Genomic DNA, 72,089 nt, shown 5'->3' on the forward strand with positions numbered 1-72,089 from the left:
TAACAGTTCTCGGGAGGTCCTCACTAAGCTGGGACTTTTTATGTTTGAAAAATTATTAACAAGGGAGGCGTTACCCCTTCTCGTTTATACAGAGGTGAGACACTATAAGAACTCTCATAGATGCGAATATGTGGTATGTGGAAGCGTGGAAGGATGTGAGAGATACAGTGTATGTCTTTCGAAGATGGTGCCACATCTAAAAGGAAGTAGTAGAACTATGTTAGTTTTAAAAGTGGTTTTATCATAAGTGTAAGTTGTAATATATATAGGTATTCCTGTTGTGAAGTAGCACTGATGTATATGGGTTTTTAGAAATAAACGGGCTGTATTAATTAAAATGATGTCTGACCTAGGGAATAATGGTAAATGATATGTGTCTCTCCCCTCTCTCTCCCCCGTTCTCCCCCCTCCAGCCCCCTTTTTCCCCCTCTTACTTTTCTAGTTCCCCAGAGATTAACTGAAATGTAAGTTTTTGTTGTGTAAATTCTTTAGCTATAGAGGAGTAATGGCTGTATTTTATTATAGGTATCTGCATGAAAATAGGTCACAAGATACAGAGTGTTAAATACCAGAGTCTTGAAAAAGATGGATTCATAAGGTTTTCTCCATCGAAACGCATCGACGATATACCTCCATACACAATCCGCTTTGGGGACAGTGGTGTTCAAAAAGCTAATTATAGAGTGCTTAAGCCCACGTCTTTGAGATGGTATCATAACGGATGTATAACTAGTTAAGACTAAGCTGTTTGGTCTAACTCTTGTCTTTCCACTCCCTTTATATTTTCATGCACATTGTTTTTTGATGGATTATTAGCTTTTGTAATTTTATGAATTTTTTATTTATTGATAGGATATTTTTGTGTTTTTATCTTGACAATTTCTGTATTAGGCATAATAAATCCATGTCATTTGATTTTTACCCAGTAGTTGAGTTTTTTTCTTTTTATATGTGGCCATATCTTGAAATGAGTTATTGAGATGAATGGGCATGAAAGCATATCTGAGTGATTAGTTTCCCAAATTGTGGTTCTTTGATCAATACGTTACCTAAGGGATATTTTCCTTATTTCACTTTGTAAGTGCCCTAATCCCTTTTTTTTGTAAGGGGCCCCTCTCTTCTTTTCATTAATCACCATCACTGCCACAATCCAGGAAGGACCACAGGACCTGGATATTTGTCTGAAGCACAGATTCCCCCCACCCCCTTTAGCACCTTGAAACCCTCTTGGGGAGTAGTCACACTTTACAAGGTTACTGATTGATGGCAATCCTCCCAGGAGCACACAATAGACTGACCTAAATGGGCATTACTGACTCCTTTGAGCTCAGTAGAGGGCAGGGGCTGTGCCCTTCCTGTTGACTCTATAGTGTCAAATCCTGCATGATAGATCTGCCTGAGGCACATGTAAAAATCAGGCACAATTTAAAGACAGCAAACGGAATGCCAAAACAATTCTTGTGTATCCGAAATCTCAAACCTGGTTTTGTCCTGACAGACTTCTGTCTCCTGGTTTGCTGTGGGTATAAACCCTGCTTCAAACTGGAATTTAGGTTTAGTTGTGAGTGGACACTGGTGATTTCCATAGTCCAATCCTCTAACCACCCCCAGCATTAAGAGCCCAAATTTAGTATTGCTATAGAATTTTGTAAAACAAACTGGAACTAATGAACATGTGGAAGGAATTGCATCTGTGAACATTTACCCAATATGGCTAAGGAGTGCACAGGAGTCACCCACTAGTTGGTGCCAGGCATAAATGAGGCACCTTCAAGGCACCTCCACAGAACACTTATGAATTTGCATACGGAAACCACACAGACTGGAATTGCTGCACTTGGCATCTATGACCAGTGGGAAGGACTTGAGGCAATTGGACCCACTTCCGCTTGGAATCCAAGGACAGAAGGCCCCGCTTGGCAGTCCTCTGAAGAATCCCAGCAGACTAGCTGCAACTGGAACTGGACTTGACCTGCAGTTGCCCTCTGCCCGACACCCTCAAAGTTCCCAAGTGCTCCTACTGAGGTTCTGAAAACCTTGCAAGTGTACTCTTCTAGGTGTGTGGGCACCATAAGAAGTTTGGAAACGATTTAAAAATGTTTCCTCCAGAGTTTCAAGGGGACTAAATGTGAAAAGTATCCCACCAGTAGTTCCATGGCGGAAGAATCACTTTCAGGTTTGTCCTACATGGAGAAGGGCTTTTCCTCAGAAAAACAACTAAGTCCATTTTCAGATTAGGCCTTCCAAGTGTTAGTAAAGGCACTCTACTTGGTGTATCTGTTACATGCTCCATCATGGTGGGCCTCAAAGCATTCCTAGGTCCTGGTCTACTGCAGCCATTGACTACAATTGGGGCTTTGCTCTTTTTGGCACCATTTTCACTTACATTTTTAAAATTCATATCTTTAGTTCCCCTTATTAGATATGTATTGTTTTGATGACATTTTACTCATTACGTTTTCCTCTGTTTTTATAATTAAAGTGTGATTTTTACAGTGTTTAGTCTCTGACTTTTTAACTGTTTTGGTAGTTCAAAAGCTTTACATATTTACTCTAAATTACACCTGATTGCTCGAAGGGATGAGCTCCGATTTAAATTACAGAAACCTTTGATAGTGACCTTATTATTTGTGATGGACATCAAACCACCACTTTTTTTCTTATTATCAGATTTCTTTGCCTACAATTACACGCCCAACCAGTGTCTGAATTATGATCATAATTTCTCCCCAACTTTCAAAAGCCCATCTACAATCTTGAGTGGACCCTCAGGTAACAAATTAGCTTGTCATAAGATGACGCAAACAGTAGAGTATATGTTGTTATGTTAAAAAAAAGGTATACAGCGCTCGATAGCCCTGAGGGGCGTCTTGGCGCTAGCTGAGTGATGAGACCAGGTGAAGAATGGAGAACTAACCCCCTAGGAAAGAGGCAGGGATTCAAGGCATTTCTAAATGACAAGAGATTTGAGTGGGATTTGATATACAGAGGAAGTTCATTCCAGGCCTTAGATGCCCCTAGAACAAAACTTCTGCCTCCCCACCTCATACTCAGAAACCTTTTTATAGTTACTTACTATAAGCCAAAATATTGATCTAGTGGCTTTATGCAAAACAGAAAGGAGTGCCTTGAAAATGGATCAGTTCATGTTTTATAGAAATAAATACATAAAATATATAATATATAGCAGTTGATTGCTGGGTGTTTAAAATGGCATCATATAGAAAGAATATTTTGATGTTACTGTTGAATCTCCACAGGTTTCGTATACAAGTGTATGTAGGGAGAGCATGCCAGTCTTAAATATGCGCCTGAATACAACTTACAATCCTGCCTTTCACAAACGATTCAGAACAATTCTGCAAGCCTCTCTGTTAGTTGAAAGATTTTATCCGGAAATTACAAGACTTAAATAGATAAAGTGAAAAAACAATTATTGTTAGATATTTTCTTACAATGAAGCAGCGAGGGAGTGCTCCCTCGGTATCGCCAGAACAAATCTCATTACTCGAACTCTGAACAGAATTCTCAAGCTAAATGTCTTTTGAAGTTGAAAGTAAAATACTTACAATGGACTTTTAATATATTCTGAAACTGATTTCCATTTAGATTATTGTTCTTTACCCTCCCGAAGAAGATAAACCCTCGCAAATAATTACCAAGTACCTTGTTCAAAGAAAAGTCCACATTGTGGCTGCTTGTTAAATGAACATCTCCCTTTTGTCTTAAAATAAAACAAACATAGGTAACATTTGACGATTGAAAAGGTATAATTCTCTGCCTGAAAGATACTACTTTTCTATTCTTATGAAATGATGTTGCATCATTATTCCCTAAGAAATAATTTCATAGGCAGTGCTGCAAAACAATGAAATGCCATGTGAAATGCATGAGGCTAAAATAAGACCGGATTTTAATTTTGCTACATGGAGCCGCAGCTGACCACTTCAAGGCGCTCTCCGCTGAGCAGGGCCAACATAACCATCACATAACAGTGATTACATTGCCAGAATATAATTTAAATTAACAGAACTTCATAAAAGCTGCAGTTTTTTGCAACAAGATTACATCTTTACTATCCCATGTTAAGAAAAACGATAATGTATCAAAAGCTAGTTAAATATCGACTTGATAATAGCGATTGTTTGATGGACACATGCTTCAAATGTACTCCTTACAAAAAGGAATTCTTTGTTAAATTCATCGTTAATAAAATACAATTATGGACGTATTTAGGAAGAGTTTATTTGATATTGGAAGAAACAGGAGTCCAGACTGGCGCAAATCCATGGGTGTTTGCTGTAGGTAGCCTTCGAAAGGGATTCAAACCCCTTTTCTAAAACTAAATTGATCCACCTGAAGCCTGAGTTTACTTACTCATTGGGTGACACGCTCCACCAGAAGCCAAAGGATCAAGGAATCTCTCCTATACAAGCGAAGGTAGCCTTAGCTTCAGTGGTTAATTTGTCAAAAACAAATAGTGCAGGGCTCTCGTCTGTAGTCAGCTTGCATCAGCCCACTTCTCCTATTAGGCCTCCTAAAACAGAACCAACTACTAACCATGAAAGTGGGGAGGAAGTGTGGCATAATGGCCAGAGCTGTTGACTGCGGCCCTGGCGAACCAGACAAATCTCGGTGCTGGCTCAACATCCTGTGATTCTGGGCAAATCAGTTAATTTCCCCATAAATACAATGTGTCTTTAACTGGTGCTCATGAAATGTGCTGGTGTTGATTATTAATTTTTGGTGCTGAGCACCAGAATCCACTGGCTCAAATTAAGCATTGTTTAGCATCACACTTAGGGGCCGATTTCAATGTCAGGTGGAATTCCTTCCGCCTGACACTGACTCAGGCTGCATCGTAATAAGCCCCTAAGCACTCTCTGCTGGAGTAATTTGGGACTATTTTATTTCACTGTCTCTCTCTCTTTCGTTGTGCTACTTGCTCACCACCTCTTTTCTACCACACATCTGCTTGGCCCTATCAAGCTCTGTCTGTCTCCAGCCACTAGTTCAAAGCATGTAAACACAGTGATCAGTTTGGAATGCTTTTTGTTAAGGTTTATGAAAAAGCATGCACACACAGAGTTGCCATCTGGGTGGTTCTCGGCTTATCTGCAGTCAGGATAATATCAGATTACAGACTGAGAAGTGGGAAAAGAAACAAGGGAGCAGGCCTTTCCTATCTATACACCCAGGATCTGGAATGTTATGTATGTATCCACTAGGACCGCCTCAACTCTGCTCCAGTTGAGGAAAGAGTTGAACACGCACCACTTTAAAGAGAACTATATCAAAATAAATTAACCGCCCAAAAGGCAGCTACATCTCCTATCACTCATTGACTTTATACCTGTCTTTGACCATGTACAATTCTCCACATACATAAATATGTACTTTTCAAGGTATCATAGTCCTTTACCTAGATATGGGTTTAACCTAAAAAATCATAAAACATTCACGGAACAAAACTAAATTAGTGATTTGGGTTATAATAGATATTGCTACCTGCATCAGTCGTTGCACTACTGCACATCAAGAAATAAAAAAGATCCTTAACCAATGAATAGGAGCTACTGGGTAACATCGCCTCAACTACTGCCTCTGTTGGTGTCATCAGTGGATCTTTTAATACCTGCGCCAGTCATTGGAAACTGGAGTCACATTACTACTGTTATTAAAATATCATGATTCAGTTCTCAGCCTCCCACAAATCTTAGGAGGGTGATTACCGCATTCTCAGATGCTGCTAGTCCTCGCTAGTTTAATTCTAGTGGCTAACACTTCCTTATGTTAAAACAAATGACTGAAGATCATCAAGATATATTTAAGGGTATCTTGCACTTAAAAAACAAGATTGACATTTTTCACTGCAGAGGTTTTCTCTTAAGTGTTCTCCAATTTCATTTAGTGCTAGTCTGAGCTTAGCTTTAGTATTTTTGGGAAGTTATATCAACTAATGTAAATTGATCCAGAATAGGTAATAGCAGCCACAGAAAATGCCTAGTGAAGGACTGCATTTGGAAATAAGATAAGTTTCAATCAATAAATCAATCAATCAATCCATAAATTACTCAATCAGGGCATATAAAGGGGGCAGCTGCTGAACTGTCTGGTGCTAGGGTACATCAAAGAGCCAGGTCTTGAGATCCTTCCTGAATTGGGTCAACGACTGGGATTGTCTGAGGTGGAGAGGCAGGGTGTTCCAGGTCTTGGTGGTGAGGTAGGAGAAGAATCTTCCTCCAATTAAGGTCTTCTGGATCCATGGGATGTTGGCTAGGGCCAGTTGGGTGGAGCGAAGGTGTCTGGTGGGTATGAGGAATAAGAGGTGGTGGTTCAGATATGCAGGTCCTGCGTTCTGGAGGGATTTGAAGGCATGCGCGAGGAGCTTGAAAGTGATTCTTTTGTTGACTGGGAGCCAGAGGAGTTCTCGAAGGAGTTCGGTAATGAGGCTGCGGCAGGGGATGTTGAGGACCAGTCTGGCTGCAGTATTCTGAATGTTCTGCAGTTTCCTGAGGAGTTTCTAGGTGACACCGGCATAGAGTGCATTCCCATAGTTGAGTCTGCTGCTGACAAGTGCATGGGTGACAGTCTTTCTGGATTTGGAGGGGATCCATCTGAATGTCTTTCAAAGCAGGTGGAGCTTGTGGAAGCATGATGAGGATACTGCGTTGATCTGGTGGTTCATTGTGAGCGAGGAGTCCAGTGTGATGCTGAGGTTACATGCCTGATCTGTGGGAGTACGGTGGGTTCCCAGTGAGGCGGGTCACCAGGAATCATCCCAAGCTGAGGGGGTGGGTCCTAGGATTGGTACTTGGATATTGTCCACATTGAGTTTGAGGCAGCTGTCTTTCATGCAGGAGGCAATGGCTTTCATCCCATTGTGGAAGTTAATTCTGGTGACTGTTGCTTCATTGTTGAGAAAGAAGATCAGCTGGGTGTCATCGACGTATATGACGATGTTGAGTCCGTGATTCCTGCCGATGACCGCGAAGGTCATGTAGATGTTGAACAGGGTGGGGCTCAGCCAGGAGCCCTGGGGCACTCTGCAGCTGATCTCTGTGGGTTCTGAGAGGAAGGGAGGAAGTCTGACTTGCTGTGTTCAGCTGGTGAGGAAGGAGTGGAACCACTCAAGGGCCTTGTCTCAGATGCCGGCGTCATACAGAGTTGAGATTAGGGTGCAGTGGGAGATGGTATCTTAAGCGGCCGAGAGGTCCAGCACGATGAGGGCTGCAGTTTTGCTATGGTTGAGAAAGGATGGAATTTCGTTGGTGGCAGCGAGGAGAGAGGTTTCGGTGCTGAGGTTGTTTTGGAAGCCAGATAGGGAGATGTCCAGAATATGATTCACATTGATGAATTCAGAGAGATGGGCGTTGATGGCCTTCTCGATGACTTGGAATGTGAGTAGGGAGCTCGGTCTGAAGTTCTTAAGATCTGCTGTGTCTGCAAATGGCTTCCTCAGCAGGAGGTTGATCTCTGCGTGTTTCCAGTTGTCAGGGAAGGTGACGTCTTGATGGAGCAATTGATGGTGTGGTGAAGCTCGGGGTCGATGGAGGAGGCTGCTATATGAATGATGTGGTGCAGGCAAGGGTCCGAGGGAGCTCCAGACTGCATGCTCTTCACGGTCTTTAGTGTGTTGTCTGGGGTGAGCTAGGTCCAGTTCAGCAGGATCTGTTGGGGTGCAGCATGGTTGAGTGCTGTAGTGTTGGTCGTGTTCAGAGGGTCTTGGATGTTGAAACTGTCTTAGATCAGCCTGATCTTGTGGTGGGAGAAGGACCCGAGTTTGTTGCAGAGGTCTTAGGACAGTGGGACGTCTGTGGTCTAGCTGTTAGGCCATGCAAACACCTTGATGATGGCAAAGAGTTATTTGCTGTTGTGTGCGTTGGCATTGATTTTGTTTAGGAGGGGTGTCTTCCTTGTAGTTATGAGGAGAAGATGGTGTGCGGTGACGGTGGTTTTGCAGGTTGTATGGGTTTTCGGGTTTTGTTGTTCCTCCATCTCATCTTGAGTCTGGACTCAAGGAGGGTGGGAGTGAACCAGCAGGCTTGCCGGTGGCCAGAGTGTTGGCATCGTTGGAGAGCCATCAGTGGAGGTTGCGTGCTGAGGTGTTAGCTTCTGCTGGTGTCAGTGGTGTGGTAGTGCTGATAAAGGTGGTGAGATGATCTTCGAGGGACTTGTTTCTTCTCTGACGTGGTGGGAGCAGTGATGGCGGTGGTGTGCGGTGGGAGTGTCTAAAGGCAAAGTGTACGCCGTGGTGGTCGGTCCATAGGAGGTCAGTGATGTGGCTGTAGGAGATGGTTCTGCTGTTGGAGAAGACTAGGTCGAGCGTGTGTCCCACTGCATGGGTCGGACCGGTGACATGCTGCTTGAGTTCGATGTTGGTGAGGTTATCCAGGAGGGATGCGGTATTCTGGTCACTGGGGTTGTCTAGATGAAAGTTGAGGTGTCCGAGTAGGATGTAATTGGTTTATGTGAAGCCTAGAGTGCAATGTGGTCGATAATGTCGTCGGTGAAGGGCGAGCCAGAGCCAGGTGGCCTGTAGACAAGGGTGCCGCAGATGGTGTTGTCAGGGTTAGTCTGAATCTGGAAGTAGAGGTGTTCCATGGTTGTCAGGTCATCCGAATAGGTGGTCAGGTGGAGGGTGTTCTTGTGGACAATGGCCATGCCTCCTCCTCGTCTGTGGATGAGATCCTTTTGTAGGTCAATGAAACTATTTGGTATTTCAGAATAATACATCCAGATGAGAAGGAAAAAATATACTAAGAGCAATAGCGTGAATTTATACATTAGTCCAATGAGCAGTTCATTGAAATGTTCTAGGGATCTTTTCAAATCCGGAAAAACATTGAAAGCACCCCTCTTCAAACTTGACTTGGGCTAGCTTCAATGCCCATTTTTCAACCAATTGTTCTTCCTCTTCCTCTCATCTTTTTTTCTACAACTGGGCTTGCAGACCACCCACTGTATCCTTTCTTTCACTTCTTATACCTATTGTTTCCTTTTTTACAGTGACTATGTCTTTCTATTATGTTCCTGGCCTTCTTTTCCCATCTCATTCTGCTCCTTCTCTGCTTCAGCTCACCTTTCAGACTTCTTTCCCCCACCTTCTCTTTTGATACCCCAGCTCCTCCTCATCTCCCCTCAGCTCTCTAGCCTGAGCTCCTCTGCCCACTGTGCCAAACCATAATACTCATTTACTACTGTTTCCAAAACATCATCTCTTTCCTTTCATTTATGCATTAACCTATATGTTTCAAAGTTTCTACTCAACCCTGAATTGTTCCCAACATTTTTGAGGTTATATTCCATTATTATTCTCTTTAAGGTATCACTTAAATCCCTTTGTTGTCCTTACTCACTGACACATTCGGTAGAGTAGCACATTACAAACATGAAACAAACTGGGGGGGCATATTTACCAAAGTTTCAAGCAATGCAGGGCAGTATTCAAAGTTGCTGCTCTGAGATTGTTGAAAGAGAGAGACCAGAAATGCTCCATATTTCCAAACATATGAAGCATTTTTGCTCTCCTTGTGCTGGCGCAATATGTGCCATTACACATGTACCATTACAGCGACCTCTGACCCTGCTTGCAGGCACGTCAGTCCCCACACTGCTGCATGGCTCTGCCTGCATTGTTTTTGCCTAATCTTTTATTTTCCCCCTGTGCCTAACTTGCTTTCTTGCCCAGACTTGTTTTTTCCCCTGTGCCTAACTTGATTTCTTGCCCAGACTTGTTTTTATTCCCCTGTGCCTGTACTTGCTTTCTTACCCAGACTTGTTTTTATCCCCTGTGCCTGTACTTGCTTTCTTGCCCAGACTTGTTTTTATTCCTCTGTGCCTGTACTTGTTTTCTTGCCTAAACTTGTTTTTCCTTCCTGTGCCCAGTTCTCCCGCAGCCCCTGCCCGTTTTCCCGCCGCAGCGTCCCTGCGGCCCAGCCCCCTGCAATCCCATTCTCCGCACTGCTCCCGCCTCCCTGCTGCTCCTCCCTCCCACATCCCCTCATATGTAGGTCGTGCAGTGGCCGCGCGCAGCGGGCACGCCGCAGGCGCGCTGAAGGCAGGTTTAAGGCAAGCCCGTCTACGCCTGGACCACGCAAAACGCCAAGACGCCTGACACCACTATGATGCCAGAACCCATCACACACTTGACACCGGACGATACACACCTGCTTCCTGGCCGCCCGAAGCACACCCACTGAGCTTTTACCTGCCGTAACTGCAGCTTCACAAGCATCCACCCTACCATGCTGCCGACAAGGAAGAAACCCAACCACCTCAGATGCATCCTTCTCAACACCCGCTCCGACCGGAAACACGCTGTTGAACTCTGGGACCTACTTGACTCAACCTCCCCAGATGAACCTTCCTGACGGAGATCTGGCTGAACCCCGCCTAAGCACCAACAGAGCAGGAGGAAGAATCACCATCGTCCACAGGAATACTCTCAGAGTCTCGACCAACACCGATGATACCATCAGCACAGCCAAACACCTGCACTTCCAGATCCACACCGACCCCAACACCACCCTCAGAGGAACCCTCATCTACAGACCCCTGGGACCCTGACCACAGTTCAGCGACTCCATCACCGACTTCGTCAGCACACAAGCCTTTGCCTCCATGGACTACATCCTCCTCGGGGACCTGAACTTGCACCTCAAGAACAACGACACCAACTCCACCACCCTGATCGACAACTTAGCCAACCTTGGACTCAGACAACTCATCACAACACCCACCCACTCCGCCGGTCACATGTTTGACCCCATCTTCTCCGCAAGCCCCAACGTCTCCTTCAACTTCACCACCAAACTCCACTGGACCGACCATCGCTGCATCCACTTCACCTTCAAGAAACCCACCATGCACCACCGCACCCAACAGATGCCTCGCCGCTACTGGAGCAAAGTCACAGAGGACCAGCTAACCACCACCCTCGCCCAGAGCCCACCCGCCTACCCCATGACCCCGACACTGCCGCCCGCAACCTCAGACAGTGGATCAACGACTGCACCAACACCCTCGCCTGATCAAGAAGCCCTCCAACAGTCACACCAACAAGAAAGCCAGCTGGTTCACTGAAGACCTCCAGGCCTCCAAGCAAACCTGCCGAAAGCTGGAGAAGATCTAGCCCACAAGAACGCCACCCGCAGACACCAAACCCCTCATCAGATCCGCCAAAAGGGCCTCCTTCAAAAACCACCTAGACAACAACGCGCACAACAGCACAGAGCTCTTCAACATCGTGAAGGAACTCTCCAACCCCAGCTCCAACACCAATGACGTCCCTCCCTCGCAATACCTGTGCGACTCGCTGGCCACCTTCTTCCACCGCAAGATCGCAGACATCCACGACAGCTTCAACACCACGACCGCCCGACAACCACTAAGACCTCTGCCCCCACGACCACCATCTGCACCAATCGCCTGCTCTCCTGGACCAACATCAAAGATGACAACACCATCAAGATCATGAACACCATCCACTACGGATCTCCGTCAGACCCATGCCCACACCACATCTTCAACAAAGCCAGCACATCCATCGCACCCCATCTCCGGAAAGTCATCAACACCTCCTTCGAGACAGCAACCTTCCCGGAGAGCTGGAAGCACGCCGAGATCAATGCCTTATTCAAGAAACCTAAGGCGGACCCTAAGGACCTCAAGAACTTCCGGCCCATCTCACTGCTTCCATTCCCGGCAAAGGTCATCGAGAAGACCGTCAACGAACAACTGAACCGCTACCTTGAGGAGAACAACATCCTGGACCCTTCCCAGTCCGGGTTCTGCAGCAACCACGGCACCGAGACTGCCCTCATCGCTGCCACCGATGACATCAAGTCCCTGCTGAACAATGGAGAAGTGGCGGCCCTCATCCTCCTGGACCTGTCAGCCACCTTCGACACGGTCTGCCACCGCACACTACGCAACGCCTCCACAACGCCGGGACCCAAGAGAAGGCCCTGGACTCGACCAACTCCTTCCTCTCCGGCAGAACACAGAGAATACGCCTTCCCCCTTCTGCTCCAAAGCCACCAAGATCATCTGCGGCGTACCCCAGGGCTCATCCCTCAGCCCAACTCTGTAACATCTACATGGCACCACTCGCCCACTTCGCCCATCGGCACAACCTCAACATCATCTCCTATGCCGATGACACCCAGCTCATCCTCTCCCTCACCAAGGATCCCCACACCGCCAAAATTAACCTTCACGAAGGAATGAAGGCCGTAGCTGAATGGATGAGGAACAGCCGACTGAAGCTGAACTCGGACAAGACGGAGGTCCTCATTCTTAGATCCACCCCTTCAGCCTGGGATGACTCCTGGTGGCCGACCATACTGGGAACCGCTCCAACACCCACCAACCATGCACGCAACCTAGGGGTTATCCTCGACTCCACCCTATCCATGACTAAACAGGTCAACACCAAAGGTATAACGATGGACCCTTCCTAATGCCAGCACCTGACTACCTTTCACCCCAAATAATAAATAACCCTAAAGAAACTAAAGGGAATTGTGTGCACACTGACTGGCACCCATCGTTACTGTGCCTATTCCTTATGGAATCAAATACAAGTCAAACAACTGCAAAGGTGCACCACAAAAAGCAATAAACAGATTCAAATGTTATTAATGAGCAAAAAAGAATGTTTTGCGTTAGCGAGATGTTGTTATTCTTCAAGTAGTCTTTATTTTCAATTATTCAATACAATGTACAGCCAACACGTTTCGTCCCAAGCTGGGACTTCTTCAGGGCTTTTGTAAATGTGATCTGTCCCCTTTAGAATGAAAATATGCAGGCAATAGAGAGTCCGGACAACGTCTTCCCAGATTCAATCATCCATTGTGCACTTTGGTGTGTATAGTTTTTGTTGTTTTCTTCTCTCATTCAATATGGAACAGACAGGGTTGTACTATGTACTCATGTACTTGTTCAGGACTAGGGTTAGTGGAATTCCTGAATGTAGGCAAAGATCGCAACACAGCGACCTTGCGGGTGTTTCGGCGGGACGTAGGCTTGGTGGATGGGCGCCGGCTGTTTTGAATACAAACGGCCTACTGGAATACAGTGCCCACATCCTCCTCCCGGGGACCTATAGGACCTTTCTGTCCCCTGATATTCTGTCAATACTACAGAATATTTAAAAGAACTATAAACATATTAAGTTGTGAGAGCGATCTTTGCCTACATTCAGGAATTCCACTAACCCTAGTCCTGAACAAGTACATGAGTACATAGTACAACCCTGTCTGTTCCATATTGAATGAGAGAAGAAAACAACAAAAACTATACACACCAAAGTGCACAATGGATGATTGAATCTGGGAAGACGTTGTCCGGACTCTCTATTGCCTGCATATTTTCATTCTAAAGGGGACAGATCACATTTACAAAAGCCCTGAAGAAGTCCCAGCTTGGGACGAAACACGTCGGTTGTACATTGTATTGAATAATTGAAAATAAAGACTACTTGAAGAATAACAACATCTCGCTAACGCAAAACATTCTTTTTTGCTCATTAATAACATTTGAATCTGTTTATTGCTTTTTGTGGTGCACCTTTGCAGTTGTTTGACTAAACAGGTCAACGCCTTCTCCTCCTCCGGCTTAAACACCCTCCGCATGCTCCGCAGGATCTACAAGTGGATCCCAACTGAAACGAGAAGAACGGGCACCCAGGCCCTCGTTAGCAGCAGGTTAGATTACGGAAACGCCCTCTACGCAGGAACCTCGGCTAAACTCCTGAGACGGTTCCAAAGCATCCAGAACGCATCTGCATGCCTGATCCTCGACATCCCTTGCCGCAGCCACATCACACCCCACTTGAGAGACCTGCACTGGCTCCCGGTCAACAAGAGGATAACCTTCAAGTTTCTCACCCACGCACACAAGGCACTCCACAACACTGGACCAACGTGCCTCAACAGACGACTCAGCTTCTACACTCCCATCCGCAAGCTACGGTCCGCCAACCTCGCCACAGTCCCCCGTTTCCGATGAGCAACCTCCGGTGGCAGATCGTTCTCCCACCTCGCCACCAAGACCTGGAACACCCTCCCCATCCACCTACGGCAGACCCAAGACCTGCTGACCTTCAGGAAACTCCTCAAGACCTGGCTTTTCGAGCAGTAGCAGCATTCCCCACCCCAGCACATTTAGACCCTCACTGGTGAGTAGTGCGCTTTACAAATGATATGATTGATTGATTTATTGATTACAGACACTGGAGTGTCCATGAGAAGAAATCCACTAGACACCAGGGTATATAGTGCTTTGGGGGAGAGGAGGTGTCACCCCCTATAGCATACAGCCATTCCCCAAGGGGGCAATATTTTTTTTAATTATATTTTTTCATTCTGGTGGGCGTGATCTCCCCCCTCCCACCAAGAAGGACGTAAGTAGACTCCAAGGAGGAAAACAAAATGCCATCCAAATTTGGCATGGCTTGGCCTATCTGGTATACTGGCGAAACCACTGAGGGGCATAATTTTTCTAAAGAAGAATATTAGATTTCTCCTGGGGGGGAGCTAAGGCCCCTAACAAGGCTGCATTTGGACCCCCTAGAGGGAAAACTAAATGACCCAAATCAACACAACCACCAGGGAATTTCATTTTTTGTGAGGGTCAACACTGATAGGTCATTTATTTGGTCATTCTTTTGGCCTTGTGGGCTTGTTTTATGATTTGATGGACAGGTATTTATTGTTGATTTTTTAAAATATTCCCACAACATTGCCTGAAGCACGCACACATTCATGCAGTCGTCCATATCTTGCAAAATGCCTTTACAGTGCATCTTTGCAAGTTTGAAACTCCCTGTAAATGCAAAAGTGGTCTACTTTTCTAGCCATCTGGTTTGCTAATGCAGGTCACTTTTATTTTGGTTCTAACCTTTATACTGACAAATTCTATACAGGAGTGGAGCTGTGAGCAAGCTGTAGTAAGTTGATGTGGAGGCATGGAGTACTGTTCGATGCCACCACAAAGAATTCCCACAGGAGCTGGTTTGTAAGAAACTTCAGAAAGCCCAGAGCATCATGTTGCTTTCCAACTAACTGCTCACAGACAAAGTCTCAGAGAGACAGGATGCCTATGTGCTCACTAGATTCCATTTTGAAAGCATTTTTAGGGAATCACTTGGCAGATGTTCACAAGCCCAACTGTATAGTTGATAACAACAAGTAAATTGGCAGAGTGAAAAAGAATGACCAGGTATTTTTCAGCCATTGTCATAAAAATTGCATATGGTAATACGAAGTTGTTTACCCTCCAGTTAGCAACATACAATGCATATGTTGTTTACAATCAGACCACCACAGGAAGACTGATGTATTTCCTTGACTTTTCAATTGCCCATAAATGAAAGTACTACTGCTGCAGAAGCAGAGTCATTTACCTAATCTGCTGTTGAGAACATTGCAAGGCTGCAAGAGTGGCACTTTGCCAACTGCATTCCTGCAACAGAGAGAAAAAGTCAACCATGTCACTGATGCATCCTTAGCTCTAGGCAAGGAAAGAGGCAGGAGAGTCGATATTACTGTCTCTGCCGGGCTTGTTTTCCAAGTTATTTGACATTGTGGTATACAAAATTGAATTTTTGGGAACTTCACTGAAATGGAGCTGAGCATACTGATACCTTTCAGTGTCTCTGCATGGATACATATCTTCCATAAGCCACTAATTGGCTAGGCATGAAGCCTTTCAAATTTTTCCTTTGGGTAAGGAAAATCTTGAGGCTTGATTTAGACTCTGGCAGACAGTATATACTATCGTATGGAAAAGTACTTTAATCCCGGTATGACGAGGGTACCCCCCATGCCTAATTTAGAGATGTCTGCCGGTCCAAGTGACATCTCTTACATTTCCAGGACCCGCCATCACAGTGGTTCTTGTAAATGGATTGAAAGAGTGATGGACAACTCTGTCTTCATGACTGACCCATCCATCAAACCTTCAACATTTTCTTTATTTTCAAAAACAAAATCCCAAAGCGGGATTTTTGTTTTTGAAAATAAAAAAGCAATGACCCCCTCACCGGTGGTGATAGAGAGTGAAAACTTGTCATTTGTTTGCCCAGTCTAAATAGGGCTGGGCAAATGGCAAAACTTCCGATGACCCCTACTCTGCCAGACCATCGGAGGTTTAGGTCGGTAGCGTAGAGTGAGTAATCTCCACAGTCGACATACTAATGGTCCACTAGACTCTAAATTTGGCGGCTGGACATTCAGGTTGGTGCAACACTTTGCCCACTAACCTCTCAAATGTAACCTTTGGTCTTGCTTGTGTCCTGCATGTCATCTTCAGTCTCTGTCTTGGCTGTGGTATGTTCACTGGATCAACAGTGCATTGTAGTCACAACACTTTACTGGATGAAAAAAGCCATATTGTCACAGAGTACCCTGCTTGCCAAAACCTAAAGCCCTCAGCAGTTTTGGAAGTGCTCCCTAAGGAATTTAGGACAGTCTTCTTCAGCATGTTTACCTTAGTTTCAGAGGTATATATGCTCATACAGTCTGAGAATGTAGGCCAAGTCCTAAAGGAATGCTCGGACACCCATCAACCTATATCCACAAACAGGAAGAAGTTGCATTTAGAACCATGAGTGTACTAAAGATGATGAAAGACGTGTCTTTCTGAGTCTCAGCCAGCTGTTACCGAGAGACATTTATAAAGGCTCACTTGACACTGTGTAAAGTATAACTCAGGACGTTGAGGGAAGCACATACTTTTATAAGTAGTAAAAACATAGTCTAGGTTTCTTTTTATTTGGCATGTCATGAGGCGTATCGAGGCACATACTTGTAACATGTCTAATAGTACGTGTGAAGGTTTATTTTTGTGATTTGTGTATGCAAGACTGGATGGGTGGTGCTGTGATCGATTATTCAGCCCTGTGATGAATGTGATGGGCGCTTGAATGATGGCGGTATGTTGATGTGAATAGTATGTTGTGTTGTTTAAGCCTGTGTCTGACAATACAAATGGCATTGTGTGTGGCATGTGAAAGGAATGTGAATGACCCGTAAAGTGATTGGTGTCTTGACGAGGCTTTACAACTCACCTTCAGTAGTCTTGGCTTCAATATTCTGATACTGATATTAATATTTGGTCTTTGAGTCTTGCATTCCCATTCCTGGAAGTGCTAAAACCAACCGTTATAAATCTATTCTTCAGTAGTGGATGGACTCTGAAGGAACAATAACAATCATCACATTTTTGGAAAACTGAACAAGCAGAGGAGACCAGATGATGCAACTTCCAATGATCCCACTCACTTACCTACAGAGTTCTGCAATCGTCAATCTTTGCTTTGTCTGTGGTTTTCTCACATTTCTGTGATGGAAATTTCCTAATTTTGTGGATAGCTACAAAATTCATACTACCCAGTGTTTCATCATTTCCTCTGAAAAAAATGCTACCAACTTGTGTGGTTCAGCCTAGCATTTCTTAGCTCTGGATTTTAGGCCTGTGTTCAGCCACCATCCAGGGAACTCTATCAAAGATAGACATTTCTGAAATGCCCTTGGGAGCCTATTTTTCAGAAATAACTAGGTTTAGTAAGTTTCCCCAGGTTGCGCCCAAGCAGAAGTCTAAATCCACAGCTACCCACATTGTAAAAATATGTTGTTTTTGAGTGGAAAATGTATCTGTCAATTTTGCCTTCCATGTCTAGGCTTATATATACAAGTAAAGCATGGATTTTATTTGGAGACATGTGGGAATGTCGGTGATAGGGAATTTGTGGATCACTGCACATTCCTTAACTTGCCCTTACAAAAATATGCATAACATTTTTGTTTTTTGCCAAAGTTTGAGGTTTGCGAGGGGTTCTGGTAGAAAACATTGTGACATCCACATGATTCCCACCACCATGAACTCCTTTGTGTGTCTAGTTTTAAGAAATATTTGGGTAGGATTTCTACAGTGGCAGCCGAGCATCAGCCCAAACTCGACAGCTACTCGCTTTGGAAAATAAGAGGGTTGGTTTTAAGTTGTAAAATGTGAGCTATCCATGTTGCCTTTTGGGGCCTTTCTTGCCATGGGTGCTATTCCCACAAACACAAGTAGGTGGCAAGTTTTTTCCAGACAAAAATTCAACGGATTTACGACGAACTGGAAGGTAATACTTCAAGCCCCGTCAACATTAGTATGCAGGAGACAGTAAGCTCAGCCAGGCTGTCCATATACTGTCAGCTCAGCAGTTTCTCTCTTCTCTCCATAGAAAGGACAAATGACTTGCCATTAGCAGCTAAATCTGGATCCCCAGCAGACCGCTGACGGCCGGCGATTTTTCATTTGGCTTTGAACAAAGTCAGCACCCAACTTGCCCCTTTCCTCAACAACATTATGCGCTTAGGAATTTTCCCCACCTCTTAGAAGAAGGCTTGTATTAGACCAATCTTTAAAAAAATGTCTCTCGACCCCCAAGTGATCGGAAATTACCATCCCATCTCCTGCCTGCCACTGGCAGCTAAAACACTGGAAAAATCAATGAATCAATATTTAATGGGATTTATAGAGAGGAATAACATTCTTAACCATTCTCAACACAGTTTCAGACAGCATCACTCCACAGAGTCTGCCTTGATTATGGCTAAGGAAGAGATACATAGACAACTGGACAGCGGTGGCAAGGCCATCTTAATCCTTCTGGACCTATCAGCCTCAATCGATACCATTAACCATCAGGTATTGATTCTAAGGCTGAAGGAAATAGGTGTCAGTGAAGGGGCGCTCAATTTTCTGACCTCTTTCCTCTCAGATAGTGAGCAAAGGGTCTGTTGGGGCAACCATCAATCAGAGAGCTTCACCCTCCCCTGTAGAGTTCCCCAGGGGCCATATGATTTTCATTCACCCATATGTCTGCCATGTCACAGGGGAAATCAGGTAGCGGTAACGACAGATGTTTGTTACTTTTCAGGGATTGGGATGTCAGGTGATTTTGATAAATCCTACCCGCTTAAAAGTTATATTTAAAGGGAAACCCAGACATTTACTTCAGAAATAAAGACACAAGAATATTTAAAGGAGATTTCTGGGGGGGGGGCTAATTGCTCTGGGCTTGGTTGCTAATCTGGGTAGGTGAGGAGCAGGCACCTTGGTCAGACATATGATTATATGTAACTGCGGTGTATTTTTCATTAACGGGGCAGTATACTGTGGTACTGCTTGACGGGTAGGCCTGAAGTTACCTTTTTCTTTATCTCCAGGTAATATGTTTTGATGGGGGGGTTATCTCTCTTTTATTCACTTGTTAGGTAGGTTCTTAATGGCAGGCTAGTGCTGGGAGGGGGCTGGGGTAGTGCTACAGTGGGTGTCATCATTAGGGTCATTTCAGGCTTCTTCTCAGTGGTGGTTTGTTGATGGAGGGTGTGCTTCTCTGGGGTGGTTGTTGGGGTGTGACAGTGGGGAGGATTGTGGGGAGGATGGTGGGGAGTATGGGGTGGCCTGTGTAGAGTGGGGGGCTAGCCAAGACAATAGAAGCATGTGGATTTCAAAGTAGCATTTGGGGGTATGAAATATAAAAAGATACTGGGGACATAGTGGGGCTTCTTTTTTTCCATTTTATTCGATGAATAATTTATGGATTGCTACTATAAATATATATGTGGGCGTAATAACCGGTCAATAAAACAAAGGGTGGCTATTGCTTTACAAATTTTGAAGGCAGACATAATCTGCATGCAGGTGACTGCATGTAGAAATATCTTGGTTGATTTGGGATATCAAGCTCTTTGTTGTACCTCTCAATGGACACGTACACGGGGGTAGCTATTTTGACACAGAAGTATGTCTGCAGCATTTCTTGCTCTTGTGCAGACAAATTCGGTCGGTTGGCTATTGTGGAATGCTGCTACCCCAGTGGGTTCTTTACACTTTGGTCTATATGTGGCTGGGTCACGGATTAAATAATGAATTAGAGTTAGGGCCAATCCTGTTTATGCTATGCAGGACTTTAATATTAATTTAGCCTCTGGGATTCCTAATACCGGTTTTAAATTCTATCAAGGCCGTAGGCCTAAGATCTTCAGATCCCTCATAAATTTTGGGTTAACAAATGGCCTAGTGGATATTTGGGCTGAACACAAGATGGCTGACACCGGCTTTACATTCTTTTCCGTTCCCTAACAGGTACATGCATGGCTGGATTATTTTTATGTATCAGAAGAGTTGGTGCATGACTCTCTGGTCACCAAATACCCTAGCGTTATGTTGCATCATAATCCACTGGTGTTAGAGGTAAAAATGTCCTCCTCGCCTAGGCTTTGCCAGAGTTGGTCATTTGAAAGGGAGCTATTATTGGACGCAGATTATATAAAGTATATGAAGGAGAGGATCCCAGTCTTTATGACTAATAATTCAGGCAGCAATTCAGCAGGAGTGATATGGGATGCCTTTAATGTTGATGTGTGGGGCGAAACTCTTAGGTTTATTTTAGAACACAAATGGATAGAGAAGTTGTACATGCTTGATTTGTATGAGACATTGGCAAAGGCAGAAGCTCTCCTGATTGATGCAATATCATCAGGGTCAGAGATTGACTCCGCACAATTGAAAGTGGCAATGGCTAAAGATGCAATTAAAGATATTTACACAAAAAAGCTGCTGACAAATGTACTGTCTGGAGACAAAAGTTTTATGAATGCAGCGAAAGGGTGGGAAACCTTTGGCAAGCTGAACAAGACAATCTACCATCCAGTGGCATATAAAAGAAATGCAGGATCCCAAAATGGGTGTGATATCTGATTCAGCTAGAATATGGACGGCCTTTCAGAGGCAGTTGTATACTATTGATTCGGGAGAGCCAGTTGATGGTATGGGGGTATAAGGATTCATTATTACGTGAAACAAATGAGGAAGACAGGGTCTCTAGAACTGCCTATTTCAGAGGAGGACATAGGGATGGCCATTTCTAGTTTTAAAATCCGGGAAGACAGTCGGGAAGGATTTTATGCCGGAGGAGTTTTATAAGAGCTTTTCGGCCACCCTGTTTCAATAGGGGGCAAACCTACCTGATAATAGTTTTTCTAACAAAAAATAAACCAGCACAGAAATTATGTTCATATCGCCCGATTACTCTGAAGAACAGCAATGCTAAGATCTATTCCAAAATGTTGGCAATACAATTATCAGCTGTAAGTAGCCATCTAGTTTCCACAGTGCAGCACTGATTTATTCTGGGAAGGGGCACAATTGACCATATCTGCAGGGTTAATACTCTATTTGATGTGGCCAGAACATCAAGAGACAATAAATTATTAATAATTTTGGATGCAGAGAAAGCATTTGCTAGGGTCTCCTGGTCGCATTTTTGGGCGGTTATGGCAAAGAGATGTATACGCCCGGGTTTCAGAAGTCTGTGAAAATCCTGTATCAGACTCCAAGGGCTAAGATTATTCAGAACAAGTGATGATACAGCGTGGCACAAGGCGAGGATGCCAATGCTCCCCATTATTGTTTGCTCTTTATATTTATCTGCTCATCAGGAGTATAAGGAATAATTCAGCATTCCCTCGGATGTGTTTTCAGGGTGGTGGAACAAAAATCTTGGCATATGATGATGAGTTGGCATTCGTTAGCCCTGACCCAAAGACTGCCCTGACAGAATTTTTATAAAGGAGACGGTTAGATTTGGGACTTTTTTGGCTATCTACTGACTCAAGATAAGATGCAAGTTGTTATTAATGGAGAAATTAATTGAATGTGTGGGTAGACAAATGGTTGACTCTGCAGTTCATCTGGGTGTTAACATTAAGGCAGATATTGAGGGGATCATGAAAATGAATGTGGATCCCTTGATCAAAAAAACTAAGCTGGACACCTCTGGCTGAGTTAACCAGATGGCATGGATTTTCGTTAGTGTCATATGCCGATGACACCCACCTGGTTTTCTCCATCTCTTCCAAAATTGTCACTGTCGCAGGGAAGTTCCACAGCTGCCTAAAACATATCATGGACTGGATGCACCAGAACTATCTTAAACTTAACACAGGGAAAACTGAAGTGATGGGGTTTGGTTCTGGTGCACCTCTCTGGAACAAGGGTTGGTGGCCAGCAGAGGCAGGAAATTGTCCTGCACCCGCAGGAAAGGTCAGTAACTTGGGAATTTAAATGGACGATCAGTTGAGTTTTCAAGGCCAAATTAACCAGCTTACATCAGCATATTTCTTTCAGCTTAAAGTACTCCGTAAAATCTTCCCTTTTATTCCTCCTGAATTGTGGACATCAGTAGTCATTGCCTTGATCCTTTCTAGGATCGACTATTGTAATGCCCTCTTCATTGGCATTAATAAGAGGCAACTTTCAAAACGGCAATGTATCCAAAATGCGGCAGCCAGAATGCTGTTGAACATTCCCAAGTTCCACCACATATCGGGCAGCATTAAAACCCTCCACTGGTTGCAGGTGCAACAGTGAATTGAGTTTAAATCTCTGTGCCTGGTACATAAAGCCCAGAGGGGTTGGAGCTGTGGTTCTTCAAACACTGTTTCTACAGTACACTCCTCAACGTAACCTTAGATCGGCCAGCAAAGGTCTAGTCCAGATTCACAGAGCCAGATGGGGGGGTAGGAGCCTGACATACCGAGCATCTAAACTATGGAACCAGCTACCGGACGATATCAGATTCCAACCATCTAGACCTCTTTTCAAGAAGTTACTGAAGACGTGGCTCTTTGCAAGGCAGAAGTAAGGTCCCTCACCTGTGCTAAACCTGTGTCCTCATTAGCGCCAAGACGCCTCGGCATTCGTGCGCTTTATATGCTTACTACACATTTACTTATTACATGTGGGAATGCTAGATGGTACAAAATGTATGCATCCTGGTATACAACGTTTACAACGCCACTTTTACAACGCACTACCATTACAACGAAACCTTTACAACGCAACATCCATTACAACGCATACATTTACAACGCAGTCATTACAAAGCATGACACTACAACGCACACCACTACAACGCATACCATTACAATGCAGTCATTACATCGCATACCATTACACGCAAAACTTACCATCCAACACTTACCCTACTGTTGCACCCCCTGGAGTTAGAATAGTAATTTTAACCCCTACACTATCCAAAACTTTCCCTACTGTTGCACCCCCTGGAGTTAGAATAGTAATTTTAACCCCTACACTATCCAACACTTACCTTATATGCAATGTAATGTAATGCGTTGTAATGGTATGCGTTGTAAATGTAGTATGCGTTGTAGTGGAATGCGTTGTAAAGGTATTTTTTAAGAATTCGTTGTAATGGTATGCGTTGTAATGGTGTGCGTTGTAATGGATGTTGCGGTGTAAAACATGCGTTGTAAAGGTATGCGTTGTAAAAGTGTGCGTTGTAACGTCATACATCCATGCATCCTAGCATATTCTAAAACTTTTCCTCACAGAAATGAGGAAAATAGGGCCAGAATTTACTAAGATTTGATGCAGCACAATGCAACAAGAAAACTTGGTGAGTTGCATCAAACTGAGACAACAGGAATGCGCCATATCAACTAAGATATGGCACATTCCTGCTTTTTCTCAGCACCGAAGCACTTGTGGCTGGTAAGCACCAATGCAGAAACCCTTGTGCCATGGGTACCCGCATTATAGCCAGTATACTGAAATGCTGACAGAGCTTACATGATAACAATACCAACTAGGTACTGTATTTTTAACGTCACTCTTTGAATATAGACACCTATTTTTCACCTATTGATAGCAAAATAGTGAGCAGCAAAGGGATCATCTTGAGTCCTGATGAAGAAGCCTTGATGCTTCGAAACATGTTGACAACCCTAGGAGTATCAGCACATTAAAAGCGTGATATCTTCGAACCACCTTTTTAACAGTACCAGCCTATGACCAAATACAATTTCTTTAGTCTGTAAGGCCAGGTACTTTTTAAGCCACACATCTCATCCACCCCTGACTCTTTCTCTCACTACATATACACCGCACATAGCACTAAAATAACAGTGCTCCAGTGTAGTCGTAGCACTCCCTCTCCCGCAGCGGGGTGGGAAGACACCTATGATGAAGCATGACACCAAGGGTCCTTTTGGTGTGTGAGGGGTATTTTAACAAACACAGTGTATGCCCTACCAAGTCTCTGGACATACTTCCCCTCCGACCTCTTTGAGGTGGATCCTTTTGTTTCTAAAGTAATTGCACTGAGGAACGCATCCACCGAGTGCCCTTAAGGGGCATAACCTCTTCACTCCCTATCTTTGTTCTCTGGTGATCTTAGTATAGCACACATTTTGTTGATGACATTTTTGCAAAAAAACACTTTTTTGAACAGTACGTTTTCCCATTTTTCCCAAGAAAACTAAATGTATTTATGTGTTGCTTATTTTCTCTGTTCTCTCTAGGGGAATATACAAACCTTGTGTACCTTTAAAATTCCTAGGATATTAGAAAAAGTGTTTGCAAATATGATGTGGATACCTCATGTGGAAAAAAAAAGTTATGAAGGCATGCTAGACCTGTGAGCCTTTGGGTAGTCTTCCCCCAAACTTTTTGCCTTCTCCCCTCCTACTTTTCTAAATTTGTTTTTGTTGACCTTAGGATTTTTCATTTCTAGACAGTGCTAAAGGGTTTGGACTCACTCCCTAAAACATGGTAAAATTGGCTTACACCTGATTGGCTTATTTAATTTACTTGTAAGTTCCTAGTAAGTGGTATACCATTACACAGGGCTGGTAAATTAAATGCTACTAGTGGGCCTGGAGCATTTATCTTGCCACCCACTTAAGTAGCCCCTTAAAATATGTCTCAGGCCTATAATTGCAGACTGTTGGGAGTTTGAAACTGCCAATTTGACGTGGCAAAATAATCCCCTTGCCAAGCCTCTAGCTCTCTTTTTATTATATATGTCACCCTTAAGGTAGACCCTAGACAGCCCATAATGAAGGATGCGCTGTAAATAACAATTCAGACATGTACCTTTAGGTGTTACATGCCCTGGTAGTAAAATCCCAAAAATTATTTTCTACAACTGTGAGGGCTACCTCTCCCACAGGATAACATTGGATTATCTTATTACATTTAATACATGCTAACATTTGATTGCAAGCAGGTCGGAAAGCCAGATTTGGTGTCTGGGGAATTGTAATTGAAAATCCTGCTAACATGTAAAGTTGGACTTTAACTCACCATTCTAAAGTGCCAGTTTTTGAAAGTTTACATTTAATTGTCCTAACCATTTGATGCCTGCAGTCCGTTCTTGGAGTACATGACTAGGTATAGTTGGCAGTTGGCTTTTGTGTATTCCTCTCAGACAGCCACACAACAGAGGGACTAGAAGGACGCAGTTGGGCACAACCCCACTTGCTCTTCAAAAGACTATGCCTCAGCTCTCAGACAGATAACTTCACACTATCATATTGTGCCTGCAGCCAGACTGGGACAAGGGCAGGGAGGCAGGGCATTCCAGACACATTTGTGAGGGGAACCCTCCAGAAGTTTATCCCACTTCAAAGGGTACACCAGCTATGAATAATGGGACCATTAGGCCCACTCTTTAGTTCACTTCTGGACCGGCACAAATAAGTTCAGAGGACTTCCTAAGGCTGGGGCATGCTTTGTACTTCAGAGGACTGCCTTGCTTCACCAAAAAGGAATGCCCTGCTGCCTGAACCTGCAATGTACCCTCAGAAGACTATACTATTATTTGAGATCTGCTATTCCACTTCAACCCAGGACTTCCAGAGTTACTCCAAGGGGTAGTTGACTGGCCTCCTGAAGAGAGCCTCAGGAACAGAAAAGGCTCCACCTATCTTGAGCCTATACCTGGACCACGCTTGAGTGAGTCCTGACTCTCCCAATGGTGATGCTCCTGTCCTGAGCCCTTGGAAATGGTGCTAAAGGTGCTCAGATAGCCCACATCCAAAACATGATACTTAGAACATTTTCTACAAAAAGTGCTTTCAGAACAGAGAGTATGCTGGGACCTTTCAGGCTTGTCTTCATTGCTTCCACTACATTCTTCTCCGCAGCAGCAAATCCTGTTCAGCAGATCCTCGCAGAAGGGGTATTCTGACTTGTGGAGACCTCATTTGCTACAGCCTGCAGCTTTGTTCAGCTGGATATTTTTGATTTCCAAAGAAACAGACTAGGGGGCTTATTTATGACCTGGTTTATGATGCTTTTCCACCACACAACGTGGTGCAAGAACAATGCAAACATTTAGTCATATTTGTGAAGCCACTCAAGGCCACTTTGCGTGGCTATGAGTGGGTTCAACAATGTGGAGTAACTTAAAACACCGCAAATCACTTCATTGCATTACTCTGCCCTAGGTAGGCACTCCATGTTCATTGCATGGTTGTTCCCATGCAACTCCCATGGATTTTGATACATCCCCAGATTTACACGAATATGGAAACCTGAGGGGAGGCTAATGAGGGGAAATATCTCAGTTTCTCTTCATTTCTTCCTCTAAGTGTGCTGCAATGGATTAATTTTGTGCAGTAAGTTGCCCATCCTGCACAACACAAATCCTGCATGCAACACAGACAACCTTGCACCATGGTGCAAAGGTGCCTGCATTGGCTTTAGGCTGCAAAAAGTGCGCCAGCACAAGGGAAAGAACAGAAACGCTCCATATTGCATTAAATATGGCACATGTCCGCCCTTTTTTCTTGCAGGCAGTACAGCACAGCAAGGTGACTTCCCATAAATGAACTCCTGAGTCCGACCTAGAAATCTTCGCAGCAACTCCATCCAAAGACTCCACAACAATGATGCCTTCTCCTAAGACACAACCTCCTGCCCTGCTGAACTCATACCTTCTTAGACATGTTTCTTCAAAATGTCTTCTACATTCTGAAGGTAAGCAGAGACATGGTCTATCCACTGCATATATTTGGTTGCCTGTACTCGATTGCGTTCAACCATAACTTTTGTCTTTGCCTTGGTCTCGCGAGACTAGTTGTCCATGGTTGGTGCTTCGGTCTTTTAGGTGCTATTTTTCACTTTAAGCTTTAATATTTCATAACTCTGGTTGTACTGATTGGATTGTATTCATTTCGGTGTCAAATAATCTATTAAATTATACAATATGTTTCTAAATGTGTGTGTGATTTTTCTTTTATTGAGTTTTCACTCTATTGCTCTTTGAGTGCTGCATAAATACTTCACACCTTGATTTTAGGTTAAGCCAAGCTGCTTTTGAACACAGCTACCAGAGGATTAAGCGTACATTAATTTGGTAACTGCTTTTGTCTCACCCTGATGAGGATTGTGGCTGTTGCTTGAAAAGTGTTCGCACCTTCCTCAACCAACAGCCCATTTTCTAACAAGGTGTAATTGCAAAGTACCCCAGATAGCCCTAAAAGGGCTCAGGTTTGGGGTATAAAAGCCTCAGCAGTTAAGGGGTCGATTTTTCTGCTATGAAAAATATTAGAGAAAATACTTAAACATTAATGTTCTTTTATTGGCTTTAAAACATTTGCCATCGTGTATAACATGCAATCGCCAATGCCCAGTATTTTTCACTGAAAGACACCAGATATTCAATTTACACTTGAAGACCTGCAGCCATATAATATGTTGGAAATTAAAAAAGAATATAATCACTCTGATTGCAGGGTACAGTATGAGGTACATTGGAGATTATAGAGCAAATTGCCTATTTTTTCAAGCAATTCAGCAAACGAAGTTGCTCCACTGCATTTTGCAAAACAAAGAGAGCAGGGCAGCACCATATCTACAAAGGTGCTACTCTCTTCCCATGTGCGGGTGCCCTTTTTTGAATATCTAGCGTTATGCACACATCTTTGCACAATAGCTCAGAGGTAATTGCGTGATCCTAGCATAGATTTCATTTTGGAAGGGTGCCATTCTAGTAGAAAATAAAAAACTTAAACATATGTATGGATGCTGTATAGTACAGCACACATATAACATTAGGAGCGAGTTCCCTGGGGGTGGCAAGCGTGTATAAAGCTGTACCTGCTCCAGCAGTGAGGAAGTGATCAATGTTTCAGCGGGTACCTCCACCTCGGGCACTTGCAATGCTTCAGTCTTGCTTGGTCGAGTTTTTTTACCTGTGGGATGCGGGGCAGCACCCGGAAGGCACAGGCTCTCCCTCAGCTGTGAAGCCGATTGGGTGATTTGAGGTACTCCTGGCTTCCGTTGGCTCAATAAGTTAAGCACTCCCCAAATAGGGGTTGGAAGGAAATTATCCTGGCACTCCCGACATGGTCCCAGTGACAAAGCAATGTTCTCTTGACATTCTCTGGAGTCCAGGTGAAAGGTTAGGGGCAGGTCTTTTGCTTGTTTTTAGCCCGCAGTTTGAGTTTTCCCCAGTGAAGGCACAAACATCACAATGCCTGGTGCCGGCAACCCCTCCTGGCATACAGAGCTGCTGCAGCAACACATTGATCTTCATTTCACAGTCACCTATAACTTGGCGGCTCGTCATGGCATATGAGGTTCACTTATTCAATCTTGCACACAGGCAACTATACGTTTAGTGCACAGCCATCTCCTCACACCTTGCACCAGGAGTCTTCTTGGCAGGTCTCCTCAGTTAACCCCACACGCTTCAGCACTCTTTTCTTCCTCACAGTGCATGCTGGTCTTGGCAAGAAGGCAGACGCTGGTGCTCTAGGCTCCAGAGCAGGGGGTCTTGGTTTCCCTGGGTTATGTTTCCTCACTTAGCACAGAGACTAGCAGGCCTTGGCCTCTAGTCTTGGTCACAGGCAGAAGTCTTGCAGAGTTTCCTTTCCTCACACAGCCCGTCTTGCTGCTTGGCAGATAACAAAGGATTTGAGGTCTCAACTTCCCCCTCTTATAGTCTGTTTCAAGATACCAAATGTGATTTAGGTTATGGGTGTTTGAGGCTTTAAGTTGGAGTCTGCTACCTTCTTTCCTCTCCTGTTCCTATTGAAAGGATGTCTGTTGCAGCAGGCACACTGATTTTCCCACAACACAGGCCATGAGAGTGACTGACTAGAGTTCACACGTGGATGTCAGCCATGGTGATATGTGTGTCAATAATGTAATCCTGGGATCCTGCCCTACTCTTTAGGATTCCTATGTCAGCCCCATCTCCTTCCTGAGATGTGTTCAGGTCCCTTCCTTGCAATCTCTCACTGAATCAAAGAACACCCTTTGAAGTGTACAGGGGAGTCTCTCTCTCTCTCTCTCTCTCTCTCTCTCTCTCTCTCACTCTCTCTCTCTCATCTCCAGTGTGTCTCACCCAGCTCACAGAAATCCAACCATGCAAACATCTGTTTTTTTGTGGTATTCTTGCACTCCTTATGTCTTCACCAGGCAGGCCTGGGCTTCCCAAAATGGAACCTAGGGTCCTGCACATAATGTACCAGTGCTGGCATACTTGCGCTCAGTGTATGGACATCCTACATACACTCTTCAGTACTGTGACCTCCATGTATCTGTTCCATCACAGACTCACATTCATTCTGTGTGCACTTCTCATTTCTGCAGCCTTTCTGTGTAGTGCATTGGTGTGCTAATTAATTACAAACACACACACTGCTAGCACACACATTCACCATGCAGACACTGCACAACAAATTGTGTGCTGGAAAGTAAACCCCAAATCAAAATTTTACATCAGTTTGCCTAGCTTTTAGTGACTTTGCACTGGCCCAACGCGTTGGTAAATCTTGCCCTCTGCTTCTTCCTTCTACATTTAAAGCTATTTACTGCTTCAGTAGGATGTGAAAAGATATTCACTTAAAGCTGGTAGAAACAAGAAAAGGGTAAGTAAACAGTTGGGCCCAGATTTACTAAGGGCTAGCGTTGCCCTTGCATCATACAATGTGAGGCAGGTCAACACAAGCCATTAAGTCATATTTACTTAGCCATACAAAGTCACTTCGCATGGCGCTGCGTGGCCGAGTAAATCTAAAGTACGCAAGTCAGCACAAGTATCTACCTTGCAGTACTCTGTGTTGGGATGTCATTCAATGGGTACAGTATGGGTGTTTCCACGTATTCACCCATGATTTTTGGTGTATTCTCAGCTTAACTAAGAATAGTAAACCTAGGAATGCATCAAAACGCAATGCTACCCCAACAGAGAAACATACTTATTTTTACTCGTTATTTCCTCTTTTCATGTGTGCTGCATTTTGCAGAACACATCGAAAGTGGAAAATGCCTCTGAGGATTATGGCGTTCCATTCTGCACAAAAACAGTCCTCCCTGTATTGCATGCACCATTGCACCATTGCACCATGGCACGAGGGTACCTGTGTTGGCGCTGGGTTGCACTCATGTCCCAGTACGATGAGAGAACAGGAATGCACCATATCTAAGTAGATATGGTGCATTCCTGCTCTCTCCCTGTCACGCAGCACAGCATGTTTTACTGTGTTGCAGGACTTTTGAGTAAATCTAGGCCCAGGTTTGGAGACTACTGCATCTTTTGAAGACTTCATGATCAGTAGCTGCTGGTAGATGAGGTCCCAAATAGAGAGGAAGTTGGCTTGACTACAGACTACAGACCCCCAGATGTCCAATGCCGCATTGGTCGACAGAAAGTATTTGTGTTCTTACTATCATCGGCAGCATAGCAGGGGCAATGTGTGGTGCAAGCTGCAGCGGCCTCCTAACGAGAGCCCTGGCACTTATGTTTTTTTTTACAAATTAAACACTGCAGGCAATGTTGGAAGTTGTATTGGAAAAGTGTTCAAATATTCGCAGATGCACCTTGTGTGTGGTTCTGAATTTTGGAGTTTCCTAATGAAGCATGGTCTTCTCTTTCCTTCTCATTTGTTATTAGAACCGGGAGGTAGCATATTTAACCAAAGTGTATTGCTTTAGCGATGGGACAGTTGATTTAAAATGTTATCCGAGCTTTCGCCCACATGAGTAGTTCTCCTGTGTACCTGTTCCAGTCTGTATTTTTGAAGAAGTACAGGACACACATGAAACCATATTTATTTGATAAGGTCATTGAAAAAGTTATTCTGAAGTAAACACATACGTTAGTAATTGAAAGCGTTCGTTTGTTTGGCCTTTGTGTCATTGCAAATATTTAGATACCTCTCTGTAGGGTTGATGTGTGAGTTGGCATTACCCCTTTAATATAGGCCTTTAATATAGGCCTACTGTTTCCTGACAGCTAAGACAAGAATATATAGAAAATCAATCGGTAATATTCTCACCACCAACGTTGGCTTCTACTTCATGTCATGGAGAACGGCCTAGCGCACAAGACAGTGAGCAAGCTGGAAAAACCCCTCCATAGTGTGTATTTCTGGTTCGGAAAGATCTGCATTTAAGTATGAAATGAGACTTTTCACGACAGTAAAGCGGGATTGTTTTTTCTTTCTCCATAAAAGCAGCAAAGCAAAATATTGGTTCCTGGTTTCTACGAGTGGAAAGAGAATAGCAAAATATGACATGACATGTTTTTATTTTATTTTTTTCAAGCACATCGGCTAACAATAGCCAATGATCGGGAAAGGGTTAGAACATCAAAAAGAACTTAAAAGTGCTAAGTAAAAACAATAAATCCTCTATCTTTATAAGCAACCTTACACCTAAATGTGGATCAATCCTCTCACTAGAGTAACCTAAATGACCAATATGTACTTACACTGCAAGCTGCCTAGCCTATATATTACTGGAAGTCTCTTTCAATTTAAAAACTTGCTCTGAAGTTGGTGCTAGGTTTTCAAACTACGGTGCATATTCTCAAGTTAACAGCACTTTATCTCAGCCAAAGTGGCGATAGATTTATTGCCCCATTCTCAAACTGGTGCTAACAGCCCATATCACCAGTTTACCTACGATAGCAGCCGCAAAAAACATCACCACAGATGACACCCGCAACTATCGCTAATGAGATGCAGAGTATGCGTTCGTGTGCCAAAAGCAGCGACAACACCACTCCGCAACATTTTCAACGACCAGCTAGATAGGCGATAAGATCCCAAAACAGGCGATACGGCACCTTAGCGGCAGGAAATTAACACCTGCTCTGACCTGGTGTAAAGTTGGACGACAGCCTGCACCACAAAAGGGAGCCTAGCCCAGAGCCACACCTGAAGGGCAACAGATGCCATAGAGGCATCAATCATGCAGCTCTGAGCCCCAACAGGGCCACAACACCCACTGCCACCACATCCAAGACCCCGCCACCCCCGGCACCCACCCTCCCTCTGGGCAAAGACATGTCACATGAGCTCCACAAAATCATGTACAAAAAATCCGATTGAGGTCGCACAATCACATGTAACAGGTATGTGTCATCACAAAAAGGAGCATCACACATTCACTTTCGAAGTACCAGAAAAATGTATTCAAAATAACACAAAAGAACATCAAAGAAGACTCATGGAGGCTCTCCTCTGGACAATCTGTAGGACACAGCCTGCAAGGCAAAAGTCCAGATGAGAAGGTTTGTCATGCGGCCACCAAAGGACAGAGAGATAGTAAGTGAGGGGGGAGAGAGGAAGACAGAAAGAGATGGACAGAGAGAGGAAGACAGAAAGAGGGACAGAAAGAGGAAGACGGAAAGAGAGGCAGAGAGAAAGGAAGATGGAAACAGAGGGAGAGAGAGAGGAAGATGGAAAGAGAGGGAGAGGAAGATGGAAAGAGAGGTAGAGAGGACGACGTAAAGAGAGGGAGGGAGAGACACAGAGGGACAGTGAGAGAGAGTGCCGATACTGCGCACCCAGGCCTCACTGCTCACCTGCTGCAACCAGCGTGTCTCTAACCACGTGCCGGTATGTAGTGCAGTTCACCAGGTCCCTCATCTGAAACAGATCCCTCATCTGAAACAGAGTCCAGATACAAGAATGGCAAAGTACATACAATTGCACATGACATCTTCACCTGTCCACCCCTGCGCACCCAGGCAACTGCACCCCAGCCCTACGCGCCGCCCAGCAGTGCATGCCCGCCCCTGCGCACCCAGGCCTCACTGCTCACCTTGCGCTACCGGCGTGTCACAAAGAAGGCCCACCACATACCGGTGCAAGCCTCAAGCCTGGGCCAACAGACTTGGCACCCTCCACATCATGCAGCCCCTCCGCCCAAGCCACCAGGTCTCACATTTTATTCTAGGTCTTGATTTTCGCCATGGCAGATTATATACCAGTGCACCCGGCATCATCGCAGGCTGCACACCCGCTCAACCCTTGAGGTGCCACTAACTCTGTGATCCAGGATGCAAGGCCACATGGTGGTAGGCCTGCGCTGCCCGCTGGCTCTGCCCTACACTGCAGTCCAGCAGGGCAAACAAATCCTGAGCAGTCCAGACCGCCAGGATGGGGCATCATCGCTAGCTGCACACCTGCTCAGCACTTAAGGTGCCCCTACCTCAGTGCACCGAAAGTCACCATCCCGTGGCGGTGCGCCTGTGCCGGCCACAGTGTATCTGGTGCCTCCAAGTCTGTGCCCTGCAAGTCATGGACCCTGTATGATTGAGTATTGTGGTGTGGACAACAGCATGTCACCTCTGGGCTGGGGGGAATGTGACGTAGCAGGACCCTAGGCCCTCATGCCTACATGAACACCACATGGATACACCCAGATAGAGAGAGGAAATGGCGTCAAGCACGTGCGCCCGGCCCTTTTTATTGGCAGGGTCACATGTCTTGTGACACGTGTGCTGGATGGGTGTGGTGTTGGTGTACGCCAGCCGTGAGGGAGTGGCTGTGACCAGCAGATCACTACAGGAAAAACCTGTAGTATTGTCCCCCCCCCATGAGCGTAAGCGGAGTGGGCTGGCCTGGCCTATGCCAGTCCAGCGTAAGGGTCTGAACAATGACCCCGGTGCTCTGGGCATGGTTCCGTACTGGGCTGTATAAGGAATTGACTAATGTGTTTGTCCCTGTTGTTGTGTCGGCGCCACCCGGACTGCAATCTGTAATATGTCACCCTGTGACCCAAGTCCCACAACATGAGCACTATGGAGGTAAGAGGGAGTCACTGACCCTACATTCATCCTTACATCCACACATGAAAGACAATAGACATGACACATCTGTATGATTAGGAATGATTAATGCGCATTCAGTGGAGTGTTGCATCTGGAGCAGTACAGGGCCATGCAAACCCCACATAACAATGTTGGCCCGTGGAGGGCCAGCCAGAGTCCTTCAGGGAATGACAAGTCCAAAGGAAGAGGAAGTGTTCAGTCCGCAGTCTGATTGCTGTGTTATTGGCATCAAACAGAATATGGCAGTCCATGTCGAGGTCCAAGATGAGTGTCGCTGAGAGTATAGGGGGACAGTGGAAGGTGATGATGCAGAGGGCAGAACCAAGCAGAAACAGGACATATGGCAGAGATGGATGCTACTGCATCCTTCTTACCACTAAATCAGAATCATCCGCATCTTCATCCACTGCTGTTTCATGTGCTTCACGTGTGGGTGATGCTGGCCTTTCTCCAGCACTCTGCGGCACTGACACTTCAGAGAGCCGAGATATGGATGTAGTGGTAGGAGCAGCATGCATCAGCGCCAGGCCTTGTGGCCGCAATGCCATGAGGATGGTCTTGAGGTCATTGAGGAACACAGCTACCACTCGCTGGTGTGCAGCCGTGGCAGCCGCTCTTCCCGCCTGCGCCCACTCTGTGGTCTCCATTAACCTCTGCATGTTTCCCAACTCCCGTGTGACATCGCCAGAGTCACTCTGACTGGACAGTTGTTCTATTCTCTGAGTTAGGGCACCGGCGTATCAGCCATGGTCCGTTTGAGGGCATGGAGCGGACTGTGGGTGTCTTTTAGACTGTGAGTGGTCCCTGATGGGACTTAGACCCACGTATGGCATCTAGTTGGGCTGACATGGGGTTTAAGCCCACCTGCACCTGTTCAGCCAGATTATCTTGGCACCCCAACACACGGCATTGAGAGGCCTTGTGTTCTTCATTGGGTCCTGGTAGGCAGCTGTGGTGGTGGGTGCTGCCTGCTGTGTGGGCTGTGCAGGGGGTGGGTTCTCCTCGTAGCAGCTGGGCTGCCCTGCTCCTGGAGGTGTGGTGCGGAGGCTGTGCATGAGCTGTTGGAGGGCGTTGGAGTCGAAGCTGTGGTGGTCCACTTTGTCATCTGAGAAGAGAGGTTCAGGCTGCTCTGCAGGAGGTGTTGATCCTCCCTCTGCAATGTGAAGGGGGGATGCAGTTTAACATTGTGTTCACATGTATGTTGTCGCATTGTACATGTTTTCATACAGACTGCATGACTGTGTACATTGTGGCTTTTTGGGAGGAGCTGCCTATTCGATGGGGGTCAGTGGACATTTCGACAACATAACAGATGTGTGTTTGTACTTGTACATTGTCAACTGACATTTCCCTGCAATGCCAAATGTGATTGGCCAGTGTCTACATCCAGTCGGCACCAAGTGTGTCCTGTATTCTTTTATGGACGTGTTGCGGTTTGTACCAAATTGTTGTCAGTGTTGATGTGATCTGCATGTTATGTGTGTGTTCTGCATTTTGGGGGAGTTGCCCCAGCAGCTCAGATTTTGCTGCCCCTTCTATATTTCATGCGATGTGCCTTTGACTTCTGTGCTTATGCAGTGCTGAGATGTTGCATACTTGGGTACATTGGTCTCTTGGTGGGAGTTGGGGGCTGGGGCATGGTTTGTCCACAGATGTGCTCAGCTCAATGGTACATGTGTGCCATTGTTCTCATCTCCCCCTGTTCCCCTAGTCCATGGTCGTTACTCACCCTGGTGCTGTTGTGTTCTGTCATATTGATCAGTGTCCGGTCCCCCAACTCGTGCCACCGTCTCCCCACTGATGACTGTGGACACCATTTCCTCCGTATCGTCCATCTCCTACTGTGGCGCAGGACTCCCACCTCCACTCTGCATTGCTGCCTTCCGATTGGTGGCTAGTTTCAGCTTGGTTTTGCGCTTGACATTACTCCAGCGCCTCTTGATCTCTTCCATTGTCCTCTTCAGCACTCCCACTGCATTCACCTTGTCAACGATGGACTGCCATTGCCCATTTCTTATTTGCCAATGACACTGTGGAGGTGACGAACAATTATTAATGGTGTACTACCACCTCCGTTATCAGGATCCTGTTTTCCTGCGGACTGAACCTCTTCTTCCTACTCTTCTTCTCTTTGGCCTTCCCTGACACCGAGGTCCCAGGCTGGTCCTCTGGGGGGCTTGTGGGGTTCTGGTTGTCCTTCGTACTTACTCCGGTGTGGTAAATAAATAAATAATACCCTATTTTTGACTAGACTTACAGCATAACAGATAGCTCAATAAATAAGAGTCAAGATTCGAGGTAGTAGGAGTTTCTGCAGGTTTATTACAGCATAAGGACAGGATCAGGACAACCTGCATAGGGTGACCCAGCAGAACAAAAGGATCCCAGCAGCTGCTGGGGCTGGGTCTGGGATGAGCGCGCTAACATTTAATAACATAACATTGACTTATATACATAGCGCAAACACATAGCATTACATTGCAGTAGGCGTAGCAGTGGGTGGAGTAGAAGGCGTGACGCGTAGCAGTCGCGAGAGATAACAGTAATAAGAGGTGTAACTAGGAGTTTGCTTAGACATGTGATGCAAACGTAACAGAATATGTCATGAATGGGCGGACACATAGGAGGGGGCTACCTAAGGAGCCGGGACCTCTAACCTAATGGTGCGCGAAAACTAGCAATGACGTGTTACTAGGAGAAGCTGGGGGCTACGAACTCTGTGCTAGGAGCAGAGACTAGAGTCTGGAGGGTCGGAGCGACATGTACCTAAACCCTATCTGGTATCTAATGTTTAGGGAACATGTTGATATAAACTAGAAGTCATGAGGGGAGAGGCTAACTTGATTCTAAGACTGGACCATGCATTATTCTACATGTAGTGCGTGAAGAATATTAAATGACCATTAAATACGGTATTTCTCTAACGTGAAGACGAGAAGGCTAGACAATGACGGAAACTATTGATGCAGTCCAGTAGCTTAGGAATGCAAAGGAGGAAGACTGAACTGATAGCAGGAACTATAACATACTTTTGGCAGACTCAGAGGCAGAGCCGGGGTGTACCGGGCACTGCGAGGCAGGAAGTAAGTGAAGGGTCGAGGATACAGGTGGGGGCTGTATCGCTCCTCAGCGAGGCTTTCAGGAGACAGGAGCTGAATCTGTGATCCGGGCCCTTTTGAGGCCTAGAAACGGGGACTTTATAATTGAATAACGTGCACACTGAGAAACGTGGCAACATTACTTACATAGGCCTGATATTCGTAGTATTCACGAGGACTGGAAACTAACATACTAGAGGTGGACACAACTGTAATTGCGTCTTTAATCAGAAATGGGGAATAACATATGCATATTGATCATGCACACATAACATATGATGGATGAGGCGTAGGGACACAGAACATGGCAAAATTTACTTTTCCACATTCCCTCCTTGTCACTACGTTTCCATCAGGAAACATCAATATTCATGATACCGTCTATCATTTCATACAGTACCATTTGTTCGTCTCGAATTGTCTTGGAACGGGATTTAGAACGGGGCTTGGGACGGGGAATACAAGAGGTAGCACACATGCTGCAAATCGCAGGGCCACATTGTATACAGAGGCAGCAGCTAAATATAATCGCTACTGCAATACCTAGAAAGGACAGGACTTTCCATCCCCATACGGAAATTATATTCCAGAACCAACCGGACCATGTCCAGGTGCCTGGATCTTGGTGTAACAGATGGGCAATTTTATGGAGTCTGGTTATAGCTGAATAAACAGACGGCGCGTTATTTGGAATGAAAATACAACAACTGGATCCGAGAATTCTACAGGCCCCGCCCCTATCGGCCAGTATGACGTCAAGGACGAGACGATTCTGTAAAACGACAATTCTCATAAAGGATTGCTCTTCAGTTAAGTTACCTAGAGCGGAGGCAGTCTCATCTACTACTGCTTCAAGGGTTCTTGTTAACCTACGAATGAGCTTACTATTTACAACTGTACCTAAATAAGGGAAAACACCTTTATCTATATCAATGAATTGCTCTGCGGCGGTTTCAGTATAATCGACAATCGGGAGATTTCTCTTGTGTCTAGTGTGTACTAAGAAAGAATTCCTATGATAATCAGGTGGGGCTAGAAAAACAGGTGGCAGTAGGAAAGCAATATAACAGGTTCCCTCCCAATCGAGAGGCAGACGGACATATGCAGTTTGACCACAAATAAAATAAGAATGACGTGAAGCTTTGAAAACAGATTTCCTACTGTCACTATACTGGATAACAGTAGTACATTCACTATGACCTATGTGTACAGAACCATAACTACGGACACATAATTCGCCTTTGACTGGTAGTACTGAAATAGCGGGTGAGTCTGGAGTAGTATCAGACTGAACATTCAGAACCATGAAATTCGACGAATAATTTCCTAAATTATATACTTCATTTTCTAAATCTAAACCTGTTCTGTGGGGGAAACCTTGCTTGTCTGGAAAACATGTACTGTTAAGAAAAGACATATCTGTTGAGGATGACGTTAACGTGGACCATGCTCCACACGAACCATTGTGTGAGAATGGATAAGGAAAGAGTGGCAGAACTCCCTTCAGTGTCTGGAAAGGGGGGAGTCGACCACACACCCAACAATTAGTGGCATTGCTGGTCTGGTGTGAATAATGTAACATACGGATAAATGTGTTATTACGCATAGCGAGGCGGTATGCATATTCGTGAGGAGGCAGATCACTAAACGTGTGCTCTACCGTAGCATGAGCAGACATATTTACATGAGGAACTGAAAAACATAGATAGAAAGCATAACTGGTGCAGGAAATCATTATGCTGATGAATAATACGAAACTCAGAAAAACGATACATTTGATTGAACTTTGACTGACTCTCTCACTATGGGGGTCTATTTTATACATGTCAGAAACAGTCTAACCGTTTCACCTAGGGGAGGACTTATACAATCAAACTGGCTGACTTATTAGACCTGAGCTTTAATTTATACTCCTGTTGCGGAGTTTTCTCTAACAAGGGAGGGGTTGTAATAATGTCTTGTGCGGGACAGTCCTTTAAAACAATGTTCTGGTAATCCTTCAAATCCTGGGAAATGTTCTTGGAAATGTTTTTGAAGACTGCTTTCGGTCCTTTGAAAAGTTTTACATGAGAAAGGTGGACCCACCCCTTCCTGCCTTCTAACTTGACGGCAGTTCGGGTGGTCAAGAGGACCTGACGTGGCTCCTTCCAACGTGGTTCCAGCGGACTTGATCTGTCGAAATTTCTGATCATCACAAGGGAACCTGGAACGATCTCGTGCGGTGCCACCTCGGTATTGTCTGGAAATGCGGCGGCAACCTGTGAACGACATGAGTTGAGGGCAGACATCAAGGAAGCTAGGTAATCTGTCAGCATATTACATGAAACATCGGTAATACTTCGGGGTCTAGGAGTACCCCACATGTTAGGGGGGCGGCCGAAAACGACCTCATACGGGGACAGACCTGATCTGGAATGTGCGACCATACGCATGTAAAACAGAGCGACTGGCAAAGCTACTAACCAGTCCACACCCTTGTCTTTACAAACTTTTGCTATACGGATTTTCAGAGTCTGATTATGTCTTTCGACTAATCCAGCTGCTTCTGGATGGCGTACACAATGGAACTTCCACTGGTACCCTAACAACAGGGAAACATGTTTCATGAGTTCGGATGAGAATGGCTGGCCGTTATCAGAATATACGACTCTAGGGAGTCCATATCTAGGGAAGAATTCACGAACCAACTGCTTGGCAGTGGTCGCGGCTGTGTAATCTGGGACTGGATATGCTTCTGTCCATCTGGACAAGGCGCATACAACTACAAGGACATACTTGAAACCTCGACATCGCTCCATTTGAATATAATCCATCTGGAGGACCTCAAAAGGGTGGTCAGGGGGCTGGAAACCACCTTGTTCCACCGGGACACTTTTACCTGGATTAAACTGACAACATATCATACAGGTACGGACTTTCTGCTTGGCTGCAGCTCGTAAATGCTTGTTGAACCAAATGTTCTGGATACTGTCTAACATAGCTTTTTCTCCTAAATGTGCTGGACTATGTGCGGTATTGATAATGACTTGAACCATAGAATCGGGGAGAAACCATGTGGCTCTACCCTTCGTTAACCATCCTTGATCTGTCTGGACCCCTCCTTGTACAGACCATTTCTTGATTTCATCGGGAGTAGCATGTGACTGGATATCTATGACATCTTGAGTAGGGTCCTTAACTGTCATGCATGTAGTCAGATCTGGAATATGTATCTGATTAACTGGAATGTCTGGAGTCTGTGCTGTAAGCTTGGCTGTGCGGTCTGCTAAATCATTACCTTGAGAAATAATGTCTGTAACTTTCGTATGTGCTTTGCACTTCATGATAGCAATAGACGTCGGTAAATGTATGGCATCTAACAGAGCTTGAATAAGGAGACCATGCTGAATCTTGGTTCCATGAGAAGTCATAAAACCTCTCTCCTGCCAGAGCACTCCGAAGTCGTGTACAACTCCGAATGCGTAACGTGAATCTGTGTAAACATTAACTTTCAGGTTCTTAGCATGTATACAGGCTTGTGTCAGAGCGACTAGCTCTGCTGCTTGAGCGGACAGAGTATCAATACGGTGTGTTTCAATAACTTCAGTGTCAGTAGTCACTGCATACGCGGCGACTAGTTCTCCTGTACTAGTTCTCATACATGAACCATCCACATAAAGTGTCAGGTCAGGATCTGGTAACGGAATATCTGTCAGGTCTTGTCTTGGTTTTGTCGTAATGTTAACTACTTCCACACAATCATGTGTGTCTGGATTTGAACTAACTGATGGTAACAGTGTAGCAGGATTCAGGACGTTGCAGCGTCTAATTTCTATGTGTGGCTGGAACAGTGTCAATTCATAACCTGTTAAACGTGCAATTGTCAAGTGCTGAGTTTGTGTTCGGTTTAAAAGAACTTCTACTGAATGTGGGACCTGTACTGTCAAGGAATGTCCTAAAACTATGGAATCACTTTGTCTGATAGCTAGTGCTGTGGCTGCAACTGACTTGAGGCACGCAGGCAACGCCTGGGCGACTGGATATAATGTGCTCGAAAAATAAGCACAGGGCTTGTATTGACCTGCTTGATCTTGTGTGAGAACAGATAATGCTGTACCTTCGCGTTCTGTAACGAAAAGTGTAAAAGGCTTACTGTAGTTCGGTGTAGCTAGAACTGGAGCTTGACATAGGGCTTTCTTTAACTCGTTGAAACTAAGTGTATGGTCAGATGTCCAAGGGAGGACAGTCGATACGGCTGCCTCCTGTGTCGTTAACTGTATCAGTGGCTTGGCTAGGAATGCATACTGGGGAATCCATTGTCTACAATAAGAAGTAAGGCCGATAAAAGCACGTACCTCCTTCTGGGTTCTGGGCTGGGGAAGACTCGCTATTAACTGGATACGGTCGGGTGTCAACTGCCTACCCCTCTTGGACAGCAAGTGTCCTAAGTATACCACTTGCTGGACACAGAATTGAAGCTTCGAAGGTGACACCTTGTGCCCCATCTCGGCTAGAAAATACAGAACTGTAAGTGATGCACGCTCGCAGTCACGTTCAGAACGGGCTGTGATCAGTAGATCATCGACATACTGGAGCAGGGCAGTGTCAGTTGGCATGTGAATGTTGTCTAGTTGTCTCTTAAGTGCTTGACTGTAAATACTAGGGCTTTCTGTGAAACCTTGAGGAGCGCGTGTAAACATATAGCTCCTTCCATTTAAACAAAATCCGAAAAGAAACTGGCTGTCTGGATGAATTGGAACACTGAAAAATGCATTCTTGAGGTCAATAACAGTGAAAAACATGGCTTCGGAATCAATGGCTGTTAACAGGGAAGAAATGTCTGGGACAACTGGGTACTGAGGAATAATACATTTATTAAGCTCTCGTAAATCAATCACTAATCGATATACTGGGGGTGCATTTGGATCAGTACGTTTCATGACTGGAATGATCGGAGAATTACATACATTGGAGTCAGTTTCTACAACTACTCCTTGAACCATGAGCTCGTCAATAATTTTGGATAAGGCTGCTACAGCCTCAGGTGGCAATCTGTACTGTCTGATTCGTGGTAACACTACACCTGGTTTGAGAGTCACACGATAGGGTGTGATTTGCATGTAACCTACATCAGTTGGACCTTGCGCCCATAAATGCTGCGGAACATTAGACAATCTTGAATCAAAATCTCGTAATACATAGTGACCCTTAAAGTCACGTAGGAACAGACGTATTCCCTCTGGGGAACAGCAAATAACTGCACCTAATTCTTTCAGTGTCTTAATGCCTAATAGATTTTCTGGACATGACTTAGTAAGTAACAGATCAGTAGTACGGGACAATGGACCTACTTCTAGAGTAACTGGCTTTGATATCTCATTAACTATGGGTTTTCCTGAAAATCCAAGGGAAACATTTCTTGAGCCTGAGAGCGGAGCCCCTGGAACTTCGGCGTGACTAATTGTGGTCCTACTTGCCCCTGTATCGATCAAAAACTTTCTGTCTTTCCCTAATACTTGACTATGAACATAGGGACCTTCTTGGTCTACAGGTATCTCTATGAGAGGCAAGCCTACCTCCCTCTCTAGGCTGTTTCATGAATATGACTGGTACTCTGGATACTCGGACTGTGCATACTGGTACATCTGCGATGTAACGTGCTGTGTTGCAGCAATAGGCTGCGGTACTGTAACTGTCTGCGGTGCATTCTGTGACTGAGGAGTCTGTGAAACTTGTTCTTGTCTCGGCGGACGTGGTCTTTCTTTAGTCTTACCAGTAGCTATGTTGTGCTTCAGAACTGCACACTCGTTTATAAAATGACCTGGCTGTTTACAATAATTGCAGTTCCCTTTAACGGGAGCCGCAGGATGACTGGCTTGATTCGGACCCCTCTTCTGACTGTCTTGAGGAATAGATTGTGCAACTAGCACTTTCATTTTCGTGTCCTTCATACGTTTTCTTTCGTGTTCTTGCTCTTCTCTGATTCTATTCTGGTGATACTGGAGCATCTGGAGCATCTGGGACGGAGTATTTGCTTGCCAGGTGCTTTCGACTTTCAGAACTCGATTTTTAATTTGTGGACTTGAATTCTCGACTAATTTGGTAACGAAAAGATGAGGGTATGACTCACTACTTGTCTTGAGACCACTGTTAATACTGAAACATTTCTCAAATCTAGAATAAAAATCACTAATATCCTCATCTTGTTTCTGTTTACAGGCTGAGATTGCATCCCAGTCTTCTTTCCTAGTTGTCAATAATCTGGGTAATACTTGAATCAATAATTCTGGTAATTCTTTACATTTATCTCCAAGACCGGTACCTGGTACTCGTGCCTTGTCTTCAGCTTCTAGAGCTGTCCAATCGATCTTTTTCTCTCCCACCTCCCATTCTTTTTCCTTTAACTTTTCATACACCCCTGCGGGTAGCAGGACCTTTAACATTTTAATGATATCTGGATAAGTGTATTCTCCCATACGGAGCATGTCTTTTAATTCTCTATGGAACCCTGCTGGATCTTTGTCATGACAGGGAATTAATTTCTTCATTTCAAGAAGTTCCATCTTTGATATTGGAGTGTATACAAACACTCGTTGCATTACGCCACCCGCCCCTTGGACTGGGTGGACTTCTCGTAGCGGATTCTGTCTGTCTATGTAGAATGGTTTACTTTCTGGGGGTGAGACATGAACAAAATGCGGGTTCAAGAACGTTCTATACTTGTGGCGCTGTTCTAGAATGACACTAATTAAATCGGTACCTAGACCTCTCCATCTGTACTGGAGTAACTCGTTCAGGATATCATGTAACGGGCCTGGATCAGAATGTTGACCCTCATACAGGGTAATGAGGTGCTGGATCATATACATACCCACCAGTCGTTGCTCGGCTGGAGGCAGTTTCAGAAACATTTGTGCCACTATTTCGTCTGGAAAAGTGGTAGAATCAGTAATCCATCGGACTGCTGATCGGGCTAGTTCTTGTTCGTGCATGGTACTTAATTCGCTATAACCGACTCGTGATTTCAGAATGTGATCGGTAGCTTGAAATACTTGTTCACCTAGGGGGAGGGAACCTGTTATGGTGCTGGATGATGAAAAATAGACTTAGGTTCTGGACGTAAATGGCGATCTGGAAATCTGGATTTTCCTACATACGCTATTCTGGCGGGATTCTCGTCTTCCTCTTCAGGATCAGAGATACTTTCTTTCTCGCTTACTTGTGCTGCTTTACGCTGTTCGTGTAACCTTATTATTTCTTTACGAATTTTCTTGTACATACTTTCCATGGCACTAATGGTCTTGTGCTTACCCTCGGCTATATTATCACTCCACCTTGTTAGGATTCTCATTTCGGCGGGATCTTTAGACGGGTAATCTTGTTCTCTTATTAGACAATTGATCAGGAACTTTAATATCATGAGCTGAATCTCGGCTTTCCTTTGAGACATAATCTCGCCAATACTTTCTGGATCATCCCCTGTACGGATGAAACGATATATTCTGTCTAGATCTTCTTTCATATTTGGTAAGGTGACTAGATACTCGGTCACCCTTCTTACGCGTACGGAATATAAAACCATATTATACTCGCCTGGGACTGCGTCATAGACACATTCGGCAAGGGCTTGTCTGATTTCTGTAACAGACTTATTACTTTTAGGAGTACGCTGTGATGCTTGAGCATGTAATTCGAGTGCTGATAAACGCTTGTGTGGCGGCGGGGTTTGAGGAGGACCTCCTCCTGCGGCCCCTAGACTAGAATCGTCGACTGACATTCTTCGTGCTTGCAGGGTCGGTAATTGTAACGTGGGCTGGACTTGTATGGCAGGCTGACCCGGGGGTACCGTAACAGGTACTCCGGTGTCTGGAGGAACGGGAAGTGCCTGATTTACAGGGACAGGTGGAGCGCGAACTGGATTTGCATATTCTGGAACTGTGTCGTCCAAATAGGACGAAATAAAAATATCAGCTGCGGTCGGTTTGTGACGTAGCTTGGTCGGAACTAATGGTGGCGGGAAATTACTGGGTGCCTCTGGGGTCGCTTTTGGCAAGCCTTCGGCAAGGAGAGGATACATACCCTTAATAAGGGCATGCCTCTGTCTGTCTGACTGTTCGGCTTTGACTTGTTCACCTATCTCGATTAATTCTCTTTCTTGGGCTCGTTCTTGGGATTCTCTACTTAACTCTGACTTTCTGACTTCCTTTTCCGTTCTTCTATGCGCTTCCTTACGCCATAACTCGATGGCATCTTTCTGTGACTGTCTGGCTTTCTTTTTCCATAATGCTTCTTCTACTCGCATGATACATTCGGCATCCCATGTACCCGATACGGGCCATCTATACTTTTCTTCTAACTGTTTGGTATACTCTACCCATAAATCTAGATACAATATGGCGCTTATGCCATGTTTCTGATACATAAAGTGACCTGGACTGTCCCTAGGCGGAACGGGAACTGCTGCTTCCAGCAGACCCTTTCTAGTTTTTAACTGACGTAACTTGGAAAAGAGCGGCATTCTAAACTTGAATCGGAACACAATACAATACACGAAAAACAATAACAATTGGGAAAACAATTCAGGCATACCACGACGTTGAAAATACATTAAACAACATTATAAATAACAGTTCGAACAGAATACTACCTGAAAATACTGAAAACAGAAACAGAACAGAATTCTCGAGAACGGAACAGACTAGAGTTACTGGATGCACTGCTGTAACAGTACGGAACATACCGGTCCCATAAAGGAACACATCAAGACCCGTATCCACCTAGGTGAACACTTCGTTTGTGGGCTTGGGTACCACCAACCCACGGACCAGGAGTCAATTTAGACTGACCCTGTCTAGACACTACCCCAGCAATGGTACTCACCGGGCAGCACGGAACGGAAGGCCTCGGACGGGACTGGACTACGACGACGAACTTCGGACTTCGGACTTCAATTACGGGTGGACCTCCGGATACCTCGGACCTTGGACTCTCGGCTTGGGCTCTGGTCGGGACTCGCCGCGTTCCTCCACCGTCTCGTTCGGATGCTGGACCGCCTCCTCCGTCTCCTCCGTGGGCCTGAGGGATACTTGAGCAGAAATATCTGCCACTGCGCAGAAGAGTTCCGTCACGACTGCAGAGGGTCAGGGGGTCGGCGTGGCTTCACCGACGCGTGGGGAAAGGGCAAGTCCCTGTTCGGGCGCCATTATGTGGTAAATAAATAAATAATACCCTATTTTTGACTAGACTTACAGCATAACAGATAGCTCAATAAATAAGAGTCAAGATTCGAGGTAGTAGGAGTTTCTGCAGGTTTATTACAGCATAAGGACAGGATCAGGACAACCTGCATAGGGTGACCCAGCAGAACAAAAGGATCCCAGCAGCTGCTGGGGCTGGGTCTGGGATGAGCGCGCTAACATTTAATAACATAACATTGACTTATATACATAGCGCAAACACATAGCATTACATTGCAGTAGGCGTAGCAGTGGGTGGAGTAGAAGGCGTGACGCGTAGCAGTCGCGAGAGATAACAGTAATAAGAGGTGTAACTAGGAGTTTGCTTAGACATGTGATGCAAACGTAACAGAATATGTCATGAATGGGCGGACACATAGGAGGGGGCTACCTAAGGAGCCGGGACCTCTAACCTAATGGTGCGCGAAAACTAGCAATGACGTGTTACTAGGAGAAGCTGGGGGCTACGAACTCTGTGCTAGGAGCAGAGACTAGAGTCTGGAGGGTCGGAGCGACATGTACCTAAACCCTATCTGGTATCTAATGTTTAGGGAACATGTTGATATAAACTAGAAGTCATGAGGGGAGAGGCTAACTTGATTCTAAGACTGGACCATGCATTATTCTACATGTAGTGCGTGAAGAATATTAAATGACCATTAAATACGGTATTTCTCTAACGTGAAGACGAGAAGGCTAGACAATGACGGAAACTATTGATGCAGTCCAGTAGCTTAGGAATGCAAAGGAGGAAGACTGAACTGATAGCAGGAACTATAACATACTTTTGGCAGACTCAGAGGCAGAGCCGGGGTGTACCGGGCACTGCGAGGCAGGAAGTAAGTGAAGGGTCGAGGATACAGGTGGGGGCTGTATCGCTCCTCAGCGAGGCTTTCAGGAGACAGGAGCTGAATCTGTGATCCGGGCCCTTTTGAGGCCTAGAAACGGGGACTTTATAATTGAATAACGTGCACACTGAGAAACGTGGCAACATTACTTACATAGGCCTGATATTCGTAGTATTCACGAGGACTGGAAACTAACATACTAGAGGTGGACACAACTGTAATTGCGTCTTTAATCAGAAATGGGGAATAACATATGCATATTGATCATGCACACATAACATATGATGGATGAGGCGTAGGGACACAGAACATGGCAAAATTTACTTTTCCACACCGGCAACATCCATTGTGCTTCGCTGTTGTTTGGAATTTTTTTTATTCATTTTCTTCTACTTTTATGGTGATTTTTCCCACCTGACGAGTGTGAATTGCAGGCCTGTCGCTGGTTTTCACTGATTTTTGTATCGTGATTGGCCTCATCGCAGGTTTTTTGCATTTGTGTTTCGCATTTTTAGCGGCGTTGTGTTGATTTTAACGCCGTCATTTGACGCGTTATTTGGAGACTATCGCATGGTACCTCCGTGTTGCGAATACTTAGTTATTACACAGCGTAAATTTCCAGTGAAAGAATGCGATGTTGAAAATTGCGTTAAGTTAATTTTGCAATGGATTTCACACGTTCTTGAGAATATCCCCCAGAAAGTGTTGTGGGACGGAGGAGATAATAAACCGTTACAGACGGATTCAGTGCTTGTATCACCCTGTGGGCAGTGTATAGCAAGAGCGCCAGGGGCCCTCTTTCAAGGACCTCCCTCGACTATGGTTGATATAAAAAGACTGCTATAAGTGTGGTACAATGGGCCCCTCGGGCCCTTGGTTCCCGATGACACTTTACCTGCTGCACCATTGATAGCTACGTCTCTACCTGCAGGCAAACCTCACAGCCCCCCTCCCTCTTGCCTTCTGACACTAATTGTGAGATCACAGCAGACTACCACCGATAGAACACACCCTACAACTTTAGGCCCCGGACACTGGGCAGTACAATCCAACATTAAACAAGTGTCCAAAATAAGAATACAATTCTGGCAGCACTGACACACTGCTCTGAAATTACACCAGCTCATGTGCAGAGGACACAAGCTGTGCTCCAAATCCTGTCAGATGAGTCAGCTGCCCTGCCGGTTTCCGGAAGGCATTTGTTTGCGTTTAACACCTCTGTAATCTAAGCCACTGTTCATCGGGGCATTGGAAAGCAGACATGTGACGACAGAGGTGGCAGCTGGTCTGTCTGCTCCCAAGCTTTACAAGCTGCCAGACCACGCTTTCTGCACAGAGTATCTACATGGAATATGATGGCCCAGCTCTAAAAGAATTTCACATCTTGCGTCCTAATCTTAAAAGCAGCTCTTATAGAAACGGGTGCAAATAACCATCCAGATGTGCGCTATTAACTAAGTACTTTGATGTCAAATGCTCATTAGACCAAATGTTGCTAAATTTCTGCTACCTGTCCTTGATGCAGACCTCTTTTGTAAAACTGTCATTGGTAAAGTCACTAGATTGTCAATTGGTTGCCGGGCTTTATTATAAGGACATTAAAAAGAACATGCCCTCCTTCCATATTTGCACTTGCCCATATAGATGTGCAGGCCGCTGTCTTTGAGAATTTTTGAAATAAACATTTAGAGACACTTTGTAGGAAAATGGCCTTTCATTCAGGGTCACCCCCACTCAGTGCCTGTCCTAGGCCTTCTGAGGCCCTGGGCGAAAGTGAAAATGTGAGGCCCCTCTAAGTGACATCACAGAAAGTGACTTCGCAAATTAATTGGTGAGAACGTACGGCAAATCACCAACTACCACTCAATTAACTTTACTCTCGGCTCTCAGCATACGTGCTTCTCGAAGCAACATTTCAGCATAGTATGGCTCAGGTGCGAGCTTTATAAAACGCTCTGCGTCCTGAAATGCAACCCGCGTGTGCTATTGTATATAAATCACTGTGCCAAACAGCTAGCAATTACTGTGCCAAGTAGCTAGCATTGGAAAATAAATGGTCCTTTTGCCAGTAAAGAACTGGATAGAATCTGTATATCCCTGCCCAAGTCATGCACTTTTCCAAAGATTACCAGCACATAAACGTACACTGATCCCTGCGTTGTAGCCCATGGACCAACAGATTGTGAGAGTCTGTTTTCCACTTTTGAAAGGGCACATGAGTTCCCCGGGAGGCTCTGGCACCCGAATACATATGTCTATCAAAAAAAAAAAACGAAACATTTTAAATATCATGATAAAGAAACTAAGAATTGACAAACCAAGTAGGCTTGCATATTGGCACATGCACACGTAAAGCACGCAAATATTGGCACATGCACACATAAAACATGAAAAATATTGGCACAAGCACACATAAAGCACACAGTTATTGGCACATGCACACATAAAGCACACACATATGCACAGACACACCAAAACACACACACACAGAATTTTTCTCAAGAGCCTAAAGACACACATTCACTAATGCACACACCCCAACAGTCACACATAACACTATACAACTGAAGGCTCAGGGTTATGTGCCTCGGGGTGGTACTGAGTGATGCAACTCAGGCCACCACTAATTGATACGCCTCCATAAGACACTCGCTGCTGTGCATCTGGGAAGCAGGATAATGTACATTTGAGGGATAAAAGGCTATTTGGCTAAGGAGGGCCTACAATGATGCGAACCAGAGGGCAAAGAGTTATGTAAAGTAGTGGCCTATGGAAATGTACTATAAGGGCACACTGATGTAAGAAGCAGGTGGGTTCATGTTGGTGTCAGAGTCCTCCCATGTCAGGGAAGAACAGCTCCTCCAAACTTCTTTTAGGTGAGACACCGCGAAGCCCTTTTGTTTGTGACAAACGACACAGAGAGGGCTTTTGAGTCAGCCTTCTTCGGATATTGGTTGCTTTGGACCTTTTTTTAAGACAGTGTCATTCACATCTTGGTGGTTTTGGACTGATCGGGACTGTGCATGATTTTCATTTGCACCTAAATTGGATACCACACTTCTGCATCTTTTGTGTCTAAATGTGCTTCTGTTCCTAGAAGTGATTTTTGCTCCTAATTGTACTTTCCCCCCTAAATATTACAGCACGATTCTGCTAATTTTGCATGCACATGTGTCTGTGTACCTGTATTGATTTTTTACTCCTGTATATGCTTTTGTACCTTACAGTGTCCTCACATTCTAGTTGATGAAGTACCAAAGGTGACTAGTCTCCTAACTCTGTTTTTTGCACCTAAATGCATTTTTGCACTTAATGTCTCCAGGTTCCTGCTAATGTTGTGCCAAAGGTGACTAAGCATCTTGAATCGTATGTCTGAAACATTCTAAGTATTATAATATAAATACGAAGCAGGTCTCTTAACTTAACTGCTCAACGACGACTCAACGAGGAGGCCGGGGCCCGACCGACTCCTGCCTGCAGCCCTGCCCACGCGGCCCGATCCGAGTAGTGACTGACTGCTCACGAATGGCGTGTGCGCATGCTGAGTGCGTCACACTGAGTGGGGGCTGGCCATAAAATCATGTCCAGGGCCGTCATTGGTAGCGCTTTCGCGCGCTACCAGATTGACGGCCCTGGGACCCACTGTCGCCCGCATCATGAGCAAGGCCGGCGTCATGTCACCACCACTAAGGCACCACCACCAAGCTAGGTGGTGGGGTGCGTGCGTCACGGTGCGTGCGGTGCTTGCGCAGCTTGCGCAGACAGTGTTTACTTCTCGGCCTCCTTCCCTGCCTTACTTTTACTGCCTGCGGCCCGGCCCGGGCCCCTGCGCGAGCGCGACGAGAGTGCTGTGCGCACTGCGCAGCGCTTTTCCCATGATTATAATTTATTTATTCCCGCAACTGCGGCGCCGGCGGCGGGGCCCCCCTGAGCGCGAGGCCCTGGGCAGCTGCCCATACCACCCATGGCTAGGACCGGCCCTGCCCCCACTGTTTGCAAGTTTGTTTTGCTGGTAATTGGAGTTTGCACAAGGTGCAATGATGACTAGTGACCAGTGCATGTGCCCTGCCCCCTAAAACATGTTGAGATAGGCTATAACCCTAAAGTGGCATATTTAATTTACCTTTCAGCAGGGCCACTTGAATTATGCAGCAAGGGATGACCAAATTATGCAGCCGGGATGATCAAATCATGCGGCAAGAAAATGTAAATTATGCAGCATAAGGCAGTACATTCTGTGGTAGCATCAGTTAATTTTTCTGTTATTTTTTACATGTTAACTTTGTCTGAGCAAAGCTTTCACCTCTTCAACACAATTTCAACACCCAATTGCAGCAGTTAGCAACTGAAAATTGACCAGTCAAAATTTGCTAATAGCATTTCGCTGTGTGGCAATATGTGTCACAATATTTTTAGTAACTTTTGATCCTTAGGAGCCAGAAACAAATTTTTTGTTGTTAAAACTTGCAGATTATGCAGCAGATGATGGATTATGTGGCAAATGCAAAAATCCATAATTATGAAAAAAACACTCAGGCCACAGAATCACATCATTCTAGTGGCCCTGACTATAAGTTCCAAATATAACGTACTGATTGTACCTATGACCTGCATGCTAAATATCACTAGTGGACTGCAGCACACATTCTGCCACCACTAGAGTGACAGTGCAAAACATGCCTGCAGGCAAACTATAATAGCCTGTCTGTACAGTCAAAATAACCCCTTTTGGAAGGCCTAAATACTCTTTGTTACATTGATACGCCACCCCTAAGTAAGCTTTAATATCCAGTAAGGCAGGGTGCATGGTATTTAAAAGTAGTACATTTAACGTTTAATTTAAATATGTCTTCATTGTGCCAAGGCCCCAAAAGCTATTTTCATTGTAGCACGGTTAGCTGCTTTATAGGAAAGCATTGAGATATAATATTACAATTAAATAATGTTGTCTCCATTTGGAAAACATCTACAAATGTAATTTGTTGACTTTTTGAAATATTTATTATAAGCCCAATACATTGGTAAATTCTGATTTGTACTAAATCTTTTACAAAATTTACTTTTGAAAAGTTACCTTTTGCCTGATGTAAGCCTCTACACGCTATTTGCATGAGCTTCCACATATTACCCATGAGCTGAACAGCCCATTTGATGAGGTATGAATGTGCTCCCAGAGCTGTGACGAAGACCTTGGATATGAGGAGGTGTTCTGTTCCTCTGTCAGGATGACCATCTGGGCTGTGTTCAGGAACTTTATTAACTTCAAAGACGCCTATCCTGTCACATGCAGATCTGCTAACTCCTATACCTTCCCTTCTTGACCCTCTAGTCAACCAGGCACGAATCTCAGAGGGAGAGGAACTGCCTCTAGAGCTGGTTTTGAGTGACTGCAGAAGAGAAGTTCCTCATCTCCCTTGACAGTCCCCTGGAGTGAGTACAGGAGCTCTTAAAAAGTGAAGAAACATCCAGCCATGTTGGATTTAGGTAGAGAGGGACACAGAGGGCTTGTTTGTAGTAGGGAACACATGAACCATTGTAAAAATGGGTAGGATTACCCCTGGGAACTTTTCCATAAAGGTTAGGAAGGAGCCAGAAGGCACCACCACCAACAGCTGGTGCTAGGCATAGATGTGGCACCCTGTGGCACACTTTTTAGAACATTACTGGATCTGTGAAAGACAGAAGAAGGCATGCACTTACTGTTGAGACCTGTGAGGAAACCATAAGGGCTAGGCCAGCTCCCACTTGTACCCAGGACAAAAAAGTGGACTCCAAGGGCCTGTTAAGTAACATGGACATAAAAGCTTCAAGAAGCCCAGTTCTGGAAGAGCTCAGCTGACCATTTTAAACTGGACCTGTCCTCGAGCTCTTGGTTGGTATCAGAATGTACTCCTCCTGTCTAAGCCTAAAACCAAAAAACACCGGACTTGGAAACTTTTTGCTAACTTTTTGCCTGGAGAAGTATTCAGGTACTGTTGTCAATCTGCAGGCCGATTGCCCGAAGGTGCATCACAAGTGGGCCTGACTTCACCTGAGCTCCCACTACATTATATCTAACAACGTTGAATTCTCCTCTGCTATGGCCCACACCTTTGCCCTGCTGAGGAAATCCAACATCCAGAAAAGAGTCTAAGTCCAAAAGTAGAAATCCCTCACAAGCCTATCGCTGAGCAGCATCCGATCAACTTCATGCTTTTCATGATCATTGCTTTTCTCGCCTTTGTCGAAGGATTCACCAAAAACTCATCCTTACATCACCCCTATCATCAATGAGCCTGTCTTTGAATACAGATTGCATCCCTGTCCCACCAAAGACTCTACCTTCTATGAAACTTTCTAGGCGTAAGGTAACTTTCATATAAAAGAAGTCACCACTGCACACTCACAGGCACTCATGTGCATGCATGCTTGAGGAGCCCATGGATGTCAGTTAGGGGTCACCAAGGGTTACATTTGCAACCCCAGTGCTTAGGCTTGCGATAAGTGTGAGGGGGCTTGTGCCCCTATGAATTCAGGGCGCATCACTGGCCTGCTATTCTAGTTACAAAAGGTTTGCCAAAGGCTGCTGTGAAGCTATGTGCAGTGAAAGCCCTGAATTCAGTTGAGAGCCCCACAGATAGGCCTGCTCCTGCTAGAAACAATGAGTTTCCTACTGTATGCTACTGGAAAAATTGCAGGAGAGAAGTGCACCGGGGAAATAAACAAAGGACTAAATACTCTCCCAGGCTACAGATGTTGCATATGTCACAATGCGCCATGTCATGTGCCAACACAGGGAAAAAATTACACTATTTATCCACGCATCACAACTGCAGCTTGTTGAGCTGTGGGATGCCTTCACCAAGATGTGTGATTCTGTTAGAGTTCATTAAAAGTGGATGCTATGCACCCTTTTATGATCATCATGGAGAGAGATTCATCAGGAAATGTGTAGAACTGGCTTCTTTTACAAAGACTTAAAAGGCTAAACAAATCTGCTTTAAAGGAAAGGTAAGGGAAATTCTAGGAGGTGATGTGTGACTTTATGTTAATAGGTGTTTACAGGGCCATTTTTGTAGGATGAAGAAAACAAGGTGATGCGTTGAGTGCATTTCAGAATTGTGCACATACAAAACCATTTTGAAAAATTGATGGTACCCAGTATGCTGCTCACTAGGCACTATTAAGTCATAGCTTTCAAATGACCCATGTCATGTTTGAGGCCTACAGACAGTGCCTACATTTGAATCGGATCACTGACAAAATATATCGACCTCAAAAATATAGAGGTACAGAAATATCGATGCAAAAATATCGATGTACAGAATATCAAAGTCCTATCTGCACAATGATAAGCACAAAAATATAGAGAAAAAAATATAGTTGTCTAAAATATCGTTGTTAAAAATATTGATTTTTTTATGTTTAAAAAATAATGTAAAATAAAGGAAATAATACATATAATTAAAATAAACATAGTTAGAATTATTAGAAATTTTTTAGAATTATAAGTATTACATATAATGTAAAATAAAATTAAACATGCATATGTAAAATATAATTTATATTTACTTAATAGCATTAATAAATAATGATTGTATAACATTATAAATTGTTAGAAACATATTAATAATTATAAATATATATATATATATACATTTCCAAGAAGGGTCCTTCCGGGATCATGCTACCGTTGTCAGGTGGCGCGTTCTTTCGGCGAACCCAAATGCCGAATAGTTGAATAAATCCACAGTTTGCTCGGAAGCACCACGCGCACTCAGGAGTATAGATGCTCAAGTTTTATTCACAGAAAACCGTTACGCGTTTCGACACTAAAAGTGCCTTGATCACACGGTAACCAACACGGCATTTCTGGCTTGTTAAATAAAGTAAAAAAGTGTGTAACTACATCGAAAGTGAAAAGGTACACAGGTTAAGGTTACACAGCAATGTAAGTAATCGTTTCGGCCATTTTGAAGTGGTACATCATAGGATTGAAAACATACTCTCCACATACTCTCCACTAATTATACTCCTGTATAAACAATTCCTTACATGCAATACAAACTTTGTCATCTATGTGTTAGAGTGCCCATGTAAATTGAGGTATGTGGGCAGCACTACTTGCATGGCTAAGAAACGCATCCAAGAACATTTAAGAGCAATAACAAATGTAGATGTCCACTACCCAGTTGCCAGACATTTTCAAGAATTTCATCAATCTGACACCTCTCTACTTAGGTATTTTGCAGTAGAACAGGTAAACATAGGTAGACGAGGTGGTAATAGGATTCTGGCACTACGCAAGAGGGAATCTAAGTGGATCATGGAACTAGAAAGTAGATTTCCCAGAGGCCACAATCTAGATGAGGAACTGGCAACTCATCTATATGATGAATAGCCTTGATGTTTAATATTGTAATTGTAAAATAACGTGTCATAAGAACAGTACAATATTTGCTGGCGATTTGCTGAATTTAACTGTATAGATCTGTATAGATATAGTAATTTTCGATTACTCTTATTCTATTTTAATGTAACATTTTATTTGTCTATATGTTTCTTTTAGGAGGAAAGGAAGGGAGACACTACCTTTGTAAATGCACTGCACATCTTCCCTCCCCTTTCACTTCGGCGAATGGAGAAGTCACTTCACTCTAATGAGATGAGAAACTCACTTTTGCACTGTTAAGTTGGACATTTATCTTGGACCATTAGTTTGTAATAATTTATTTTGGGGTCCAATTGCTTGTATAAATAGGTACACTAATGTTGAGATTGACAAGTTCAATGTATAAATTGTAGGGTTAACTACGATTAGTTGTTTAGGAACTTTTCCTAGAAATATGTTAGTGTGGTTTCCAAGGCACTAGAACGAATACAGGAGTATATTTAGTGGAGAGTATGTACCCCAATAGTTGGAAAGTGTACATAATTGATACAGGCACTAGACCGCGAAATTGAGTTTTGATATGGAGACCATAGAAGGGCCTAACTCCTTTATTTACTTTTATTTTATTTCACTTTAATTGATAACCATAATATGACCTGGCAAAAGTATCCCTGTTGACAACAGTGTTATTAGATCATTAGTACATGGAGTTATGGTCTATTGGCAGGTGCCGTTTAACAACAAGAAATTGTAAAAATTTGTGGGATCATTTGGGCATGTCCATACAAATAGTGAAATCTCAGACGAGAATGGATTATAACTCTGTCAATATGAGAATGTAATGTGGACTAAACTTTCTGAATTCATACTTACTTGATATGTTTTCAATCCTATGATGTACCACTTCAAAATGGCCGAAACGATTACTTACATTGCTGTGTAACCTTAACCTGTGTACCTTTTCACTTTCGATGTAGTTACACACTTTTTTACTTTATTTAACAAGCCAGAAATGCCGTGTTGGTTACCGTGTGATCAAGGCACATTTAGTGTCGAAACGCGTAACGGTTTTCTGTGAATAAAGCTTGAGCATCCATACTCCTGAGTGCGCGTGGTGCTTCCGAGCAAACTGTGGATTTATATATATATATATATATATATATATATATATATATATATATATATATATATATATATACATACGCCAATAACATAAAAATTAAATATATATATATATATATATATTAAATGAAAATATTAAAATATTTTTTATCTTTTTAAAATACATTTTACACTACATTAACTGAAACAGTAGAAAAAATATTGAATAGCGGAGGGGTAAAAACTACTATTCCCACTCCATTGAGTGCAACAGTAAGAAATGTATTGGGCAGCTTAGGGGTAAAAATTACTATCCCCACTCCAGTAAGTGCAACAGTAGGGAAAGTGTTGGACAGCGTAGGGGTAAAAATTACTATTCCCACTCCAGTGAGTGCAACAGTCGGGAACTTGTGGATAGTGGAGGGGTGAAAATTACTATTTCCATCACTCCAGTGAGTGCAACAGTAGGGAAAGTGTTGGATAGCATAGGGGTAAAAATTACTATTCTCGCTCCAGTGAGTGCAACAGTAGGGAAAGTGTTGGATAGCGTAGGGGTTACAATTACTATTCCCACTCCAGTGAGTGCAACAGTAGGGAACGTGTTGGATAGCGTAGCAGTAAAAAAATTACTATTCCCACTCCAGTGAGTACAACAGTAGGGAACGTGTTGGATAGCTTAAAGGTAAAAATTACTAGTCCCACTCCAGTGAGTGCAACAGTAAGAAAAGTGTTGGATAGCGTAGGGGTAAAAATGACTATTCCCACTCCAGTGAGTGCAACAGAAGGGAAAGTGTTGGATAGCGTTGGGGTAAAAATTACTATTCCCACTCCAGATAGTGCAACAGTAGGGAAAGTCTTGGAAAGCATAGGGGTAAAAATTACTGTTCCCACTTGATTGAGAGCAACAGTAGAGAAAGGATTGGATAGCGTAGGGGTAAAAATTACTATTCACACTCCAGAGAGTGCAACAGGAGGGAAAGTGCTGGATAGCGGAGAGGAATAAATTACTATTCCCAGTAAAATAATAAAAAATTAACAAACAACTAATTAATTTAAAAACATTTACCTCCCACCATATTCCCCTATAAATTACACCATCAATATTGTAAAACATAACAATATTAACCTAATTAAATAATAGTTAATTATTTATTTAAAATTAACAAACAATAAAAAATTATGAATAATATTTAATTCAGAAAAACCAAAGGAAATGATGGACGGAGCATTGACAATACAAGCACTCACCCCCAGTCAACTGATCTGAGTTTAATCCATCACCATTCTTTAGCCCACTCTCCCACCCCAGTTCAGACATGGCCTTATGCAAATCAGTCTGACCCTGTGCCTCATAAGAACAGTCCAGCCCGAACTGCCAAGCCATGCCTTCCCTGGACTGGAAACAAGCTACCGAGGAACGGTTTCTGGCATCTCAGCCTTCTTCAGCCCGGCTTGCTTGAGACCAGTGGCAAAGTGAGCAAGGGACTCACATCTGAGCATACCCTGCAAACTTTATGGCGAACAAAGAAAAACCAAAGAAAATGATGGACGGAGCGTTAACAATACAAGCACTCACCCCCAGTCAACTGATCTGGGCTTAATCCATCACCGTTCTTTAGCCCACTCTGCCTCCCCAGTTCAGACATGGCCATATGCAAATCAGTCTGACCCTATGCCTCATGGGAACAGTCCTGCCCGAACTGCAAAGCCATGCCTTCCCTGGACCGGAAACAAGCTACCGAGGACCGGTTTCTGGCATTTCAGCCTTCTTCAGCCCAGCTTGCTTGAATCCAGTGGCAAAGTAGGCAAGGGACTCATGTCTGAGCATAACCTGCCAACTTATGGCGAACAAAGAAAAACCAAAGGAAATGATGGACGGAGCGTTAACAATACAAGCACTCACCCCCAGTCAACTGATCTGGGTTTAATCCATCACCGTTCTTTAGCCCACTCTGCCTCCCCAGTTCAGACATGGCCATATGCAAATCAGTCTGACCCTATGCCTCATGGGAACAGTCCTGCCCGAACTGCAAAGCCATGCCTTCCCTGGACCGGAAACAAGCTACCGAGGACCGGTTTCTGGCATTTCAGCCTTCTTCAGCCCGGCTTGCTTGAATCCAGTGGCAAAGTGAGCAAGGGACTCATGTCTGAGCATACCCTGCCAACTTATGGCGAACAAAGAAAAACCAAAGGAAATGATGGACAGAGCGTTGACAATACAAGCACTCACCACAGTCAACTGATCTGGGTTTAATCCATCACTATTCTTTAGCCCACTCTGCCACCCCAGTTCAGACATGGCCATATGCAACTCAGTCTGACCCTGTGCCTCATGGGAACAGTCCAGCCCGAACTGCCAAGCCATGCCTTCCCTGGACCGGAAACAAGCTACCGAGGACCGGTTTCTGGCATTTCAGCCTTCTTCAGCCCGGCTTGCTTGAGTCCAGTGGCAAAGTGAGCAAGGGACAGTTCGGGCTGGACTGTTCCCATGAGGCACAGGGTCAGACTGATTTGCATATGGCCATGTCTGAACTGGGGTGGCAGAGTAGGCTAAAAAACGGTGATGGATTAAACCCAGATCAGTTGACTGGGGGTGAGTGCTTGTATTGTCAACGCTCCGTCCATCATTTCCTTTGGTTTTTCTTTGTTCGCCATAAGTTGGCAGGGTATGCTCAGACGTGAGTCCCTTGCTCACTTTGCCACTGGATTCAAGCAAGCCGGGCTGAAGAAGGCTGAAATGCCAGAAACCGGTCCTCGGTAGCTTGTTTCCGGTCCAGGGAAGGCATGGCTTGGCAGTTCGGGCTGGACTGTTCCCATGAGGCACAGGGTCAGACTGATTTGCATATTGCCATGTCTGAACTGGGGTGGCTGAGTGGGCTAAAGAACGGTGATGATTTAAACCCAGATCAGTTGACTGGGGGTGAGTGCTTGTATTGTCAACGCTCCGTCCATCATTTCCCTTGGTTTTTCTTTGTTCGCCATAAGTTGGCAGGGTATGCTCAGACGGGAGTCCCTTGCTCACTTTGCCACTGGATTAAAGCAAGCCGGGCTGAAGAAGGCTGAAATGCCAGAAACCGGTCCTCGGTAGCTTGTTTCCGGTCCAGGGAAGGCATGGCTTGGCAGTTCGGGCAAGACTATTGCCATGAGGCACAGGGTCAGACTGATTTGCATATGGCCATGTCTGAACTGGGGTGGCAGAGTGGGCTAAAGAACGGTGATGGATTAAACCCAGATCAGTTGACTGGGGGTGAGTGCTTGTATTGTCAACGCTCCGTCCATCATTTTCTTTGGTTTTTCTTTGTTCGCCATAGGTTGGCAGGGTATGCTCAGACGTGAGACCCTTGCTCATTTTGCCACTGGATTCAAGCAAGCCGGGCTGAAGAAGGCTGAAATGCCAGAAACCGGTCCCCGGTAGCATGTTTCCGGTCCAGGGAAGGCATGGCTTGGCAGTTCGGGCTGGACTGTTCCCATGAGGCACAGGGTCAGACTGATTTGCATATGGCCATGTCTGAACTGGGGTGGCAGAGTGGGCTAAAGAACGGTGATGGATTAAACCCAGATCAGTTGACTGGGGGTGAGTGCTTTTATTGTCAACGCTCCGTCCATCATTTCCTTTGGTTTTTCTTTGTTCGCCATAAGTTGGCAGGGTATGCTCAGATGTGAGTCCCTTGCTCACTTTGCCACTGGATTCAAGCAAGCCAGGCTGAAGAAGGCTGAAATGCCAGAAACTGGTCCTTGGTAGCTTTTTTCCGGTCCGGGGAAGGCATGGCTTGGCAGTTCGGGCTGGACTGTTCCCGTGAGGCACAGGGTCAGACTAATTTGCATATGGCCATGTCTGAACTGGGGTGGCAGAGTGAACTAAAGAACGGTAATGGATTAAACCCAGATCAGTGGACTGGGGGTGAGTGCTTGTATTGTCAACGCTCCGTCCATCATTTCCTTTGGTTAATATTTAATTCACACAATTAACAGTATAAATCAATTAATAATAATACAAAAAAATAGAAATTAAATTACTTCTCAGCCTACTCCCCTATCAACACACAACCCACTCTTAAAAAAGCACACAAATAACATAATTAATAATTAATTAATAATTATTAATAACCAATCTATACATAATTAACAATATATTATTTACCACAATTAACAATATATTTTTTTTAACATAAATATTAAATGATTAAAAACATGAATACAATAATTATCATTCAATTACTTCCCACCCTACGCCCCTATAAACCCACAACACGCTCCTAAAAAAATAATACAATTCACATATTTACCAATTAATTAGTAATAATTAACAAAAATGTATAACTAATTAATAATAAATTATTAAGCACAATTAACAATATCAAGTATTAAATACTTAATTCTTAATTAATAGAAATTCTTAATTAATTAATTATAATTAAATTCCCCTATAAACCCACAACCCGCTCCTAAAAAAATTAACACAACTAAGATGTTTACAAAATAATTAAGAATAATTAACATCTGATTAATAACTAATTAATAACAAATTAATTACCACAATTAACAATATCGAATTTTAAATATACAAATATAAACTAATAAAAATGTTTATTAATTAATTATAATTAAATTACTTCCCAACCTCTTCCCCTATAAACTCACAACCAGCTTCAGAATAAAAACAGAATAAAAACGCAAAATGTAAATAAAAATAATTAATAATTTATACAAATTATTATTAAATGTACTGTAATTAAATTACTTCCCACCCTATTCCCCTATAAACCCACAACCTGCTACAGAACTAAAACGCTAAATCAACTTAAAAAAATGAATAACTTCTCAAAATTTGATACATATATATTTTTTTAAATACAATACTTAACCAAAAATATATAACACATACATTTAAAATACATACTAAAATATATAACACTAATAGAAACATCGATATTATTAACAACATTTTTACAAAAAAAATATTACTGACTTCGATATTAACAAAAACAATATTTCTTACCTTCATGTCGATATTTTGGTCCTCAAATTTTTTTGATGTCGCTTTTCTGTCCCTTCGATATTTCTAACTCGAAATTTTTGTAGATCAAAAATATAAACTCGATATTATGTCTGTACACCATTTGATTTAATACCACTTTGCTTTCTGGGGCTTGTTGTTTCTTCACTGCCAGCATAAGTATTTATTTATTTAAGAAGCTTATACAGCGTGCGGCTACCCAAAAGGGTCTACCAGCGCTAGAGGAAGACAGTAGGCAGAGATGCTAAATTAAGCAAGAGACACGATTCAGAAAAGGGGGTGGCGATGAACAGAGTGTCTGAATTAAGCAGACCACTCTTACCCAGTCCAAAGATCAGGGCTTGATCCATCACCGTTATTTAGCTCACTGCCCCATCCCAGCTCAGAACCTGGCTATATGCAAATTAGTCTGTCCCTGGCCCAGTGCATCATGGGAACAGGGCAGACCAAACTACCAAGCCAATTCTTCACCAGAAAGGAGACAAGCTTCCGGGGACCGGTTTCTGGCATTTCAGCCGTCTTCGGCCCGGCTTGCTTGAATCCTGATGGAGCAGTGAGCAAGGGACTCATGTCTGAGTATACCCTGCCACACCTATAGTGGCCAAAAACGATTCAGAAAAGGGGGTGGCGATGAACAGAGTGTCTGAATTAAGCAGACCACTCTTACCCAGTCCAAAGATCAGGGCTTGATCCATCACCGTTATTTAGCTCACTGCCCCATCCCAGCTCAGAACCTGGCTATATGCAAATTAGTCTGTCCCTGGCCCAGTGCATCATGGGAACAGGGCAGACCAAACTACCAAGCCAATTCTTCACTAGAAAGGAGACAAGCTTCCGGGAACCGGTTTCTGGCATTTCAGCCGTCGTCGGCCCGGCTTTCTTGAATCCTGAGCAGTGAGCAAGGGACTCATGTCTGAGTATACCCTGCCACATCTATAGTGGCCAAAAACGATTCAGAAAAGGGGGTGGCGATGAACAGAGTGTCTGAATTAAGCAGACCACTCTTACCCAGTCCAAAGATCAGGGCTTGATCCATCACCGTTATTTAGCTCACTGCCCCATCCCAGCTCAGAACCTGGCTATATGCAAATTAGTCTGTCCCTGGCCCAGTGCATCATGGGAACAGGGCAGACCAAACTACCAAGCCAATTCTTCACCAGAAAGGGGACAAGCTTCCGGGGACCGGTTTCTGTCATTTCAGCCGTCGTCGGCCCGGCTTGCTTGAATCCTGATGGAGCAGTGAGCAAGGGACTCATGTCTGAGTATACCCTGCCACACCTATAGTGGCCAAAAACGATTCAGAAAAGGGGGTGGCGATGAACAGAGTGTCTGAATTAAGCAGACCACTCTTACCCAGTCCAAAGATCAGGGCTTGATCCATCACCGTTATTTAGCTCACTGCCCCATCCCAGCTCAGAACCTGGCTATATGCAAATTAGTCTGTCCCTGACCCAGTGCATCATGGGAACAGGGCAGACCAAACTACCAAGCCAATTCTTCACCAGAAAGGAGACAAGCTTCCGGGGACCGGTTTCTGGCATTTCAGCCGTCTTCGGCCCGGCTTGCTTGTTTCCTTCCCAGTGTAAGAATTGGCTTTTGTAGTTTGGTTTGCTCTGTTCCCATCATGCACTGGGACAGGAACAGACTAATTTGCATACAGCCAGGTTCTGAAACTGGGATGGTGCAATGAGCTAAAAAATGGTGTTGGATCTAGCCCTGATCTCTTGACTGGGTGAGAGTATTCTGCTTAATTCAGAGACTCTGTCCCTCACCACCCCTTGTTGTAAATAATTTTGTCCACCCTAAGCGTGGAAGGGTATACTCAGACATGAGTCCCTTGCTCATTGCACCATCAGGATTCAAGCAAGCCGGGCCGAAGACGGCTGTAATGCCAGAAACCGGTCCCCGGAAGCTTGTTTCCTTCCCAGTGTAAGAATTGGCTTTTGTAGTTTGGTTTGCTCTGTTCCCATCATGCACTGGGACAGGAACAGACTAATTTGCATACAGCCAGGTTCTGAAACTGGGATGGTGCAATGAGCTAAAAAACGGTGTTGGATCTAGCCCTGATCTCTTGACTGGGTGAGAGTATTCTGCTTAATTCAGAGACTCTGTCCCTCACCACCCCTTGTTGTAAATAATTTTGTCCACCCTAAGCGTGGAAGGGTATACTCAGACATGAGTCCCTTGCTCATTGCACCATCAGGATTCAAGCAAGCCGGGCCGAAGACGGCTGTAATGCCAGAAACCGGTCCCTGGAAGCTTGTTTCCTTCCCAGTGTAAGAATTGGCTTTTGTAGTTTGGTTTGCTCTGTTCCCATCATGCACTGGGACAGGAACAGACTAATTTGCATACAGCCAGGTTCTGAAACTGGGATGGTGCAATGAGCTAAAAAACGGTGTTGGATCTAGCCCTGATCTCTTGACTGGGTGAGAGTATTCTGCTTAATTCAGAGACTCTGTCCCTCACCACCCCTTGTTGTAAATAATTTTGTCCACCCTAAGCGTGGAAGGGTATACTCAGACATGAGTCCCTTGCTCATTGCACCATCAGGATTCAAGCAAGCCGGGCCGAAGACGGCTGTAATGCCAGAAACCGGTCCCCGGAAGCTTGTTTCCTTCCAAGTGTAAGAATTGGCTTTTGTAGTTTGGTTTGCTCTGTTCCCATCATGCACTGGGACAGGAACAGACTAATTTGCATACAGCCAGGTTCTGAAACTGGGATGGTGCAATGAGCTAAAAAACGGTGTTGGATCTAGCCCTGATCTCTTGACTGGGTGAGAGTATTCTGCTTAATTCAGAGACTCTGTCCCTCACCACCCCTTGTTGTAAATAATTTTGTCCACCCTAAGCGTGGAAGGGTATACTCAGACATGAGTCCCTTGCTCATTGCACCATCAGGATTCAAGCAAGCCGGTCCGAAGACGGCTGTAATGCCAGAAACCGGTCCCCGGAAGCTTGTTTCCTTCCCAGTGTAAGAATTGGCTTTTGTAGTTTGGTTTGCTCTGTTCCCATCATGCACTGGGACAGGAAAAGACTAATTTGCATACAGCCAGGTTCTGAAACTGGGATGGTGCAATGAGCTAAAAAACGGTGTTGGATCTAGCCCTGATCTCTTGACTGGGTGAGAGTATTCTGCTTAATTCAGAGACTCTGTCCCTCACCACCCCTTGTTGTAAATAATTTTGTCCACCCTAAGCGTGGAAGGGTATACTCAGACATGAGTCCCTTGCTCATTGCACCATCAGGATTCAAGCAAGCCGGGCCGAAGACGGCTGTAATGCCAGAAACCGGTCCCCGGAAGCTTGTTTCCTTCCCAGTGTAAGAATTGGCTTTTGTAGTTTGGTTTGCTCTGTTCCCATCATGCACTGGGACAGGAACAGACTAATTTGCATACAGCCAGGTTCTGAAACTGGGATGGTGCAATGAGCTAAAAAACGGTGTTGGATCTAGCCCTGATCTCTTGACTGGGTGAGAGTATTCTGCTTAATTCAGAGACTCTGTCCCTCACCACCCCTTGTTGTAAATAATTTTGTCCACCCTAAGCGTGGAAGGGTATACTCAGATATGAGTCCCTTGCTCATTGCACCATCAGGATTCAAGCAAGCCGGGCCGAAGACGGCTGTAATGCCAGCAACCGGTCCCCGGAAGCTTGTTTCCTTCCCAGTGTAAGAATTGGCTTTTGTAGTTTGGTTTGCTCTGTTCCCATCATGCACTGGGACAGGAACAGACTAATTTGCATACAGCCAGGTTCTGAAACTGGGATGGTGCAATGAGCTAAAAAACGGTGTTGGATCTAGCCCTGATCTCTTGACTGGGTGAGAGTATTCTGCTTAATTCAGAGACTCTGTCCCTCACCACCCCTTGTTGTAAATAATTTTGTCCACCCTAAGCGTGGAAGGGTATACTCAGACATGAGTCCCTTGCTCATTGCACCATCAGGATTCAAGCAAGCCGGGCCGAAGACGGCTGTAATGCCAGAAACCGGTCCCCGGAAGCTTGTTTCCTTCCCAGTGTAAGAATTGGCTTTTGTAGTTTGGTTTGCTCTGTTCCCATCATGCACTGGGACAGGAACAGACTAATTTGCATACAGCCAGGTTCTGAAACTGGGATGGTGCAATGAGCTAAAAAACGGTGTTGGATCTAGCCCTGATCTCTTGACTGGGTGAGAGTATTCTGCTTAATTCAGAGACTCTGTCCCTCACCACCCCTTGTTGTAAATAATTTTGTCCACCCTAAGCGTGGAAGGGTATACTCAGACATGAGTCCCTTGCTCATTGCACCATCAGGATTCAAGCAAGCCGGGCCGAAGACGGCTGTAATGCCAGAAACCGGTCCCCGGAAGCTTGTTTCCTTCCCAGTGTAAGAATTGGCTTTTGTAGTTTGGTTTGCTCTGTTCCCATCATGCACTGGGACAGGAACAGACTAATTTGCATACAGCCAGGTTCTGAAACTGGGATGGTGCAATGAGCTAAAAAACGGTGTTGGATCTAGCCCTGATCTCTTGACTGGGTGAGAGTATTCTGCTTAATTCAGAGACTCTGTCCCTCACCACCCCTTGTTGTAAATAATTTTGTCCACCCTAAGCGTGGAAGGGTATACTCAGACATGAGTCCCTTGCTCATTGCACCATCAGGATTCAAGCAAGCCGGGCCGAAGACGGCTGTAATGCCAGAAACCGGTCCCCGGAAGCTTGTTTCCTTCCCAGTGTAAGAATTGGCTTTTGTAGTTTGGTTTGCTCTGTTCCCATCATGCACTGGGACAGGAACAGACTAATTTGCATACAGCCAGGTTCTGAAACTGGGATGGTGCAATGAGCTAAAAAACGGTGTTGGATCTAGCCCTGATCTCTTGACTGGGTGAGAGTATTCTGCTTAATTCAGAGACTCTGTCCCTCACCACCCCTTGTTGTAAATAATGAATCCTGATGGAGCAGTGAGCAAGGGACTCATGTCTGAGTATACCCTGCCACACCTATAGTGGCCAAAAAAGCAAGAGACACAGCAACATAACCATGGTTTTTTGGTTCTTACGGAACGTAAGCAATGAGTTACAGTTCCTGAGACTACTGGAAGAGAGTTTTTAGAGTTTTGGCCATAAAAAGGAGAAGGAGCGCCCCTTAATACCAGCTCTATGAAACTTAAGTAAGTATGAGGTTAACTAATTTCATGCTGAAAATGCTTTTGGCCATAGTGTTGAGATTGACTCAAGGTGTTACACAAGCTGTTGGGCTACTAGGTTCCAGCTATGCATAGTTTTTCTTTATTTCCCTTCCCTCCTAAACTGTCCTCAAACAGGGACCGTCCACTGGGTGCATTTTCTTGCAGGGCTCATACCTATAACAGTGCAAAGCTGAGTGATGCCAACCAGGACTTAGGTTGTGTTTTGATTCACAGATAGACACAGATGATAAGTATACTGAGGAGCATTGAGGAACTTAGTTGAGGAAATGAGCAAGGCAGAATGAGAGTAATTAAGTATAAAAGGAAGCGAAGTATGAAAACGTGATTAAAAAGCAACATAGGAATTTAAATAGAAGCAAAATGAAAAGAAAAAAGGAAGAGGAGCATATATTAAAGCTATATTAAATCTAACAAGGAAAATTAAGACACAGAAAATAATAAGTAGATATTTGACCTGTCAGCCTGATGGTGGTCTTCCCCCAAATGTTTTGCCTTTACCCTTCAATTTTTGTTGAAATCCATTTTTTTTGGCTCTAGGACTCTGATCCAGCAGAAGTGGGGTAACATTTTATACATTCACAATGTCACCTAATAGATCATAAACTAAACTACAATACAAACAAACCAAGTGTTCAGGCAAATAGACTCTCAACAACCACTTACAGAACTTGAGGTCCTCCGATAGATCTTTATAGGAGCTAATAGGAACTCAGCTAATTAGAGGCGGTGCCTGCCACCTTGTGCATGGAAATGTAGGGTGGTACCATGGGTAACCCCCAGTGTACCTACACCCTACCGCCACACAGAGGGAGTCCACAATGGGCCCCCAAACGCAATCCCTGCCAGCCGATGCTGCCATGGAAAGACCTCCACCTGGGCACATCCTAATATGGCGGACGGTGCCTGCTAGGCATCGCCACCATATTAGTGGCCCTTTACTGCCCCCCAGGCAATCAGTGTGGTTGCCACAGGCAGAAAAGCAGTGGACGGACTTTGCGTCCGCCGCAATACCCACCGCCATCTTAATTTGGCAGTGGGTAAATCTCATTGTGATGGCAGGGAAATCGCCATCCCCGGCCCAGCGGTGGCGGTCCTCCCGCCATCATAATGAGCCCCTAAGTGTTATACACCAAATATATACCAAGGAAAAACCCTTACCAAATTTCTCCAATGAACCATCAATCTTCAGTTCAGTCAAATCATTATGCAAATGTGTAATGTTACTTATATATCCCTCTAAGTGTCGACTTTTGTCAGGGATATAAGTGCAACATTGTTGAATATTTAGCAAACTACAGACTCCACCCTCTTTTTCCAATAATACAACAAGGGCAAGTCTATGATCTCATAGCAACCATTTCAGTTTCAATCACTAGCAGTATTGGTTGATAAATGATCAACCACTGTAGATACTCTTCTAATTCTATGAAAATTCTAAATTACTCCTACTGATGGTATTAAAGCACCAAGAATATCACCCACAATGTCTGCAGCGCTTATTCCCCTTTTAATCCGTGTTAATTTATTTTCACTGGTTCCATCATTTTCATTCCAATCATATATTTTAGGAAAAAAATATTCCCACATAACAATATCCATTCCAATGTCCTGGCAATCCATGATAGGCATTTCTACCACAAACATAATACACTCCAGGGTAAACTGCATCAGTTCCACCCTTTAATGCCCAACCCCCCGTAATTAGGATGGTATGTTCACGTTCACTGGAACCAGCAAAATAATTGTTATAATCCGTCTTTTTCCTTTGTAAGCAAAGCTTCCCCTTATGATGCCAATCTAGAGTCATTGAAGCATAAGCCTCGCCTTTTTTGTAATCACCCTCTCTGTGAGTCCAAGGAGGTACTCTAGATTTCTGTTCCACAGATTTCTTTTTAATCACTTTAATAAATTTATATTTCTACACTATGTAAACAACAGGTTAAAAATATTTCTATGCCTATATACAGTATCAATAGGCTTAGTGGCATGAAATAAATCACCCATGTACTCTGCATCCCTTGCACTAGACACGATAGTCATATTCTTCTTAATAGGAACTTCTGAAAAAACTAAGGGGCTGATTAGTATGGCGTCCGTCCGCCACACCAGATGTGGAGGGACTGTCCGCAGGGGCAGCGGCGGTCCCTCCGTGCGAATTAGAATGTGACCGCCACCCTGGCGGTCACATCCTGTATGTTTAACATTGTGGCGGGTGCTGCTTGAAGCAGCACCCGCCGCAATGTTAAAACTGCATGCACTGCATTTGCATGCACAAAGCGGCAGGCACCGCGCGGTGCCTGCCGCTTTGTGCATGCATATGCAGGGGGGTACCATAGGTACCCCCATGTGCACCCCCACCCCCCAACACCCTGGGGGCCCGCAACGGGCCCCCAGAAGCAAAGCTACAGATGCTTTTCCACGGCGGAGAATCCGCCACGGAAAAGCATGTTTCCTCACCCATCGTAATTTGGCTGGCGGTGTCTGGCAGACACCGCCACCAAATTGCAGAAACATCCCGCGGATCAGCGGCGGACGGACTTGGCGTCTGCCGCTGATAACACCGCCATCCTAATGTGGCTGGTGGTGTTTTGGAGGTCCGCAGCAGTGAATCCGCATCCTCCGGCCCGGCGGTGGCTACCGCCGGCCCAGAGAATGCGGATTCACCGCAATCCTAATAGGCCCCTAAATCGTACTTGGAGTAGATGTATTGAAATTGTTCCTTGCCATAAAACAAACTCGTTAGTACAAGGTCAAGGAAAGCTTTATTCGGCATAAAAGCACATAGGTATAAAAATACATTTTCATTCATAATATATACACAACAATATAACAATAAAAGAAAGCTCAATTGATATAATACAAGATACTCCAACTACAGCTCAGTAATTGTACAACATTTCCTATATTGAAGCACCTTCTTTAAAAACATAGCTATTCTCCACGCTACAGGCTAATTTTCCAGTACCTGGAGTAAGTACATAGCGGGCGACACTGCCTGAGCCCCTCGTTTAAAAAAGAAGGAATAACGCAACCTTTCCTTGGCTCAGCATAAAATTTACAAAACAGGACTAAGTGGATGGTGGATTGCACTGATGTATTATCACAAGAACAGGATGACAGGTCATGAGACTCATTAGTACACTACATGTAAATGCATATGTTAATGGAAGGTGATGATAAGTCCCCCCCTTCTGACACAGATGATGGTAGTTGCATGCACACATAACAATCTTTTGCATCCATGGTGTCTACGTACTCATATAGTCAAAAAGCTGGAGCGATGTTGGCGCCAGAAGTATTGTATTTTGGCTAAGATGACCCTGCATTTAGCACAGAGGGAGTATTATCTGGCCATTTTGCCAGGAGGATTGCGCTGGCTCGGAACAACAGTAAGGAGATCTTTGCTATTGTTAAGAGCTTCTTATCGCCGTGAGCGGAACAAAGGTCTCTTCCTGTCTCCCAACAATGGTGTGAGGAGTTGTCCACTTTCTTTGTGGACAAGATATTAAGGATTCAGGATAGTGTAGGCTCGCATTGCAGGACTATGGAGACCTCTTTTTCAGGGCCCCCTTCCATTTCTTGTGCTGTTACCCCTCAGCTTACTTCATTTGTGCCTGCTGCCGAGTCGGACATTTTGGCCAATCCTAGCTCCCTCAAAGTCTGGCGCGCCCTCTGATCCTTGCCCGGCTCGTGTATTAGCCGGTGTAGCCAAGGTAGTGTGTGTATTATATATATTATTATTATATATATATATATTATATATATATATCCAGCAGTAGTGGATATCATTAATCTTTCCCTTCAGACTGCCTTGGTTCCAGCTCAATGGAAACAGGCTAAACTGCTACCCCTTCTTAAAAAGCCTTCACTGGACCCTTCGGTCCCTGCCAATTACCGGCCTATCTCTCTGCTATCTGCCTTGGCCAAGGTCTGCGAAAAGGTGGTGTCTAGACGGGGGCGGCAGGGCTCCCCTGATTTTACTCAACCTCTATGCCACCTTTGATACAGTGCCCCACCAGTTGCTCCTGGCCCGGCTATCTGCGATTGGCGTTTCGGGCCTGGTTTCCTGGATAACGCTCGCAGCAGGTCTGCATGGCTCCCTGTTCATCCTCTGTTAGGAACCTCGCTATGGGGGTACCGCAGGGCTCCACTTTGAGCTCTCTGCTATTTAACATATATTTAACCCCTTTGGTTTATCTGGCACAGGAGCTTGGAGCAAAAGTTATAGCGTATGCTGACAAAACCCAGTTGCTATTTACCTGGAGGGGCTTGGATCTGGACACTAACATCGCCCAGACGTGCCTAGCATCGGTATTCCGCTGGGTGGCGCAGACCTCTCTGAAGTGCAATGAGGATAAATCTGATGTTCTTCTGTACAGCCAGTTCCCTCGGGAACAATGTTTATGGCCGCCAAATTTCCCCTGCCCTCATTCTGAGGGAGGACCGGACAAAAACTTGGGGGTGTGGTTTAGCGAGGATCTACGGTTTGCTGACCATGTAAAAAAACTGACGGGGGTCTGCTTTGGCACCCTCAAAGCACTTAGAAAAATCTTCCCTCTACTCCAGAGAGTGGCAAAAGAGACGGTTACCCGTGCTTTGATTCTTTCTTGGCTAGACTATGCCAATGCTCTGTTCATTGGCATGCCTGGCTACTTGCTACAAAAACTACAAATTATACAGAATGCCGCGGCTAGAATCCTTTTTAATGCCCGAGGAGATCCAGTGCTCGGAAATATCTGCGGGATCTGCATTGGATGCCGGTGGCTCAGCAAGTACAATTTAAAGCTATTACCCTTGCTCACAGGGCCCTCCATGGCCATGGTCTCATCTATCTCAGGAAGCCTTTTACTTTCTATGTGCTGAATCAACCTCTGCGGTCTGCTTCTTTTCGCCGGATGGCAACTCTGCATTTCTGCAGAGCTCGTATAGGAGGCCAGTCGCTTTCTGTTAAAGCAGCAGTGGCCTGGAATTTGCTCCCCGCGGACCTTCAGCTTATTCAAGATTTTCAACTCTTTAAAAAACAATTAAAAACACATCTGTTTAGTCAGACCGTCTGATTGGCTCCCAACCTTACCCCAGCTCACTTGCGCGCCAGGACACTCCAGAGTATTAGTGCGCGATACAAATTCTTTATAACATTTATAACATAACATTAAGTAAAAACATTTCACAAAAAATCATTAACAGATTTGTCTTGGTGTAAGTCACTCCCTGTTAGTTTGTTAATATTTGTCTCTGGATCTTCTTTAAGGACATAAAATAAGGTGCTATTAGTTCTAACACAAACCAGATAATCAACCTAATAATCACACATATAAAGCAA

This window comes from Lissotriton helveticus, chromosome 1_1 (genome assembly GCF_964261635.1).
Source record: "Lissotriton helveticus chromosome 1_1, aLisHel1.1, whole genome shotgun sequence".
NCBI classification, from domain to species: domain Eukaryota; kingdom Metazoa; phylum Chordata; class Amphibia; order Caudata; family Salamandridae; genus Lissotriton; species Lissotriton helveticus.